Source organism: Corticium candelabrum, chromosome 20, assembly GCF_963422355.1.
Source record: "Corticium candelabrum chromosome 20, ooCorCand1.1, whole genome shotgun sequence".
Classification (NCBI taxonomy): Eukaryota; Metazoa; Porifera; class Homoscleromorpha; order Homosclerophorida; family Plakinidae; genus Corticium; species Corticium candelabrum.
In genome coordinates this window covers 1,981,482-2,051,198 of record NC_085104.1, presented here as the reverse complement: position 1 = coordinate 2,051,198, position 69,717 = coordinate 1,981,482, and the positions used below count along the sequence as shown (strand labels likewise).

The following is a 69,717-nucleotide window of genomic DNA, read 5'->3' as shown; positions in this document are numbered from 1 at the left end:
AACAGACTGGAAAGGTAAGGACTGTGATCAATGGAAATGGTTCCATACCCATTCATCTGTTTGCTTTAGGTTAATTAACTAACTTGGAACTATATGATTGTATATAAATGTAGGGATTTTATAAAAAGTAACAGAAACAAGATCTATAGATAATGCGAACCAAAGCCAGACATCGTTATTGAATCATTCCAACCCACAAAATGTAAATGTAGGAATGTGGGGTTGGAATGATTCACTAATAATGTCTGGCTTTGGTTCATATTATCTATAGATCCTGTTTCTGTTACTTTCTATATAATCCTTACATCTATTTTCCGCTATACCTTATAAGATGAAATATTGGCGGGGATTATTTTGGCGGATTGACGGATTTTTCAGCAACCGCCAATATAAAACCCGCCAATAATTTTGGCCACCGAGATATACGGGCATGACGTCGTTATCTTGACGTCATCACCCAACGTTCATCAGGCATTGATAATGGCGATAACAATGACAACAGCCTAGGATTCTAGGGAATCATGTGGGTTCTGTTCTCCACGCTTACACAGCAATTCTTCATCAATAGTTGGAGACTGCAAACTCCCTATGACGGCGACGTGTCAAGTGGGTGGAGACTAGGTCGACGCCTACATCAATCAATTATCCAACAGCGACGTCCAACCGGCAAAATAAAATCCTCCAATAAGCTTTTCTGTCAATTTCTAAGCATACAGCCAAAATAAACTCCCGCCAAAATAAACTTCATCTTATACAACAGTATCTTAATTATGTGCAAAAAGCTATTATTTACGGGCTGAAAGGTTGAACTCTGTGATGTATTCACGTGTACGTCATCGCCGACTTTGCTTGGAAGTTGGAAAATATTTGCCCAAGATGCTTAGAATAATTAATACATTGTATAAATATAGTAGCTCTGCAGTATTTTCCATCTCTTCTTTGATTTAGTTGTCGGAAATTACTTCCCCACATGGTCTGGATCAACGTACAGCAGAGATGCATGCTAACAGATTGCATGGCTGCTGTTTGCAATTTTGTATATGCAAAATGTATTGATTGTATAGAAAATTTAGAGTACTCGGTATCACACCATGAGGTACGTATCACTTCCATACAAAGTTGGAAACGTGTTAAAATAACTAAAATAATTAATTTACGTTTTATTAGGGACGAAACAAAGTTGGCTTATTATCACGATTTCTCAATTTAACTTTATTGTACGACTAAACTGTTAGTGATCAATTATAATAACATATTCTCAAACCAAAGTGAATAGATTATACCACTCAGTATATCAAATTTCAAGTGTTTTATTGTCGTCTAGACATAATGGCGTTGACTACAGTGACCACAGTAGTGACAATCATCAGCAGAAAGCTGGCAAAGCCAAAAACCGAGGAGGAGATGCGAAAATTCATTGCAGCTGTCAGACCTCCACCAATGGCAGCACCTAATGTTCCAGACAAAAATATAGCTGCTAACACAAGTCCGGATACAGCTCCATTCAATGCCATGTTCTTTTCGTATCCTCTTGAAATAGCGGTGAGAATGACATCAGGACCAGAAGATATTACAACCATAGCCACTCCGAATCCCCATAATGTTGCTCCAACATACACACACCATGGCTTAGGAGAGAGAAACGAGAACACAAATGATGGACCAAATATCATCATTGCACACGTATCCACTAGTAACCCGATGATCATTACAATTCGTGGATTAGTGGCATCCACCACCAGACCAAATACAACAGTAAAGACAAGATACACTGCCCCTGCATTAAGAAATATCAATCCAATGTGAGTCGTGCCCCAACCAAACTCTTTGTAAAGAAACATTGCCGCCGATGTCTGACAAAGTGCTAAAGCTGCATAGCAAGTAGACACGTTCAAGAGAACTAGAACTATAGATGGTATCTTCAGCAGCTGCAACAATGACACAGATTGATCACAATCAGTTTGATCATCATCAGTACTTTCAATTAGTGAATGACAGTCTGATAGCAGAAGCCACAAAAGTGGTGTACACAACAACAAAACACCACCAATGATCACAAAAGGAAAATAAAAGCCTTCAGCATGATACAGAAATCCACCAAGCGGTGCTCCGCTAACCAAACCAAGAGTGACAGCAAATTCGTAAAGACCCCAAATAGTAGCTGTATGAGAAGGAAACATGCCTAACAACAAAGCTATTGATGTCGCATCAAATGCAGCTTCTCCAAATCCCATCACAAATCTGATGACAATACTAAGTCCAATGAATGGTGACCACTCTTTTACATACTCCAGAAAACCAAAAATCACTGTACATCCGCCCACTAAGAAAACGCCGGATGTAACCAGGAACCTGACACCCAATCGGTTTAGGTATCTTCCGATATACAACGACACGAAGGCAGCGGACAGCTGCATACTACCGACCATTACACCAACTTCTGTGTCTGCTTTCGAACCTTTCCTTTTGGCAGCAATCTGTGGGTAGAAGGGAGAAGGAATGTAGATGCAGACGTAGTTCATGAAGCAGCTAACCAAAATCACTGCCACAGTCACGTATCGACGCAACAATGTCTTTGAAGGTTTCGTGATCGTTTGGCTTTCATCGGTAGCCGACGGAGAGCGTGAGAGGAGAGGAAGATCTTCATCCATTTGCAATTTTAGCTTGTTAGCCTCGTACCCAGGCTCTCTTGCGCGGCGGGAGAAGTTGCCGATGGCGAAACTGCTTCCGTGTTGAAGCCATAGATCTAGAGTCCCGGATATAATTTCGGGCATTTCCTATCCACGCTGACTTCTCCCTCAGTAAATCCTGAATAACTTTTGACAGCAAGGTCCTAGAGACACGCTAGACACTTCATTTTAGATCTAGAGCTCACAGTCATGCTGTTCCTTGGGTGTGCATTACAGACGGACTTCCGCCAACCTTGTTATGCAAATTGTTCACCTAGCTACTCTAACTTAAACCAATGGACAGCCTTCAATTGAAAGACAACCCACCCCTTACGCTTATTACTAATTGCTCATTGGATAAACTCTGGGAACATCTACCCACGCATGCAAGAACCACACAAGCTTCCGGGGGAGAAGTCAGAGTGGACGAACTTTAGTAGTCTAGTAATCACCGACACGGTCTTCGTTCTAGATCTGCTTCTCTGCGAAATAGCTGCATGCAGCTAAACTCAGCTGCTAGCTGTCGTGTATCGACAAACCTTGATAATATTCGCGTAGACGTACACTGGGAAGGTAATATCTAGATCTGGTTTACGCAACAACGTACTCTACGGTAGACTGACTCTAACGCATATCACTAGCCACTATATAGACAAGTCTTCGCCTACTATACCATATACGGATACACGACACTAAAGTTTAGCTACGCTAGCGTCGTACATATAGTGTAATCCGGGGTAATTCCGCACACTATTTTAGTTAGATGACCCGTATCTTCTGCAAGAGATTGCGTCCCGCGTTTACCTGCATATAGTTTCTTCGTTTGGTACTGTAGTATACGTGGACGACTGTTCTTGGCACCATGCAACTGTACAAGCAAGTGGTTGGACGTTTTCTGCACTAGGGTCAAATATCAGGGGTGGGGATATTCCGCACAGTTGCCGTTTCTCCCTCTGATAGCTGCAAACATGACACCAGGTTCGTGTATAGTTTAGTAACGGTTAGAATTACGACTTGAGCATACAGAAAGCAAAGTTAAAGTTTTTGTAGGTTTTCTGCGAATGCTAGCTATGGTCCGTCCTAGATGTTACTGAGTTTGTCTTCTGCTTCTCTTCTCAGGCTCTGCACCGTTCACAAACCCATGCCTGGTTCTTTGATGGTCTTTTGCTTAGTTTAAATAGCAATTTACAATAAAATGATATGATATCCACTTTGCACCCTACTAGGGCCCCCATAATGACGAGAAGTTTCCCGTGATCGGCTAATTTCAGCTGGTGATTTATCTTCCGCGATATGCACAAGCAGTAATAGTTGTGTGTCTATCTTTGGAAAGTATGAAGTCACCAAACAACTTGCTGGCTACAAAGTTAGACGGTTTGTTCTACAACGTGATGCTCATCTTTGCATGAAAACACTACCTAGAAAATTCTTCCGGCTCACAAACATAGATATTGGCAATAACCTAAAGGGCAGAACGATAAGCTATCCAGCGAGTGTTCACACGTTCCGTTTCGTCTCCGTTGAAAGAAATGAGAAGTAATTGAATTCAAAGTGTGCGGAATTGCCCCGTGTGTGGAAATACTCCGGATTACCCTAGTTAAACGACTGTTCTATAATTAGCATACGTAACGTATTAGACAGATGTTCACGTGTTCTGTTGTTCTGGTGTACACGGGTAACTGTTAGCAAGCTCTGACCAAGTTGTGTTGTATTCAAGCTGAGTGTTCGATACGCAGGTCTTGCAGAGAACCCACTACACAATACAGATCGTTACATGGTGTCAGGTACAGTGGTGACCTTATCTAGCCACGAAGCTATAACGAGCGCGGAAACCAGAGATCCACACAACCAAGCATGGCGACAGCGTTGGGACGAGCCAAACCACCGGAACCACTGAATCTTCAAGATAGAGATCACTGGGGTGAACACTGGAATCGATTCGAGCGCGACTGGAAATAGAGCGACGCCCCTGTTATCGGACACCATCAATCATCGGACAGCCGTAAACGAAGTAAGACTGAGCTTTGTTAAAGCCCACAGTAAGAAGGATTAGTAAAGGCTGTGATTCCAGACGTGGGACTTCCAAAGGCTTGAAACGGTTATGCTAGGACGGTAAACGTGATCCTTCTCTGCGACCCCGTTCATCGGACACCACCATCATTCACCGGACACGACCTCCCCCATAAAAACGCAAAGGCCATTCTGCAACATGAGATAGGTTTATAGGCGACTAGCTAACACAACAACACTATCACTGTCTCCGCTACTCTCCAGGAGAGACAGCGCACGCTCATTGAGTCGAGGTAACGCCCCTTTCGTCGGGCAGTCGTTTTTTTCTTTTACAGCAGCAGTCTGCAGGTAATAATGTCATGAGAGAGAGTTGGAAGGAAATATCGTACGGCCCCCAATTCGTTTGACCTTTATTTGACTTATCAACGGTTATTAGCGGAAACTGCTGAATTTTCTCTGCTGACATCAGGCCCGTAGCAAGCGGTCCGGCAGGTTCGGCATTCGCCGGACCATTTCTCAGAAACTGTAGTTTCAGCAGCGGCAGAATGGCGTAGACTTCCGGTTATATAGCTATAGATGATAAAATATATTATTTACTTTCTATTCTGTCTACGTTATCAGGCACAGAGAAATGTAATAATCACAGTGAACATTGATTATATTGTAAAAATTGAGATACGTACCAGAAATAGCTGGAAGAATGCAGTGTAAGAGTAGAAGGGTTCGAAGCCACATCCGGGATTTGTCCTAAATCTTCTAAGTATGGCGACCAGCACATCGAAAGTCTTTCCTGATGATCAAGCCGTTCTTAACCAGCCTCACCAACCCCTGAACTTCGATTTTCCAAAACGCCCCTTTGGGAAGAAGGCGGAGTTGCGTTGCTTCAGGCCATCTTGATTTCATCAGTGGCCATTTCTTCACTACCACGAGGCTGACGACGTCGTGTTTTGTCACCTGTGCGTGAAAGCATTGACTCTCAAACCGATCAAGTCTAAATCGGATCCTGCTTTTGTTAATACTCTAGCACATACAGAAGTAGGCTGTTGGTCTATAATTGTATTCATTGGTAAGGTTACTCGTGGATTTTCAAACTGGAAAGATGCAACCACAGGATTCAAAAACCACGTAAAGAGTGCGTGTCATCGTGAAGCAGTTGAAGTTCTTGTCACTCTTCCTGCCACCACCAGGGACGTTGGAGAACATCTTTCTCATGAGCATGCTGTCCAGAAAGTCAACAATCAACAAACGCTTCTTCAAGTACTGTCGTCTGTGAGATTCTTGAGTAGGCAGGGTCTTGCTTTTAGAGCAGATGGAGATGAATCAGATGGTAATCTACAACAGCTGCTTGTCTACAGAGTGAGAAAGACCCTAACCTAGCACACTGGCTGAAACAAAAGGAGAATGTCTACACAAGTCCACAAATTCAAAATGAAATGATCAAAACATTGGGCCTCCAAGTGCTACGAAATATTGCCACAGACATACATAATTCCCCTTTGCAACGGTGATGGCTGATGAAACTACTGATGCCTCCAACAGAGAGCAATTTACAGTCATCATTCGTAGGGCTTCAGAAGACTTGCAGGTGGATGAAGAGTTTATTGGACTTTACCAAACCTCAACTACTGATGCTGCAACCCTTGCAGCTCTGATCAAGGATGTCTTCATGAGACTGAATGTGAGTATGAAAAAGCTTTGTGGACAGTGTTTTGATGGTGCCAGTGCTATGAGTGGCTATAGAACTGGTGTTGCTAAACGCATTAATGATATTGAGCCAAGAGCAGTCTTCACCCACTGTTACGGTCATGCTCTAAATCTCGCTGCAAATGACACCCTAAAGCAATCAAAGTTGATGAAAGATGTACTAGACACAAGTCGGGAGATCACAAAACTGATCAAATATTTCCCACGTAGGAAGGGGATATTTATGAAGTTGAAGGAGAGCTTGCCAGCTAGTAGTACAGGTATCAGAGTACTCTGCCCTACTAGATGGACAGTGAGAGCTGATACGCTCTCAAGCATTATCAGTAACTATGAGGCATTGCAGAATACATGGGAGAAGGCCCTTGCAATAACAAAGGACACAGAGGCCAAGGCCAGAATCCAAAGGGGTGTCAGCCCAAATGGATATGTTTCAGTATTTGTGTGGTATCATGCTAAGTTAAATGATATTAAGACACGCGGACAATCTGAGTAGAACTTTACAACATAAATCTTTGTCTGCAGAAGAAGGTCAACAAGTTGCTCAGATGACTGTTGATACAATCACATCACTTCGAAATGATGATGCCTTTGACCTGATGTGGGAGAAAGTGAGTAGGAAAGCCAGATCTTTGAATGTCAGTGACCCACAGCTACCCCAAAGGAGGAAAATCCATCCATCCATTCATCCATCCATCCATCCAACAAAAAGGCATCAAAGTCAGAGAAAGAAGCAGCCCATAAATCAACCTTGAACAAGTTGAAAAGTGACGCATCTCCCTCGCTAAGAAGAACCATAGAACTGGCAGGAGAAAAGGAAGCATCGAGCTGGTTAACTGTCTTGCCGATCCAACATCATGGATTTCATCTACCAAAGTGTGAATTTAGAGATGCCATTTGTTTAAGGTATGGGTTGTCACTGAAGGGCGTTCCCTCAAAGTGCTCATGCGGGTCAACATTCAATGTTGACCATGCTATGATATGCCCCAAAGGAGGATTTCCAACAATCAGGCATAGCGAAGTGAGGGACATCACTGCAGATTTGATTAGTGAAGTATGCTCGGATGTGGCCATCGAACCGAGGCTAAACCCCCTCTCAGGTGAATGCCTACAGAATCGTACTGCCAACAGGGACGAAGAGGCACGGCTGGATGTTTCGGCAAGAGGTGTATGGCGTCGTGGTGAACGCGCATTTTTCGATATTAGGGTGTTTTACCCCAACGAGCAAAGTTACCAGGAGATGACCTTACCCCAAATTTTCCGGAACCATGAACTTGAGAAGCAGAGAGCCTATGGCGAGAGAGTCAGAGAGGTTGAAGGAAGTAGCTTCACTCCATTGGTGTTGTCGTCAACTGGAGGCATGGGAAGAGAAGCAAACACTTTCTACAAACGGCTAGCCAGCCTGATCTCAGACACACTGGACACTCCCTACAGTCAAACAATGGCACTAATACGATGCAGACTGAGTTTTTCTCTACTACGATCTGCAATGTTTTGTGTTAGAGGGATGAGGTCATCGAAGCGCCATCCAGTACATCTGGACTGTGTTGACAGCATCGTCAGTGAGGCTCGCCTCACTGTCTAAGAACTCTTTAGAACTAGTATATTGCATTATTGGTACAAACTATTGGATTGTATTCGATGTTGACTGTTAGACAACTAGCCTGTAATAGAGCAGCCATATGTATAGAAAATCCATCCATCCATCCATCCATCCATTCACTCTCAACACTTATAAAAACATCTGTTTGTTAACATTTGCTCCTTTCTGTAAGAGAAATTGTGCAATGGAAAGGTAGCCTGTACCACAAGCTGTCACAAGTACAGGCCATCCCTACAATAGAGTGAGTTGTTATCAATAAACAATAAAACGAGTCACTCAGTCAATAACATACATAAACATCACACGCATCAGGTGAAGCTCCTGAATTCAAATGAGCTTCCACCTCATCGACTTTGTTGTCCCTCACTGCTAACGTTAGTCTCCTATCCATGTGTGGTGTGTCTCACGCATCCTAACATCACATCAACACATCAATCACAACAAATCTTTACAATTTCACTCACAAACGAGAAATCACTCAACACGACACTCTAACACAACAAACTTACACTTCATCACCATAACTATTACATTACTACTCAATTTAACTTACAAACAAATGCTCTATACAACAGTCTAAAGCTCAAACCCGTAGATCGGGACCCCAAATTCCAACTTGTAATTGTACGCATGCGTTTACGTCATTGCTACATTTAGTTGCACGAGTCACGTGAGTCACGTGCAGAACTGCTATCTAATTATTGATATCCCGGCTTTGTAAACACAGCTTTAAAAATAAAAAACTTTGTTGTCGGCTACTAAATCACCTTTTCCTTGTCAATGACTAATGGACTAAAAATAGAGTCTAATTAGAACAGATACTTTCAGTATTGTAAATTAATTGACTTTCTATTGTACTGCTAACCATACAATTTAAAACGACAGAGAGCCATTTCACATGGTATGGAAGCTCGAGACTACAGACGTATTCCGAAGGCAAGTAGAAGACATCTACGTCTACATTCAATGATTGATATTCAAGTTGTTGTAAATGTCTCATGTAGGCAGTCAAAGTGCTTTGCAAGGAATTGATCAAATCGAGCAAACGAGAAAAAACAAAAATTGTCCGACAGGACTGGAGTGACTGTAGGTACTGACGTTTCTAATCTTTCATCACGAAGTACATCTAGTGCAACTCTTGGCTCCAATTTGGGCAAAGTTTTGCCTCCTATTGATCTATCTGGTGCTGGTAATGATTTGAGCTGTATTTCTTCATCAGAAAACAGTCCTACTAGTGAAAGGCATTCTCAATGTTTGCCTCAGTCGAAGGGCTATTACAAAACACTCAGCTATTGTATATGCAAAATGTGTTGATTGTATAGCAAATTTAGAGTACTCGGTATCACACCATGAGGTACGTATCACTTCCATACAATGTTGGAAACGTGTTAATTTTAAAAAATTTATTTATGTTTATTACGAAAGAAACAAAGTCGGCTTATTATCACAATTTCTCAATTTAACTTTAGTATACTACGACTAAACTGTTAGTGATCAATTATAATAACATATTCTCAAACCAAAGTGAGTAGATTATACCCCTCAGTGTATATCAAATTCAAGTGTTTATTGTCGTCTAGACATAATGGCGTTGACTACAGTGACCACAGTAGTGACAATCATCATCAGAAAGCTGGCAAAGCCAAAAACCAAGGAGGAGATGCGAAAATTCACTGAAGCTGTCAGGCCTCCACCAATGGCAGCATCTAGGGTTCCAGACAAAAATATAGCTGCTAACACAAGTCCGGATACAGCTCTATTCAATGCCATGCTCTTTTCGTATCCTCTTGAAATAGCGGTGAGAATGACATCAGGACCAGAAGATATTACAACCATAGCCATTCCGAATCCCCATAATGTTAATTGCTCCAACATACACACACCATGCCATAGGAGAACGAAACGAGAACACAATGATGGACCAAATAGCATCAATGCACACGTATGCACTAGTAACCCAATGATCATTACAATTCGTGGATTAGTGGCATCCACCACCAGACCAAATACAACAGTAAAGACAAGATACACTGCCCCTGCATATATATATATATATATATATATATATATATATATATATATATATATAATCAATCCAATGTGAGACCAAACTCTTTGCAAAGATTACCACCGCTGATGTCTGACAAAGTGCTAAAGCTGCATAGCAAGTATACACGTTCAAGAGAACTAGCAGTATAGATGGTATCTTCAGCAGCTGCAACAATGACACAGATTGATCGCAATCAGTTTGATCATTATCAGTACTTTCAGTTAGTGAATGACAGTCTGATAGTAGAAGCCGCAATAGTGGTGTACACAACAACAAAACACCACCAATGATCACAAAAGGAAAAAAGTCTTCAACATGATACAGAAATCCACAAAGGGGTGCTCTGCTAAGCAAACCAAGAGTGACAGCAAATTCGTAAAGATGCCAAATAGTAGCTGTATGAGCAGGAAACATGCGTAACAACAAGCTATTGATGTCGCACCAAATGCAGCTTCTCCAAATACCATCACAAAAAAGATGACGATACTATATATATATATATATATATATATATATATATATATATATATATATATATATATATATATATATGATTCTATATTCGAAAAAAAAAAAATATATATATATATGAATGGTGACCACTCTTTCACATACTTCAGAAAACCAAAAATCACTGTACATCCGCCCGCTAAGAAAGACGCTGGATGTAACCAGGAATTAACCTGCATACTACCGACCATTACACCAACTTCCGTGTCTGCTTTCGAACCTTACCTTTTGGCAGCAATCCGTGGGTACAGTAGAAGGGAGAAGGAATGTATACGTAGATGCAGATCTAGACATAGTTCATGAAGCAGCTAACCAAAATCACTGCCACGCATACTATAGCGGTAGTAATGATATATACACCGCACATTATGCGCCAAAGAGTCTTGGAGTAGACTCTCCTCGCAACCGTCATTCTCTGGAATGTCTCCCCCCTCCAGAGTGACAATAGATAGATAGATATAGATAGATATATTTATACAGGCAGCCCTATCAGCCTAAGGCTGATCTTCCTAGGGAGTCTGTCATAACAGAATATAGATAAAGATGATGCATGACGGAGGGCAGAAGACAAATTATTCCATAATTGGGCGCCTCTGTAAGAAAAACTCTTTTTCAAGCAGTCACTCTGCGGTCTTGGTATGTAACAATTGTCCTGGTGTCTGTGACTCTAACTTCCACTTCTTTATTTAATTTTAGGATGGTTAGTAGTGAAGGAGGTGCAAGTCTTTTTAGGATCTTGAAAGCCACTTTACTAGCTCGAAAGTCTCGTCTTTCTTGTAGACGTCTCCAATGCAAGTCCTCAAGTAGGGGTGTGATTGGGGAGCCAAACTTGGCGTCAAAAATCAATCTCACAGAGTAATTGAAAACTTTGTCTATCTTTGCTTTCAGGTTTGCTGAGGCAGTATCCCATACCACACTGAAATATTCCAGAAGAGGAAGGAATTTCCCTCCAACAAAACGCTGTCTGAGATCTTGTGGAAGTGAGCTTTTCACCCGACGAAAACCTCTCAGAAGAGTGTACGCTTTTGAGCACACCCAGTCAATATGGTTGCCCCATTGCAGCTGGTCATCAACCATAACTCCAAGGCATTTGCAACACTTTGATCTTCTAGGTTTCTGCCAAGAGAGAGTCACTTCCACATGGGATACTTCCTTTTCTCTGGACTGTCTGGAGATAATGAGTAGTTCAGACTTTGCCGGATTGATACTGAGTTCATTTGTGGACATCCAATTCTGTAAATCTTTCATGCACGTATCCAACGCTAGTTGAAGCTCACAAGATGACTCAGCACTGCACTCAACCTGAGTGTCATCTGCATACATTGTGACTTTTCCACGAGGCACACAAGGTGGAAGGTCATTTAAATATAGAGCGAACAGTAGAGGAGCTAGTTTGGATCTCTGCGGAACACCTCTTTGAATGGACCCAAAGTTGGAAGTAATGTTTCCTACTTTGGCACGCTGCTTCCTACTAGAAAAATACTCACTGAACCACGTACTGTAAGCTTCTGCATCCACACCCAACAGCAGATAATTTCTTTAGCAGTATACGATGGTCAACGGTGTCAAAAGCTTTCTTGACATCCAGAAAAACACATGCCGTGAGAAGCAGTCTACCAAACAACCACAGAATTTATGTTCGAACAGGTCCCGTATACTCGTATGGTGCGACCCGTATAACACGGCTAGATCTCTCGAGTTCAACCACGCACACATATTCCTATCATGGCAGAGCTTTGCCCTACATTGTAGCTCCAGTCGAACAGAAGCCCTCAGTATCTGACCGGCACATGGGCCCCAGTTGTTGTGACTGCCTCGTATGCTGCAAACTCAAGAAGGGGACACATACAAGACTTCCTCACAGAAGTATTGCAACGTGTAAGTGCAAATACTCCGTACCAAGTGCTTCCAGAGATACCAAGGGTTCTGCGCTAGAGGTATTTAGCCAGTCACACAAACATGGATGTCGACGGTACGTACGTACGGCCTAGACTAGCTACGTACATCAGTTACTGTGCTTGAATATTTCTAAGACATGTACAGTATGCGCAAACCGCTATTGCAACAAACTAGTACGATACGCAATTGTAATTACAGCAATCAGATGCCCATAGCATAGGAGAGATATTGATCTGTGTGAGACTGCCAGTTAGCACCCAGTGACAACAAGAGGCACTTCTTGACCATTGTGGCTTCACCTACATACATACAGAAAGAGAGATCTGAGAACACTGCTAGTAGGGATGAGCCAAATTATTTTTTCGGACATTTTGAACCATCTTCCTACACAACTTTAGTTACTTAAATAAGAGTTACTATTTTCAAGTGACGTAGCAATACACTTAATTACGTAATTACTTTTGCGTTACACACTGTATACCACAATACTGTACACATGCATGTACTGCTTTGAAGTCGCCATTAGTGTATTGTACGTGTATTACTGCAGTGTACACATTACACGGCTAAACATCTTCAAGTTAGAGCCTCTACACGTAAGTCACACATATTGTCCGAACAATTGTCCACTAATTCGTGAAACACATGCAATATCTAGATGGCGCGTAGCAGCACCGCCCTGACACCACAAGTCACGCCCAAATCTGACTGCCATCTGTCATGAGTCCTTCTCGATAGCCTTGATACGGCGGTAGTTTGCATGGTGCTGGCGGGATCTGACGGCTTAGGGAAGTGCACGCGCGACCGAAGCAACTCTTTTACTCTGTGTTCATGCAGATAAAGAGACGAAAATCAGTTGGGCAAAATGTAGGGAGCAAAAGAATGTCGCTTACTTTGACCGCTCCTAACAAAGTACGTATTATTAGCCCACGAAAACTCATACCCAGCAAGCCCCAACGCAACCGATTCCTCATCAAAATGTATGTGCTAACGACAGTCTTGCACATGCTTAACAACAAATGCCAATAACACTCACCTTGTACGACTACATCGCGAGTCAAAATGACCGGAAACCGCCATAATCATCGTCACTTTGACCTCGTCCAGCACCTCCAAACAAGAGAAGATTCCACCTTGACAAGAAGTTCTGAAGAAAGCAATAGTGCAGGCACATCCAAGAACCAAGTAGGCTGGATTCGCTCCGCTCTATATGTTGGGCGAAATACAAATAGTCGAAGCTACCGGCGGACGAACGTCATAGTTGACCGTTTTGCTCGGCTTCCTGCAAGCGTATCTAGATCTCTCTAAGGTTGGAAAGCACGCCAAAAAACAGAGAATAGATCAGTTGTCAACGCTGCCTTGTTAGACGAGCTGACGTCAAAAACTTACTAGACTGTGCGCGGATGATTCGAAGTTGTCATGCAAGCTGTCGATACGCCCTACAGATGTTCAGATTATCCGGGACATCTCGCGAACTTAACTTCCCCGGTTGTTTGGTAGACTGAAGATTCTGATCTATCGACTGAAGCCAATCATTTGACAATCCGGGGAACGGTGGGGCGGGGAAAGACTGGCTCGGAGCCAAAGGTGGAGCTGGCTGCATGAGACTACACCGAGGGAACGTAGCCCCCGCAGTAGAGATTACAGCGCCAAACGAAAATTCTATTGCTGACTTCGAAGATTCAAACATTAATTTCAATTAATTGACAGTGATAGAACAAAATCTAAGTACAGCTAGGTAGATACTCCGTCATAGGTTATGTAAGTTACTGTAATTGTTGTCTAATACAACGAGACAGATAAAGCTCTAGTAACGAACCATAGAGTGTCTAAAAATTACAATTTATCACATACATTCGCGTACCCTACCCCTAGGTAGTACTACGCACCTGCGCATGCTTTCAATGTCAGAAAAAAACGTCGTACAGCTATTGAGTCAGAGAAATCAAGGAAATTGTTTGTCGTTTGGTCCAATTACCAGTCTCTCACGTGTTTCTAGCGCGCGTTAAATGATCAGCTACGTGTCAACTTCTGATAGCATGCCTGGATAGCTAGCCAATTTAGCTATCGATGGAAGAAACGGACGTTTCTCACGGCAGCTATTCGTCTGAGAAGAAAAAGGATTCCCTAACTGTCACTGAAGGCTCTCAGTGTATTGTCTATGCGGAAGACGTTCCCAGGCATTTACTCTGCGCCATCTGCAACAGTCCCTTACAGAATGCAGTTCAAGTATCTTGCGGAGAGCGTTGGGACCGCCATTGCTACAAACTTCAGCTGCAGTAAGTATATTTGCGTGCATTTTTCTAGCTATGGTAGGTATGCAGCTAGGGATCGATTGATGCAGTCTGCAGGATCATGACTGACGACAGTTGGGTTCGAACTTGGGGATTTGGTGTATTGGCTGGAAAGAGTTTTCTCAATTTCAGCCCAACTCCAGGATACACTCTCCTGTAGCTAGATCCCTTTTAATAATGCTTTCAGCTTTGATGTGGGGCAATCCCTAGAGAAGAGCTATCTAGTTCTCTTGGTGCTCTAGGTCGCTCTAATGTGTAATTGTAATTTAACAAAAGCTTTACTTGTATATTTGTTTTAAGTGTGTGTTTTGATGTCAGAATGCTGGTTAGACTCTGGTGTTGATAAATTGCAAAATGTGGTCTTTGGACATTACGTTTGATTATAGTTTATTGTTAATTGACAATGGATCAGCAAAAGGTATAGGGTAAATTAGAAGTTGCTAGCCATTTATTATGACACACTGGTAGGTTGATTAATTAAGATAGTTAGAAGAGATAGTTGCACTTAGTTAATTGTATTTATCTGTGTGTTTGATTCTGTGGTTTGACAGTTAGTTAGTTCACATTCATTTTGTCAATTAAGGTAAGGTGGCAGGTACTAACTGGTTTCATTATGACTAAATGAAACTAAAATCAGTTGTGTGTGATATCATAGTAATTTAATTGACACACTTTAATTGTTATATGTGGGAACTGCCATCTTACTTTGTGGGTAGATTTTTGCGCATGCGCACCTACGTACACAACACATCTAGGCTTTGTGCACTTGGAATTTACCAAAGTTCAAGGGGTAGTGACAATGTTGGAGAATGGATATGCATAGCATTATTAAAAATGATGCTGTAAACTTGATATATTTAATTAATAAAGTATTTATGATGTTTAGTATGTTTTTGTATTTGACAGAAATTTATCTTCTGAACAACCCTTGATATGCCCTAATTGTGGTGAAACGATTGATCAAAAGCAGGTAATGAACAATAATGTAGTAGGTTGCAGGTACTGCAGAATAAACAGAACGTCCTCGCTGTGTATTAGACGTTTCCTGATGTATTTGCAGAAAAAGAATGCAGTAAACTCCTTGTTCACTGTTGGGAAAATAGCAGTGGTTGTGATTTTGTGGGGCCGAAGCATAGTCTCCAGGTTAGGAAAGCAGTTTTGTTATTGATTCTATTTTTGTTGCATGTGTTGCATGGTGTGATTTCAGAAATAACCTGAAAGCTTGCTTATGTATTGTGTGTGTGTGTGTGTGTGTGTGTGTGTGTGTGTGTGTGTGTGTGTGTGTGTGTGTGTGTGTGTGTTGTGATAGCTCAGTTGGTTGGAAAGTCATCTTACGGAGTGTCTACATCCGGGACCTTGAAGGATCACAAGTTCAAGTCAAAGTGATGGGGAGCTATGGCATAATTTCCTTAAGCAAGAAACTAACACACATTTGCTTCTCTCGACTCAGGAGTATAAATGAGTACCTGGTCATTGACTGGGGTCCTAAGCGGTCATCAGCTATGACGTGACATCAGCCACTGGGGTCCTGGTGAGACTTCAGGTGCTCACACCACAGTTGGCTTCACATGTTGGTGCTCCTGCGAGTGCCTGGCCTGACTCCAGGAGTTGCTAGCGCAGGCCCAGAGTTCCCTGAGTAGCGCACAGGGCCCAGCTTAACAGCTGGGGGCGTGACCTCTGAGAGGCAGCTCCTGACGTTTAGGATTAGGATTTAGGTGTGCGTGCGTGCGTGTGTGCGTGCGTGCGTGTGTGCGTGTGTGTGTGATGTATGTAAACCAGGTCTGCTTCTCACCAAAGACACAATAGGCATTGGAGGAGTTATCACCGAGTTTGGTAGACGTACCATCATGTATGCATGTATGTATTTATGTATGTATGTATGAATGTATTATGTACAGACTCTTGCAAAATTATAAATCCACCCTACTCACGTGACGGACAAAATGTGTGAATGGTGTAAAATGATACCAGGAGTTCCTTTCATGATTACTTTGAACTACCAACATATAGCAATACTTGTGTTCTTAGAGTTAGAGCTACAACTAAATAATTTTGTTCCTCTTTCACTAAAGAAATTCAAGTGCGTTTGTCTGGCAGTAAACCACAAATGTCCAATCTAAACAGTTTCCTTCGTATGCTTTCTACTACTGAGAGAACTTAACATTAAATTCATCGTTAAGTTGCCAGAAATTGCCGTTTTGTCTTTGTTTGGCAGCAAATGAGCAAATTGTTTATGACGTAACAAACTCGTTCTTATGATCTGTAATTGTTTAAAAACAAACAAAAGCACTAAATCTATGCACTAATGATTACAAGACGCAAAACTGTTGGCTTCAATGTTATTTCTTACTGTATAACGTAGAAATTCCTAAATTCGTTACTTCCGGTTATATTCTGTGATGGCTGAGAATAGTGCAAGTTGAGACAAATGCGCCAAATTGTCCTGTTTTTATACGCTGTTGGAGCTCACAGAGCGGCGAACGTCGGCAACCCTACAGTTCAGTTATCAATTTTTTCCAATTTCCGTCCTTGACTCGATTCTTTGCGTTGTTCGTGTGTAATCATGCCTCAAGGAAAGTAGTGCAGCCCCATGACTCTACAAGAAATCGAGGTCCATCTTGAGAACGAGTTGTCAGAACGTGAAGTGGCAGGAGTTGTAGGAGTCTCTCGTTGAGTGATTCAGAATGTCATCAGACGCCCTTCAAAACGGCAGCATCGACTACAAAGAAGACCAGGCCGAGGTAGAAAAACAGCAACTCCAACTGACCGACATATCGAATTTGCTGTTCTTCGAGATCGCCAAGTCACTCTGCGAGAGCTTCAAGCAGACTTGACTGTCATGACTGGCCAACCTGTGTCACATTCCCTCATTAGTAGACGCCTGTCAGAGAAAGGTCTCAACGCTCGACAACCTCGTAAAAATCCACACTGCGTTTTCGACGAGAGAGTCGCTTCGTGCTAATGACGTCAATGTTCTTGAGTGGCCGTCTCGCTCTCCAGACGCCACTTCAATAGAACATCTGTGGCTCTGGCTGAAAGTGAGGGTAAATCGTCTGCACCCTCGAACAACAGCCGATCTCGGGGCGGCGGTGCAGACAGCATGGGCGTCAATTCCTGTTGATCTTGTACAGACTTTAGTTGACAGTCTTCCGCGTCGCGTAGAAGCGATACGTAGAGCTAAAGGCGGTTGGACGAAATGCTAGATAGTAGTGAGTAAATATTAACGAGTTCTTGCTTAGAAACCAATTACACTAAACGCCACAAATTTGTTTACTATGATAAAATATTCACTTTACAGCACATGCGCAGACAAGATTTAGGAAGATAATGATGTTTTTCCCCAACTTGGCAACTTTAAATTCTCTAGTCAATGTGTGAAGGAGATTGAATCTAGACTCAGATAAACAGCAAATAATTTTGTAATGAAAATATAACTTAGAAGCTTCTCTGCGACTGACTAGGCGGTCAAAAACACAATAAAATGTACAACAGGTAGGGTGGATTTATAATTATGCAAGAGACAGTATATGTATGAATGTATGTATACACAAATGTATGTATGCATATGTGTCTCATTTAGGCTCACTGGGACAACTGTGATTATGTGAAGTTGCCTTGTGCGAGGGCAGAATGCAATGAACAGGTGATGAGACTTAACATGGATCAGCATTTGAATCACCAGTGTCAATGGCGGACAATCATTTGCCGCTGTGGAGAAGAGATGAAAGCTTTCCAGCAGACGGTAAATTGTTTGTATATCAACGCGGTGTTTGAGCAGTTTATTCATCACTTCTTGTGTTTGTGAACGTCCGGTAGGATCATGAATCGTCCTGTTCGGAAGTACTTGTAGAGTGTCCTAACAGATGTCAGGAAGGTCGATTCATAAAGAGGAAGGATGTAAGTTGCAGATTGCACCGTCTTGGTTTGTTCTTGTGACTGTATGTGCGTGCGTTATTACTCATCATTGTGTGAAAATTTGAATATGATAATTTGCTTTTCAAACTGTTCAATGTTTTTGTAATGGAACACATAAAACTGCAGAGGTTGCATGTGACTATACTACAGTACCCAAGTGTTTTCTGACGGCACTGAAAGAGGAGTTTAGAGTTGAATTAGCTTTTGATGACCATGAATTCGATCAATTGTTGGTGTGAATGCACATGACTAACTTGCCATGTCTAAACATTTTGTTGATTGAGTCCACACACACACACACACACACACACACACACACACACACACACACACACACACACACACACACACACACACACACACACACCACACACACACACACACACACACACACGCACACACACACACACACACACACACACACACACCACACACACACACACACACACACACACACACACACACACACACACACACACACACACACACACACCACCACCACCACCACCACCACCACCACACCACACCACACCACACCATTTCGTATGGAAACAAGTGACACAACCGTATTGTGGGCGGTATGTGACATTTGAGTAGCACTTTCCAACGATTCTTTTTTCGTTTTTCATTACTTGTGAGTAACTTGCACCTGTACTACGACTTTGACGACAGAGATGTAACAATTGTTGTTTGCTAATCGACGTTGACAGGAACATCTGCATATCATTATAGTGTATTACGTTCTCCACTATTTCCTTTCTTCATGCCTTGTGTGTTTACGTATAGATGGAACAACACTGCAAAGATTGCCCTCGTCAGATGTTCAAGTGCAAGTTCGTCGGCTGCAAGCATGAACTAGTGCGTCTATATATACAAACGATTGCAGTGGCGTCGCTCTATCTATGGAAGGCATGCATCTTTCCCGATTATCGTAGGTGTGGCCTTTTAGACAATAGGCAAAGTCTCACAGACGCGTATACCTGGTGGGGTCCCCTTTCACAGCTCTGCCTTCTCATATGGCCATTGCGTGGGCGTGCGTGCATGACATACTATACACGCAGTCGGTATTACTTTGGACGTTCTCTGTGTGAATTGGGTTTTTGGTAAGCCTGGATTACAATATGACGCTGACGCTGACGTTGATCCTGAGATGAATCGTACTTCAGCGTCAGTGATCAAAATCAAGGAATGACCCTTTCGTCGAGGCGATCTCTTTGAAGTTTGACGCAATGCGGAGCGTCAGTGTGATGGTTTAAACCAGGCGCTAGGCTCGTAAACTTTGCATTTGTAGACGGTTAACGTACAAAACAAGGCGTCGGAGTCCGGAAACGAGCCAAGCCTTGTGCATAGTGCGAGAAACTATTTTCAACGTCCGGAAATTCCATTTAGCTAGTAGCAATCGTTCTTTTGCTGTTGTGTATGGCAAATCATATAGTACTAGTGGCATGATAGCTCATAAGCCTTGTATAGTTCCCCAAAACGTTATATGTCTCAGCCAGAGTGACCTCCCTTTCGTCTGACCAGCTACGCCACTGTCTCATAATTAATTATTAAACCTTAGCAGCTGGTCTCCCAATTTTGGAGGTTCAGCGACGCTACTGCACATTTCGTCGTATTTCTTCTCTTCTTCTCACATTTGCCTTCCTTTCTGCATGATTATAGGACACACAGCAAGCTCTAGCAGAACACGTCGAAATGCATCTTCTGGAACACGTTAGCGGGGTAAGCCAGGAATGTCTCGCTCTTCGCGAAACGGTTGACGTGGCAATGGCCGACATGGGCAAGTCGACGTTGTTTCTTCAAAACATTGAAGAGACGGGGCGCGCCATCGATGCCGAATGGAATCACGTGAAGGAAATCGAGCAGCGTCGATCGGAAATGGAAACTCAAGTGAAACTGATCAACGAGAAAACAACCGAGGCTACCCGTCAGTCGGTGGCGAACTTGCGGCATGACTTCGACGTTCGTCTTAGTGATATTAACAAGTATTTTGAACATTTGTCTGAACGACTCGAGAAGATGGAACACATTACGACGTCGAACACGAGGAAGTTGCAATCGCAAGAAGAGCGGCTCTCGGCTTCTCGTACTCGGAGCGGTGACAGGAGTGGGATGAGTCCCGCCGAAACTCAGCAGTTTTCCGCACAGGATCGCGTACTTGCCGTCCACGACATCAAACTGGCCGAGCACAGTCTCCGATTGGATATGATGGATTGCAAGGGCGTGAACGGCGTGTTGCTGTGGAAGATCATGGACGTGCGGCGGCGACGACGCGACGCCGTGAGCGGGAAGACACCGAGTATCTACTCCCAGCCGTTCTACACATCGCCGTGCGGCTACAAGATGTGCGGACGGCTCTACCTGAACGGCGACGGCATCGGAAAGAACACTCACTTGTCTTTGTTCTTTGTTATTATGCGTGGGGAGTACGATTCTTTGTTGATGTGGCCATTCAGCCAGAAGGTCACACTTAGTCTCGTCGATCAGGATGGAAGGCGCCACATCTCAGACACTTTCCGTCCCGATCCGACGTCGTCGTCGTTTCACCGGCCGACTAGGGAGATGAATGTCGCCAGCGGATGCCCATTGTTCGCACCGGTGGAGAAGTTGGACGCTGGAAACTACGTGAAAGATGACACGGTGTTTATCAGGATGGTTGTAGACACGTCAGGAGCTGTAGCACCGGATGAGAGGAGATAGGGCAATACGGACGGTGTGTTGTATATAGAATTGAATTTTATTGCACGCATGGTCTCTACTGTTTATATCAATTATTGTGTGTGTCCGTATTCCATGTTTAGTTGGTTTTGGTCTTGTGATTGTATGTAGTTCAACTTCTTTAAAGTACTTTAGGGATACTATTGTACGAGTAGTTCTAGTATTTCAGTACACAGGCAGCAGAATCTTTCCGGCCGTTTCGGCATACTACTTTCCAGACACACTTTCCTTTCGTCAGTAGCCCGTTGGCGTATAGCTAAGGTAGGTGATTAATTAAGTAGGTAATATATGATTTACTTAGAAATTACAGTCTGCTGCGTATAAGGTATTTGAGGTCAAGTTGCCAATGCGCATGCTTAGTCTTAATGTCGGTTATAGTTTTTAGCTAATAAACAAAACTAATTAACGTGCGCTAGATACCATGCCTTTTTTAACGCGCGCTAAAGCTCACTACTCTGCATTTTGCACTTACATGTACTGTACCTGAAGAAGTCATACCCCAGTGATCCTATTTTTATCGAATAAAGTTCTTTTCGAGACTTGTTCTCGTAAAAACTACTTTTTGTACAGAAATAGCTTACTCAAAGCCTTCCATATACGGGAGTTTCTTTGTAACTATGGCGTGGCCATGGTAAGCGGAAGGCGACGGGAGATTCATATCCGCAGAAGAGAAATACGTATCTTTAGAGTTTGGGTTTGTTCTTCAACGCGAAATGCCTACATCAAAGCCAATCAGGTACAGTGAATCGTTGGTAACTTGGTAAGCTAATAAAATCTACGCAGTTATACGTGAGCTACGAAAGAATTTGATTCGATAAAAAAACGCTACAGATTTCAGTGACCTCAAAAAAAGCCTGATTTCCTAGAAATAGGATTTTCTTAGAGTTTAGTATATTTAAGTGTAGGAGCCATTCGCTTTGATCGTGTGATGTTAGGCATATGGGGTCACGTTCTAGAGTGGGCCTGTATTTGTAATTGTCCTACTTAAGGTATTTCTGTGTTGTTTGTACTAGATCTAGAGTTTGGACCATGTTTAGAGCGTTCAACGTGTCGTTTCCAAAGTATCTTTGTCTCTAAGGTAAGTACGAAAAGAACCTGAAAACAATGAAGATAACTGTGAGATTGCTGCTGACTTATTTGCCTGAACTAATTGCAAACACATTCTTGAACTGTTTTCCTAATGCAAACACTCTTCTAAAATCAACTAGAATGCTGAACACTGGCAGCATCAATCTTTTCAGTAAATTCCTGTAGGTTATTTGAATCCGCCAGCTACAGCTGCCACCCACTGCTGGACAGGAATCGGATCAGATCCAGTGATACTTTTGAATTGAATCACACCTTCTGGATCATTAGTGACTGGTGAGCCAGCGTTGATTAGCTTGTTCATTTCAATGAGTGCGTTAGCTTGCCACTCTGGAAATCCCATGTCCAAAGCTCCTTTAGCGACAACCTCATACGGGACTTGCACATATTTGATTTCTCTCCCAAGTGACTCACTGAAGGCTTTCACCACATCATTGTAAGTGCAAGCTTTGGTAGCAAGCTTGATGGTCTTGTTCACATAGAGGCCAGGATTAGCCAAAACAGCAGCAGACGCCTTTCCTATGTCACTGACAGCAATGGGTGTAAAAGCAGCATCAGGATTTACTGCTCCATACTCTACACAACAAATTTCACAATCAACACAAATGCATGTGTTCCCGACTTTATCCAAACTACAAAGCAAATACGATATACTGAAATCAGCGGATTCCACTATTCAATAAACCATGCTATGACCTAGACATATCCACTGCGATTACTATAATTTAAAATTTGTAAAACAATAGAAAAGAAAAGTTTTGAAAATACAACTTATGGCCACAAGAATAAAGTTACTTGTTTGACAGGAGTTGTATACTCAAACATCCCTGCACGTTTTATAATTTTATATTTTATATCAACTTTTAATGCACAGGAATGTACCTATCTAAACAGCGAGAATTCCTCAAAGTCACATGCGAACAAACTAATGTGTTCAAGTATATAACTAGCAAGAAGTATTTCAACAAATTTCAAATGTATAAATTTTAATTTGAAAACCACGTCCACCAGCTAAAATGTGTGCTCACGCGCCTGTCAAACAACTAAAGTTTAATTATATTCAATTTTTCAAACTTAGAATTCTCGGCCTTAGAACAGAGTACTGTACTTGTGGATTGCTTTTTGATGGTTTCAGCATCCGCCCAGAAATTGTCGATAAAGACTGGCAGTCGAAGAAGCGTGTACGGCAATCCCAGCTTCTTCACGTGACTCTCTATTTCCGTAAACTGACTTCCCAACACGGTATCCTTCGTATCGGCCATGAAGGTCGACACTAGGACGAGATGCCTGACATTCGCCTCTTTGCTTGCATTGGCTGCATTGGATGTGATGGCTGCACGATTTTCCACTCCCGGCGTGACGATGTAGACCGTAGAGGCGCCGGTCGCTTTGATGTGGGAAGCGGCGTCGGGCGCCGACATATCGAGTGCGACCAGCTCGACTCCCTTCAGATCGCGCAGTTCGCCGAGCTTGGCGGGGTCACGTGACGCGGCCTTGACGACGACCTTGTCGGCGTAGGTTTCACTCAGACTCTTCACTGTCGCTTTTCCGACGTAGCCGTTAGTGCCGAGAACGAGAACAACTGGTTTTGACATGATTCCACAGCAATGAGGAGGCAAGGAATGGTGTGGATGGATCGATAGCAGGACTACGAGTGAAAGGTGGCAGACAGGGTCGTTGTATTTAGATGTACGTACGATGTACGTACACTGTGTAATTCGATTTCCGGTTCCGGTTGGCAAAGTCACTCTCATCACGCGTAATCATCTGAGTCATACGTACACACCGTATATGTACGTACGGTGAGCGGTTTGCGCCACCTGCGCTGCCAAATCAAATGTCATCATTGCTATCCCGCGCCGCGCATGCGCCACAGTTAGAGTACTAGACTACTCTATTTAGCAGACTCGTCTCCGCCCTCGTCATTTCCTGTATTGTCAATCCTCGACTGACAATCCGGGCAATGACGAGGTCGGCTGTCGAGTGTGTACACAGAGACGCACTCAAGTTGATTCAAGTCTTCAGCATCTAGACCGTAAGTGCCCCAGCTAGCGATTACCGGAAGCACGTGCTATTTATCAACAAATCAGATATCAAATTCGGCAGTAAAATATCCGGAAGTAATTTATGGAAGAGAAACTTATCGAAAGTGTACGTCTAGGCTACTTGTGGCAGATCGAGCACAGATGCAGATGCAAAGAATCTTTTCAGAGGAAAGAAAACCAAATCACAGAATTAGTAGTCATGGTATGCGTGGTGGCTCATCGCTGACGCTCATCAATCAGTCAATGTGTCTATCCTTTCCCCCCCCCCCCCCCTCTCACGCTCTTCATTGGTTATAGCTAACTATTTCAATGAGGTGGATAAACACGTTGTAATGTAGTAATAGCAACCGACGGTTTAGCTTCTTTAGTACGTCAGGTAACGGTGATCACATACTACACACGCGTCTGTCGGAGCGCCTATCGAGCTGCTGAGGCCATGGTCACACCACTTTCGACAAAAGTGTAGTTTGACAGAGTCACGGCATTGATTCTCGTTAACTTCCGTTTTGGGTATAACCAATTAAATAAGTAATATATTAGCAATTACTCAAATTTACTGATTGATATTAATTCAAAGTAGGCGTGGTGTTTTAGTAACGCTATTAGAGTGCGTTATTCCCACCACTTTAATTAGAGTTCATTCCGATGGGCATGCTTGAAGGGCGTACGCAGGGGGGTTGAGCGGTTTGGACAAACCTCCTCAGCTAAACTGAAAATATCTGGTTCCTGTGAGCGTTCTGCTTCTGCTCTTAGCACTCAGAGTGAGGACCGTCTTGCTGCCGCAACTCTCTAGCCTTGTGTTAATTAACTTTAGTAGTCGTCCGACGTGCGACCGTACGTGCGACCGTATTTATACTTGACTAGCGCAGATACAAATGAAGCTATTCCGACCAATAGATGAACGTGATGTCATCTTAGGGCTCCACCTCTCTTGTTTGGTAGCTGTTAGCGAGAATTCGGCCATCGGGCGTCCATCCTGTACATGGTGTTTAGTCCTTTGCTATAAATAAGGGTTTAGTACCACATAGAAACAACGCCTAGTCTCAACATTTTCACGTGCATGTTTTCCCACCAACAACCAGGCGTGTAGGAAGCGAAGGTGCTGGATCTAGACACCATGCGGTACGTGCATCTAGTAGCTCTACCTGACTTGTAACATTTTGCTTGTTCCAGTGTTTCTGCATAATGGTTCTGCAGTCTGACAGCTTGAATTTTCGGTGTGCGTGGCTGACCGGCCGCGGCATTGTTGCAAAAATCACTAGTGACGAAATTTGGCGCTCCACGGAAATTTGCGAAGGGAAATGTGCATTGTCCATGACAGCGCGTCTGTTTGTCGAACGAAGCGACTGACCTGTAAGTACGCAAGTCTGGAGACGGTACACGCTTTGCGCTCTTTTGTCTAGCTAAACGAATGCATTGGAAACCCTAGCTGAGACGAATGGGTTGGGCTAAAACCTCAGTATGCAAAACATTATCACGTGACGAGATATGTGATTACATACACCTGCCGAGGGTTTAGCACTGTAATGTGCTTCTCTATTCATTCTTTCCATACTTATCTAGTAATTGAAGTGAATATGCACACTTTATTATCTAGAGTTGGTAAGGAAAGAATCTGAGAGAAATAATGAAGGTAACAGTCACTGAGTGAGTTTAGACATTTTGACTTATTTGCCTGAATAAATTGCAAACACATTCTTGAACTTTTTTCCTAATGTAAACACTCTTCTAAAATCAACTAGAATGCTGAACACTGGCAGCATCAATCTTTTCAGTAAATTCCTGTAGGTTACTTGAATCCGCCAGCTACAGCTGCCACCCACTGCTCGACAGGAATCGGATCAGATCCAGTGATACTTTTGAATTGAATCACACCTTCTGGATCATTAGTGACCGGTGAGCCAGCGTTGATTAGCTTGTTCATTTCAATGAGTGCGTTAGCCTGCCACTCTGGAAATCCCATGTCCAAAGCTCCTTTAGCGACAACCTCATACGGGACTTGCACATATTTGATTTCTCTCCCAAGTGACTCACTGAAGGCTTTCACCACATCATTGTAAGTGCAAGCTTTGGTAGCAAGCTTGATGGTCTTGTTCACATACAGGCCAGGATTAGCCAAAACAGCAGCAGACGCCTTTCCTATGTCACTGACAGCAATGGGTGTAAAAGCAGCATCAGGATTTATTGCTCCATACTCTACACAACAAATTTCACAATCAACACAAATGCATGTGTTCCCGACTTTATCCAAACTACAAAGCAAATACGATATACTGAAATCAGCGGATTCCACTATTCAATAAACCATGCTATGACCTAGACATATCCACTGCGATTACTATAATTTAAAATTTGTAAGACAATAGAAAAGAAAAGTTTTGAAAATACAACTTATGGCCACAAGAATAAAGTTACTTGTTTGACAGGAGTTGTATACTCAAACATCCCTGCACGTTTTATAATTTTATATTTTATATCAACTTTTAATGCACAGGAATGTACCTATCTAAACAGCGAGAATTCCTCAAAGTCACATGCGAACAAACTAATGTGTTCAAGTATGTAACTAGCAAGAAGTATTTCAACAAATTTCAAATTAAAAATTTAAATTTGAAAACCACGTTCACCAGCTAAAATGTGTGCTCACGCGCCTGTCAAACAACTAAAGTTTAATTATATTCAATTTTTCAAACTTAGAATTCTCGGCCTTAGAACAGAGTACTGTACTTGTGGATTGCTTTTTGATGGTTTCAGCATCCGCCCAGAAATTGTCGATAAAGACTGGCAGTCGAAGAAGCGTGTACGGCAATCCCAGCTTCTTCACGTGACTCTCTATTTCCGTAAACTGACTTCCCAACACGGTATCCTTCGTATCGGCCATGAAGGTCGACACTAGGACGAGATGCCTGACATTCGCCTCTTTGCTTGCATTGGCTGCATTGGATGTGATGGCTGCACGATTTTCCACTCCCGGAGTGACGATGTAGACCGTAGAGGCGCCGGTCGCTTTGATGTGGGAAGCGGCGTCGGGCGCCGACATATCGAGTGCGACCAGCTCGACTCCCTTCAGATCGCGCAGTTCGCCGAGCTTGGCGGGGTCACGTGACGCGGCCTTGATGACGACCTTGTCGGCGTAGGTTTCACTCAGACTCTTCACTGTCGCTTTTCCGACGTAGCCGTTAGTGCCGAGAACGAGAACAACTGGTTTTGACATGATTCCACAGCAATGAGGAGGCAAGGAATGGTGTGGATGGATCGATAGCAGGACTACGAGTGAAAGGTGGCAGACAGGGTCGTTGTATTTAAATGTACGTACGATGTACGTACACTGTGTAATTCGATTTCCGGTTCCGGTTGGCAAAGTCACTCTCATCACGCGTAATCATCTGAGTCATACGTACACACCGTATATGTACGTACGGTGAGCGGTTTGCGCCACCTGCGCTGCCAAATCAAATCTCGTCATTGCTATCCCGAAGCGCGCATGCGCTACAGTTAGAGTGCTACAGTAGAGTCTGCTTAAGTCAAATCTTAAGGGGCCACAAAAATAATTCTACTTATCCAAAAGCTTTGTTTCAACCTATTTAAATTATGTTAAATTAAACCTATTTAAATTAAATTAAGACTCTAAAGTCACCTGATACCTATGCTTGACTGCAAAACTATCAATCTTTTTCTCTAATTTACCTATTTGGTCTAGCAAATCTGAATTACCATCTCTCTGTACAATAAAATATCGAAGCTTCTGCAAACAGTTGCTGGCTTCATAATGGCTAACTAGTGGTACTTCATCACCACAGTCATCTTCTGAACCATCTTCTGTGGAAGGGTTGTCTGCTTCTGCTGAATGCTGCAGACTGCTAACTACTTCAGCTACAGTCATTGCAGGAGATACCACCACTTCTGAATCAACATTAAAGAAGTCGTCTGCAGCAAAAGAACTGTCTATTAGACCTCTGTCTAAAAGACCCTCAACAAGAGGCATTACACTTGGCTCATCTGTTTCGACATCTGTGGTGGCACTGTCTGTGTGGAATCCTGCTTTTTAAAGCAGTTCTCCACTGTGGCCATAGTGACTGAGTCCCACGCCATCCTTAGCAGTGTCAGTGCGTCAAAAAGATTTATGGAAAATTCAGCTGCTTTGAAACCTGAGTCAAAATGCTGCAGTAACTTACGAAGCATGAGAGATCTGTAGTGAGTCTTTAAATTCTTTATTATTCCACAGTCTCAAGGTTGAAGCTTGGCAGTAGCGTTAGGAGGAAGAAACAGAAGCTCTGTAGCTTTGAGACCAGCCACATGGCTATGAGCAGTACAATTATCAACCACCAGCAACACCTTACGCTTGGCTTTGGCCATTGCTGCATCAAATGACCTCATCCACTTGATAAACAGATCACCAGTCATCCATGCTCGTTTGTTGGCTTCATATTCCTAGGGATTTGCCTAATCCGTTTGAAACACCTTGGGTTTTTGAACTTGCCAATCACCAGTAATGGCCATTTTTCTGACCCATCCATATTGGTGCACACCATTGCTGTTATTCTCTCCTTTGATTTCTTGCCACCGTGACATTTCTCATGTTTAAATGCAAGCGTCTTGTCTGGCAAAAGTCTCCAAAACAAACCAGTTTCGTCAACATTGAAAACGTCTCTAGAATTGTACCTTGCAAGAATTGAATGCAACACGTCCGTCACCCATGAATCAGTAACTTCTTCGGTCAGTGGATGGTCCGGCCATTTAATTTTCTACATTTCAATTTTCATGTTTTTATTTTTCAATTTTCAATTTTTAGTTAATTTTTTTAATTTTTAATTTTTAATTTTTAATTTTTAATATTTTACTTGCATTCTTATTTAAATTTTTGTATTTATTAAATTTTTAATTTTTAAATTTTTAATTTTTAATTTTTAATTTTCCATATTTTTTATAAAATGGTTTCATCTTTTGATGTTTGATTCTTGTGATCTTTAGATTTATCTTTTAAGGTTTGATTTTTAAGCACTTATGTGCTCAAAACTAGAAACTTGAACGCGCTGTTCGCTTTTCTATTTCTAACATGAATAGAAAATAGAAAATAGAAAATTGAAATGACCGAAGAAGCTAGACACAGCAGGGGTCTCAGCGGCGGTCTCAGCAGGGCTTCCATTCGTACGCGTGTCTCAGGAGATCACGTTTCCAACACGCAAGCAGGTGTTTGTTTTACTTTGCTTTCCGTCACGTGCCAAACCACGTTGGCAACTCTTGACAACTTCGCTCTGACACACAACGTTGTGCCAGCGAATACCTCGGTCCCTAGCTGTGTAGGTACACGTATTGTACGTGTATTGTACACAACACGCTACCTGTATTGTAGATGAACCGGTTGGAGGAAAATGCTATGTTATGTTATAACTAGATAGGCTCCCTCCGCACTAGCTAGCGGATCGCCGAGTTGGCAACTGTGGTGACGAAGTATACGGAACGACGTTTGTTGCTAGGAAAAATCGAGACACAATTAAAACATCGAAACCGTCAACCTACTACAGTTAATGAAGTAGTAGACCGCGCGCTTTCACGGGCACACTCTAGATGTAGTACACGGTACCTGTACCGTATACAAGGGTGGGCGTGGTACTCTAGAGCAGGTCACATTTCTCATTTGCATGACGTCGCACAACTCACCAAGTAAACAGACATGCACGTCCATCGTCAACGCCTTCTGAACTCTAGTTGAAGTCAACTCAACTGAACTCTATTTGCTCACCTCAATTAAGTAACTCAACTAGCTAACGTAGAACAGCGCGGCTTACAGCCAGAGCTAGTTATTAAGTAGACTATGTTAATGTGTCACTCAATGATATCTGGGCTCTCATTGTCGGCGCGTACGTTCACATCTGCAGTCAAGCTGCGTGACGAGGAGGCACCGGCACCTTGGGTTGTGGCAGATGGTAACACGATTGGTAGTTCCGTGTCCGACGAGATGTCGTCGTGAGCTACGTCGCTCCCAAGTTCATTTCGCATTTCTTTTTTAGCTCTTCATGTGGTCGAAACCGCGAAGAGACAGCGGACGTTTGTCGTCTGACCACGCAGCGTTGCAGAGTGGGCAACGCCTGCATTGAGAAGTGCAACGCAGTGGCGACGGAACTGGGGGGGCCGTGGGGGCACGTGCCCCCACAAAATGCTCTCCGTTATCTTAGGGTTAGGGTAACCCTAACCCTAACCCTAACCCTAAGGCATAGAGTTAGCAGTGTTCTTGGATTTCTATGGCCTGACAAACCGTTGTGCCCCCCCACTCAGCAGAGGCTTCCTTCGCCTATGCAACGTTCGCAGCCGAGCCATTGTCGGCAGCAAATAGACACTGCTATCGGACTTCTGCTGAACAGGTGGCAAATCTTGCAACGCATCATTCTTGCTGCTATTGTCGTTACTTTCGATTTAGTGCGTCGTTTCGATGGCAACCGATGGCGAGTCACTTGCTCCATCTTGTCTTCGATGTTCTCGAGTCGCTCGTGTACTCGTTCGAAGCTGGACTCCAGGCGGCCGAGATGAGTTAGCGCGTCTTCTACTTCGCCGTCGATCTTGAAAAGGATATCCATATCCGGAGATGAGGCACGAGTGCTCGAGCTCAACGACTGCAGCCGGCCGTAACCGATCGCTGTTGACGAGGCGGTGGCCGATGAAGCTCGTTTTCTTTTGATCGGTGCCGTCTCTCGTATAGAATCGAGGTAGCACTTCAGTGAGTCATAGTCCGACTGGAGTACCGCACAGATTCTTCGAGACGGTGCCTTCCAAAAGTCTACGTCTGCATGCATCCAAAGCAACTAGGTTAATTAGTTAAAGCGTAAACGTAGATATACATACCAGCTAGAGTGCATGCATGCTTGCTAGTGCATTTGAGCATGCAAGGCTTTAGGGTGATCGACATGTTCATGCACAGACAAATTAAAGAAGACCGCGCTGCTGCTGCAGAGACTCCTATATAAACACCTCGTCATGCATACTGTGCATGCATAGATGTAACGTATATCCTACCTCTTGTTTCGTCGTCATCTGCGAACGGTTCGCCGCAGTTGTCCACTAGGATAATTCGGTCATCGCATGGAACAACACCTTGAGCTTCGAAGTGACTCTGAACTAAGTCAGTAATATGTAGTAGGCTGACGTCACTTTCGGCAAAGCGAACGTACTTCGGCTAGCTGCAGCTTGTTTCGAACGACTTCCATAGACCACAGGTCTACACTCTTCTTGATTTCTCTGACTTCCGATTGCGACCGCGCTTTCTTGCTGCTCGGTGCTACCGATCTAAACGCAGACCAAGAGGAAGACGGCGCCGGCGTCCATGAAGTTCCGGGTGCTGGAGCTGTTGCGGTCCTTGCAGTATGGCGACTTGCTTCACTGGTTACACCTACAACTGGCTGCAGCTGTAGGCGACGACTGCGAAAACGACGAGGCATCGGACACATTCGACTCTTCCACCAAGAGCGGGTCGCCGTAGAGTTGATAGCGATGACCAGCCGAGAGTCCGTCGAATCGACCTCCGGTCTGGGGAAATATTGGCGCCTCGTTGCCATCCTCTCTTTTCAGGTAAATGACTTCTACCTGCACAGTTATACGCAACACTGAATTTTGTCGATCACCTTAATTAATTAGTTAACATTGTATGATTGTTTTAACATCTAAAGTTGTTCGCGCCGTGTACAACTTGACTTGCCTTGAAAACTCGAGACAGTCGCAAACTGCTCACGTCCAACAATTTCATTGGCAGCTCTTGCGTTCCTCGAAAAATGGTCACCATGTCAAATGGTCCACTCAAGCGTCGTTGCCTGTCTATCGTCTCCACACGCACACTGAAATGATTTTACTAACGATTGACGACTACTGACCGATGCGACCTTCTTTAATTTAATAGAGCCGAGGCGGTGTGACCACGCCTAGCGAACGCTTCACAACATTAGTCAAAAACAATATGGGGAGATGCAAGTTGAGGTGACCTAACGTAGACGACGCTTACAAAACAACTGTAGTGGAGGCTGCGAAAATCTACCCAAGAATGTCTTGCGGTGTGAGAGAGCAGTCGACCCGTCCAATTACTACCGAGCAGTGGTTCGGACTCTCCTAGAGCTGCAGTGCGATTAGTTTTGACGTTTATTGTTAGCCACGCATGGGGTTAGCTAACTCTTCTCACAAACAACCAGACTAGAGGCTTCGAAGCAAATCGTTTAGCACTAGGTGGGGTGTGAGAACATACGGCCACGCCTTTCCCTCTTCTCGCAAACAGCTACCTCCGCACACTAGCTACTATAGTGTATCGATAAATAAACTCTCTGAACATCAAAAGCTATAGGCTTTCCAAATGTACAAAAGCAATTTGCTAACCGTAGACATCATCACCCTTGCTAGATCTCACACATGATCAAAAATTCGTAAATTTTTTACTTGACTTTTTCATTATTGTTTAGTATTCTTTCGTAGTGTTTTTTTATAGTTTAGGTTTCGTAACATATTTAATGCAGGGTACCTGGAAGATCGGGGCTATACCGAAGGTTTTCCCTGGATAAAGAAAACATCTATGGAAGGTCCTTTATTGTAATATACCGAACGATACAGTACAATAAGCGTCTACAGGACTGGTAGCACTATAACAGAAGTAGAGTTCTGGAGTACTATGTAGAGGTCCAGTCGAAGACTATACATCACAAATGATTAAAAGCAGAAATTACAACAACAAAAAAAAAAAACACTTTTAAGTTAAGAGATGTTGTCTCTTCTTGCCAACCAGCATCGAAAAGAGTCTTTCAGGGTGGAATGAATGACAGCTTGAAACAGATCGTCCAAGTCGCGTTGAAGAGGCTTGCACAACATGCAGACTGCTCGTCGAGTTTCAGGAAAAATCAATCCTCTCGACCCAACCAAGAGATGCAAAAGCTCCGTCTTATACTGATGGTTAGCATCTTTGACAAGTTGGGCATAGCGGCGTTCTTTCCGGGCCTTCGTTTCTTCCACGACTGTTTCGAATGGGACCGACAGCTCAAGCATCCAGGCCTTTTTGAGGACGGCATTCCAAACAACAATGTCTGGACGAAGGCAGGTACAGGTTATATCGACAGGAAAATTGTATACTGATTCTGGTAGGTCGGCTACTATGGAAAACTGTTGACTAAGATGACGTTTTAGAAAGTCCACAAATAGTCTCAGCGTATTGTCGTGTCTCTGTTTGTACAAACCTCGATCAAGTAGACTGGGACATGCATTTAGCACGTGGCACAGCGATTGGGGTTGGTGACAGAGAGGACATTGATTGCACGAAATTTTCTTCCACAACTGTAAGTTGGTTGCTGATGGGAGGGTGTCCTGGAGCCCATTTATTGCCCATTTGAACAAGTCATCGGGTAGAGATTTTAGGGACAAGGCAAAGTGCTCAGCTTCCACGTCCTTGAATCGAGCCGCTTGACCTTGTACAGACAGGGAGGTAAGATGTGACAAATGACGATTATTTGATGATTCCGTAATCGTCTTTTTGATGTTCTTTATTTTTGATTGCAGGCACCCAGGCGAAGTATCAAGAGTTGCCAAGAAACTGCCGGCACTAAATCTGGTTGATGACAACTCAGTCTCTCTTGAAATCTTTATAGTTGCCAGGGCTCTCAAGCATTCGTCATTTGATTTAGTAAATCGAAGCAGGTTGCAAGACTGTAGTCTCTTGAAAGAATCTGACGGTTGGCCAAGTTGGAGGCCGCCGTTCTTGGTGTTAAGGAAAAGGCGAGAGACAGCTGCTGAATGAGCAAGACCGACCCATTTTTTTAAGAATTTCGTGACTACACTGTCCAATGATTGCTCGATCCATGACAAAGGAATAGATGCAATGCTCAGTAACCATGAAAGCCGCGGTAGCACCGCTCTCTTATAGAGAAGACATTTATTCATTCGGGAAACGGCTGTTTGATCGACTTTATTCAATAAATTCTTAGTAGTCTCCAGAAGCTCTCTTGAAATGTCGGCATGAGACAGATCAGACGCAATTGGAAGACCCAAGTACTTGTAGCTTTTCTTGTGTGACAAGAATGGAATCTTTTGCCCTTGTATAGAGATTTCCGGGTCAAAGACAGTTGGATGAATCAGCCTCCGACGTGAAAAAGTTGAACATTTTGCTGCATTGACTTCTAGGCCAGACCATTCGAGGAATTGGTCTGTTCGCTTGCACACAGCATTAATTTCATGTGGACCTCTTGTGACTACGACAGCGTCATCAGCAAAACTACACAAGAAAGAGTTTTGAGCCACTGACGAAAACTGATAGGCACAAGTTGGAGCGAGAGATTCTAAAGCATCAGTGTAAAGGTTGAAAACCATGTCAAAAATAGCCACTGACAGAGGATCCCCTTGAAATACACCGACCTCATAAGGAAAATTGGAAGTACACCAGTCATCTGTGCAAATGACTGCGCGAAGACCACAATATATATTGGAAATGAGATTTGTCACCATATCACCACAATTGTAATGGGACATTGCAAAGCGGATTAAGTTATGATCAACACTTCCAAAAGCATTACGCAAGTCAATCCATAGAATGGTTTGAAGCCGCTGATTGGCTTTCGCATCTCTGATAGCCTCCACCAATTTGAACTGATGTTCTTGACACCCGCTGACGTGATTGATGAACCCCTTTTGGATCGATGTATCCAGATATCCATTAGATATGAGATGCTTAAACAGAGTGTCTTTGATGAATGACGTGAACACCTTCCCAACTACAGAAGTCAAAGCAATTGGTCGGAAGGTAGACGGGTCAGAAGGGATACTTTTTCCTGGTTTAGGAATTAACTTTATGACAGCACACTGCCATAGTCTTGGAACTCTGCATTGCTGAATGCACAGATTGTAGATGTGCAGGAGACCGACAGTCAAAGATGGACATCGTTTCAATAACTTGTAGCTAATTTGGTCAAGAGGACAAGGAGCCGAATCAGAACGAGCACACTTGATTTTATCATAGATGTCTTTTTCCGTGATGACAAGATCACCCATTGGAAAGGATGGAGCATCTCTGTGCTTCAGCCACTCTGGGTAGTCAAAGCAATTTCTTGGTGACGAAGCAGAGTAAGCGGAACGAAAATAATCATAGGCAGTTGTCTGAGTAAATGAAGGACTGACTTCATTTTGGTCGGAACGAAGGATTTGTTTAGCAAATTTCCAAAAATTTGACGAAATGTCCCTCTGCTGGAATTTTGATTGTCTTTGGAAATTTGCCTTCATCTGCAGCCGTTTCATTTTTTGAAGAGATCTCACAGATTTCCGCAGGGCGGCAACAAGAGATAACAAATCATCCTTGGACATGTTGAGGGATTTCTTTGCACGACGCAGGGCCTTCTGAGCTAATCTGTTTTCTCGTTTTGCGACCCTTAAACGTTGAGCAAGGTTGGAAGCATGACGTTTTGTTCTTTTTCTTTGGCTTGCAGAAACGCCAAAGGTGTTGCTGAAATAGTTGAAAATCCCTTTCACTAAGATGTCATTTGCTTCATCTGGGTCGATGTACGAACATACCAAAGGCACAACTGATGAAGCAAAATAAATGTCAGCAGTGTTCCATTCATCATCACAAGTAGGAAGTTTAAGGCGTCGAAGAAGAGGGAATTCGGTAGTATTGTTACCAAGATTTTGAACTTCCGGAGGTTCTGAAAAAGAGGTTTTTTCCATTGGGGCACAAGCAGCACCTCTAGGAGACCTGGTAACATCAGTCAAAATATTGGACGAAGTAGACCCAGTAATTGCTTGCTCAGACATTGCATTATTACCAGTACTCAATTTGACGTAAGAGCATTTAACTATCTATCTATCTATCTATCTATCTATCTATCTATCTATCTATCTTTTTTTTTTTTTTTGAGACACGGGTTGAGTGCACCAGCACGTCAAAATCACCCGGGGACCGAACCCGGCCATCTATCTATCTATCTATCTATCTATGTTCAGTCTTACGTTCATTAGAATAGACAGCAGTTTTCATTAGTCTTTTGTGCTAGAGAAAGAAATTATTCAATAAAATCTATCTATCTATCTATCTATCTATCATTAGTCTTTTGTGCTAGAGAAAGAAATTATTCAATAAAATCTATCTATCTATCTATCTATCTATATATATATCTATCTATCTATCTTGCTTTCACAGACGTTCAGTCTTACGTTCATTAGAATAGACAGCAGTTTTCATTAGTCTTTTGTGCTAGAGAAAGAAATTATTCAATAAAATCTATCTATCTATCTATCTATCTATCATAAGACCGTCATTCAATGGTGGTCATTTTGGCCTACCTAGACGATGTCTTCCTTTGTGGCCCTTCTGATCTGTGTCAGCGAGCTTTTAAAGACCTACAATGTTCATTCACTCAACTTGGCTTGTCTGTCTGTCCAAGCAAATGCCAGGCTTATTCCAGAGTCATTCCAGCTAGCTGGCCAGATGACATTCCTTTCACTTCCTCAGGCATTACTGTACTTGGCAGTCCTATTGGAGACTGTGATTACGTGCAGAATTATTGTTTATCTACTGCACTTTCTGGAGCTGAACTGTGCAACAAACTGCAAAGTTTGAATGATCCTCAGAGTGCTATGTTGATCTTGAGGCAATGTCATTCCACCCGTTTAAACCACTTGGGCAGGACAGTTCAACATACTTGGTTGACGGAAGGAGCAAGGGCACATGATGATTTGACACAACGCACTTTTTGTTCTATCCTAGGCATAATGGCTGATCCATCTCTTTATTGGAAACAGTGCTGTCTATCAATAAAAAGTGGAGGATTCGGTTTAACGATGTTGGAAGACATCTCACCTGCAGCATTCCTTGCAGCATGGTCTAACACCTTTCAACAGCTTCCCAAACGGTTTCTCACTTTTTCGAGTTATTCTCCATCTTTTCTAGGGAAGGTTCTTACGAACCTCCCTCTAGGTCATCAACTCACTGACTCTCATAAGAAACTGCTATCCATCTTGGAAAGCGGCTGTGATTACGCTCACTTATCTCTAGAGGACTTGCTGACAGAACCTGACAAGCTACAGCACAGACTTACTTCAGCTATTAATCAAGGCAGAGAGGCAACTTTGCTAGCCTTGTCTATCGATGACCAGTGTTCTGCTCGTTTGAGATCTGTTGCAGGAAAGGAAGCTGGAGCTTGGCTTCACGCAATCCCATCCGACGATGAGCTCGCTATTGAAACTCGCGAATATCGCTTAGCGGCTTATTTACGCTTGGGCTTGCCTATATTTGGTCAATGGGCAGTCACCTGTGATTGTGGAGCTACAGTAGACGAAGGTGCATACCACCTCTTGACATGCAAGCGCCACGGTGGCCCAATTTGGCAGCACGACTTCATTGTCTCGGCCTGGTGCAGGTGTCTAAATTCAGCTGATGTTCTCCACAAGAAGGAAGTGCGCAACCTCTATGTCGACAGCCTTGGTCGCCCGGATATTGTGACCTTTGACTCAGGTAGCTTGACCAATGCTGAGATAGATGTCTCGCTAGCTCATCCCTACAACAAGGAGGTGGTTAGCTCTAGTGCTAAAGTGACTGGCCATGCCTCCCTTGTTCGAGAACAACACAAGAAAGAGAAGTACAAGCAATTTCACCATCCAGGAGGACAACGTCCAGATGTCATCCCCTTGGTACATGAACATTTTGGGAGATGGGGCAAGGAAGCCATTAACTTCCTCAAGTCCCTAGGGGATCGCTCCAAGGATGAATATGGTCAATACAACAAAAAGGATTTTATGTCAGTGTCTAGACGCCGGATTAGCGTTGCACTTCAGAAAGGCAATGCTAAAGTTATTCTAAGGAAGCTGGAAAGACTAATTTATGCTTTTTCTTCGCTTGACCTTGCTTTCACAGACGTTCAGTCTTACGTTCATTAGAATAGACAGCAGTTTTCATTAGTCTTTTGTGCTAGAGAAAGAAATTATTCAATAAAATCTATCTATCTATATAGAATAGACAGCAGTTTTCATTAGTCTTTTGTGCTAGAGAAAGAAATTATTCAATAAAATCTATCTATCTATCTATCTATCTATATCTATCTATCTATCTATCTATCTTTTTTTTTTTTTTTTTTTGAGACACGGGTTGAGTGCACCAGCACGTCAAAATCACCCGGGGACCGAACCCGGCCATTCCGCCAGCCACAAGAATTTCCTCTTGTGACTCCTGTCTGAGTCGTATTTGGACAGGTCTCATGTATGATAATCATTAGTGTTGCACGAGAAGTAAAAACTGTCTAAGTGAATGCGATCTATGGTGCCCCGGCCCGACTCACGCCGAGGTGCGAGGTGTACATGTTAAGTCCATCACGACCGTTTCTATGAAATGTGGACATGGAAGGTCCTTTATTGTAATATACCGAACGATACAGTACAATAAGCGTCTACAGGACTGGTAGCACTATAACAGAAGTAGAGTTCTGGAGTACTATGTAGAGGTCCAGTCGAAGACTATACATCACAAATGATTAAAAGCAGAAATTACAACAACAAAAAAAAAAAAAAAACACTTTTAAGTTAAGAGATGTTGTCTCTTCTTGCCAACCAGCATCGAAAAGAGTCTTTCAGGGTGGAATGAATGACAGCTTGAAACAGATCGTCCAAGTCGCGTTGAAGAGGCTTGCACAACATGCAGACTGCTCGTCGAGTTTCAGGAAAAATCAATCCTCTCGACCCAACCAAGAGATGCAAAAGCTCCGTCTTATACTGATGGTTAGCATCTTTGACAAGTTGGGCATAGCGGCGTTCTTTCCGGGCCTTCGTTTCTTCCACGACTGTTTCGAATGGGACCGACAGCTCAAGCATCCAGGCCTTTTTGAGGACGGCATTCCAAACAACAATGTCTGGACGAAGGCAGGTACAGGTTATATCGACAGGAAAATTGTATACTGATTCTGGTAGGTCGGCTACTATGGAAAACTGTTGACTAAGATGACGTTTTAGAAAGTCCACAAATAGTCTCAGCGTATTGTCGTGTCTCTGTTTGTATAAACCTCGATCAAGTAGACTGGGACATGCATTTAGCACGTGGCACAGCGATTGGGGTTGGTGACAGAGAGGACATTGATTGCACGAAATTTTCTTCCACAACTGTAAGTTGGTTGCTGATGGGAGGGTGTCCTGGAGCCCATTTATTGCCCATTTGAACAAGTCATCGGGTAGAGATTTTAGGGACAAGGCAAAGTGCTCAGCTTCCACGTCCTTGAATCGAGCCGCTTGACCTTGTACAGACAGGGAGGTCAGATGTGACAAATGACGATTATTTGATGATTCCGTAATCGTCTTTTTGATGTTCTTTATTTTTGATTGCAGGCACCCAGGCGAAGTATCAAGAGTTGCCAAGAAACTGCCGGCCCTAAATCTGGTTGATGACAACTCAGTCTCTCTTGAAATCTTTATAGTTGCCAGGGCTCTCAAGCATTCGTCATTTGATTTAGTAAATCGAAGCAGGTTGCAAGACTGTAGTCTCTTGAAAGAATCTGACGGTTGGCCAAGTTGGAGGCCGCCGTTCTTGGTGTTAAGGAAAAGGCGAGAGACAGCTGCTGAATGAGCAAGACCGACCCATTTTTTTAAGAATTTCGTGACTACACTGTCCAATGATTGCTCGATCCATGACAAAGGAATAGATGCAATGCTCAGTAACCATGAAAGCCGCGGTAGCACCGCTCTCTTATAGAGAAGACATTTATTCATTCGGGAAACGGCTGTTTGATCGACTTTATTCAATAAATTCTTAGTAGTCTCCAGAAGCTCTCTTGAAATGTCGGCATGAGACAGATCAGACGCAATTGGAAGACCCAAGTACTTGTAGCTTTTCTTGTGTGACAAGAATGGAATCTTTTGCCCTTGTATAGAGATTTCCGGGTCAAAGACAGTTGGATGAATCAGCTTCCGACGTGAAAAAGTTGAACATTTTGCTGCATTGACTTCTAGGCCAGACCATTCGAGGAATTGGTCTGTTCGCTTGCACACAGCATTAATTTCATGTGGACCTCTTGTGACTACGACAGCGTCATCAGCAAAACTACACAAGAAAGAGTTTTGAGCCACTGACGAAAACTGATAGGCACAAGTTGGAGCGAGAGATTCTAAAGCATCAGTGTAAAGGTTGAAAACCATGTCAAAAATAGCCACTATTATATCTTCTATCTATCTATCTATCTATCTATCTATGGAAGGTCCTTTATTGTAATATACCGAACGATACAGTACAATAAGCGTCTACAGGACTGGTAGCACTATAACAGAAGTAGAGTTCTGGAGTACTATGTAGAGGTCCAGTCGAAGACTATACATCACAAATGATTAAAAGCAGAAATTACAACAACAACAAAAAAAACACTTTTAAGTTAAGAGATGTTGTCTCTTCTTGCCAACCAGCATCGAAAAGAGTCTTTCAGGGTGGAATGAATGACAGCTTGAAACAGATCGTCCAAGTCGCGTTGAAGAGGCTTGCACAACATGCAGACTGCTCGTCGAGTTTCAGGAAAAATCAATCCTCTCGACCCAACCAAGAGATGCAAAAGCTCCGTCTTATACTGATGGTTAGCATCTTTGACAAGTTGGGCATAGCGGCGTTCTTTCCGGGCCTTCGTTTCTTCCACGACTGTTTCGAATGGGACCGACAGCTCAAGCATCCAGGCCTTTTTGAGGACGGCATTCCAAACAACAATGTCTGGACGAAGGCAGGTACAGGTTATATCGACAGGAAAATTGTATACTGATTCTGGTAGGTCGGCTACTATGGAAAACTGTTGACTAAGATGACGTTTTAGAAAGTCCACAAATAGTCTCAGCGTATTGTCGTGTCTCTGTTTGTACAAACCTGTACAAACAACCATCCGTGGGATTATGACTGAACGCCTCTAAGTCAGAATCCGTGCTAGAGGCGACGATTCTTTTCTCCGCGAACGTTTAGGCGAACGCCGATAGGCCGTCCTCTCGGGCGGTCGTCGCGTCACGACGCGTGGCACGGCTTCGGAGAGACGAACTCCGTCCGCCGGCCGCCGCATCGAACTGGAAACATCGCGGAGGTAAATCCTTTGCAGACGCTATCTATCTATCTATCTATCTATCTATCTATCTATCTATCTATCTATCATTGAGGGAATTCCCCGGGAAGACACGCCCTCAACTTGCACAACCAGTTGGTGCAGTCGCTGTAATGGACGAGGCAGACATCAGACGAATGGTAGAAGAAGGCATTTCGCATTCAGAAATAAGCTATAGATTGAGGCGAAGACATCCTGGAGTTAGAGGACTTTCTGAGAGATCGGTGAGAAGATTTTGCTTTGAATACGACATCCAATAGAGCTCGGGTGTGTCAAATCGTGAGTTGAGGCAAAACGTTGAAGCCGGTGCTAGAGAGGTAAATCGTAAATATGTATATACTCTAAGTATCTATATACATCTGATTACAACGTTGCTGAAATAAGGTTGGGCCAGCATACGGGAGGAAGATGATGAAGGACTACTTGCAAACTAAAGGCTTTCATGTATGGGGAAAAAGAGTTGGATGGGCTCTTGGACAAGTTGCTCCTGGATATCACAGAAGGAGGCAAGCTCTTGCGCATTGACGAGTAAATCCCATACCCTATTACGCTCAATACTGTGGTCACAAAATGCACATAGACCAGAATGAAAAGCTTGTGATGTATGAAGTTACACATGTCCTCGCCATTGACGGCTATAGTGGATTCATTCTTGGCATCATTACAATACCTAGCTTGACTGCAGATGTGAACGTACGCGCCAACAATGAGAGCTCAGAGATCATTGAGTGACACATTGACATAGTCTACTTAATAACTAGCTCTAGCTGTGAGCCGCGCTGTTCTACGTTAGCTAGTTGAGTTACTTAATTGAGTTGAGCAAATAGAGTTCAGTTGAGTTGACTTCAACTAGAGTTCAGAAGGCGTTGACGATGGACGTGCATGTCTGTTTACTTGGTGAGTTGTGCGACGTCATGCAAATGAGAAATGTGACCTGCTCTAGAGTACCACGCCCACCCTTGTATACGGTACCGGTACCGTGTACTACATCTAGAGTGTGCCCGTGAAAGCGCGCGGTCTACTACTTCATTAACTGTAGTAGGTTGACGGTTTCGATGTTTTAATTGTGTCTCGATTTTTCCTAGCAACAAACGTCGTTCCGTATACTTCGTCACCACAGTTGCCAACTCGGCGATCCGCTAGCTAGTGCGGAGGGAGCCTATCTAGTTATAACATAACATAGCATTTTCCTCCAACCGGTTCATCTACAATACAGGTAGCGTGTTGTGTACAATGCACGTACAGTACGTGTACCCACACAGCTAGGGACCGAGGTATTCGCTGGCACAACGTTGTGTGTCAGAGCGAAGTTGTCAAGAGTTGCCAACGTGGTTTGGCACGTGACGGAAAGCAAAGTAAAAACAAACACCTGCTTGTGTGTTGGAAACGTGATCTCCTGAGACACGCGTACGAATGGAAGCCCTGCTGAGACCGCCGCTGAGACCCCTGCTGTGTCTAGCGTCTGCGGTCATTTCTATTTTCTATTTTCTAATTTCTATTCATGCTAGAAAGAAATAGAAAAGCGAACAGCGCGTTCAAGTTTCTAGTTTTGAGCACATAGGTGCTTAAAAATTAAACTTTAAAAGATAAATCTAAAGATCACAAGAATCAAACATCAAAAGATGAAACCATTTTACAAAAAAATATGAAAAATTGAATATTAAAAATTAAACTTTAAAAATTACAATTTAAAAATTTAAATTTAAATTTAATAAACACAAAATTTTTAAATAAGAATGCAAGTAAAAAATTAAAAATTAAAAATTAAAAAATTAACTGAAAATTGAAAATTGAAAAATAAAAACATGAAAATTGAAATGTAGAAAATTAAATGGCCGGACCATCCACTGACCCACCTCAACAGCGCTTCTTCGACATCCTCGTGCTTAGCAGGTCTAGCGCGTTTCTTACTCACATCAGTGTGCCCTTCGTAGAAAAGTTTTCTGTACCTGTCCTTGTCCGAACTATTGTTGAAACACTACTTGGTGCGATGCCGAACTCACTGGCGATGTCCTTCTTCTCTTTCCCGCCCCTTTCAACACAGTCAATCATTTCGATTTTTCGCTGTAGAGATAGCGTAACAAGTTTACGTGAAGAAAAAAGAAGCCATGTCCGTGAAAGCACGTGCTTTACGAGTCTCGCGTAGCCAGACCAATTTCCGTGCAAGCCGCGACTGACATACTAAAGACACGTGATCAATTTCTGACTGTTCGGACCTGGCCTTCGCGTGGAGGTAACCGAAAATTTGACTTAAGCAAATTCGACTTAGCCGATTCCTTTTGTATTGGTTGAATCGGTAACCAGGCAGGGACCAAAGGTCTTTTTCGAGGTATCCAGAACTTTGAGATAACCGAGTTTGAGTTAAGTGGACTCTATTGTAGCACGATCCCTCGCCTACTCCATACACTACTCTATTTAGTAGACTCGTCTCTGCCCTCGTAATTTCCTGTATTGTCAATCCTCGACTGACAATCCGGGGAATGACGAGGGCGGCGGTCGAGTGTGTACACATACACCACTACAATTGTAACGTCCGGAAATCACGCATGTGCTCATTGTTAGCGCTGGTATTGTGTCTAAAAAATGACGAGGGCAGAGACGAGTTTACTAGAGTAGTGTACGGAGTAGTCGATCGGTCGTGTACTCTAACTGTAGCGCATGCGCGCCTCGGGTTAACACAATGATGACATTCGATTTGGCAGCGCAGGTGGCACAAACCGGTCACCGTACGTAGATGTTAGTCTCGCGTAGATGTACAGTGTATGACTCAGATGAGTAAGCGTGATGAGAGTGACTTCGGCAACCGGAACCGGAAATCGAATTACACAATGTAGATCGTACGTACATCTAAATACAACGACCCTGTCTGCCACCTTTCACTCGATCGTAGTTCTGCTATCGATCCATCCACACCGTTCCTTGCCTCCTCATTGCTGTGGAATCATGTCAAAACCAGTTGTTCTCGTTCTCGGCACTAACGGCTACGTCGGAAAAGCGACAGTGAAGAGTCTGAGTGATACCTACGCCGACAAGGTCGTCATCAAGGCCGCGTCACGTGACCCTGCCAAACTCGGCGAACTGCGCGATCTGAAGGGAGTCGAGCTGGTCGCGCTCGATATGTCGGCGCCCGACGCCGCTTCCCACATCAAGGCGACCGGCGCCGCGACAGTCTACGTCGTCACGCCGGGAGTGGAAAATCGTGCAGCCATTACAATCAATGCAGCCAATGCAAGCAAAGAGGCGAGTGTCGGGCATCTCGTGGTGGTGTCAGCCATCACGACCGACGTGAAGGATACCGTGTTCGGACGTCAGCTTACAGAAATAGAGAGTCACGTGAAGAAGCTGGGGTTGCCGTACACGCTTCTTCGGCTGCCACTCTTTGTCGACAATTTCTGGGCGGATGCTGAAACCATCAAAAAGCAATCCACAAGTACAGTACAGTACTCTGTTCTAGAGCCGAGAATTCTAATTTTGCAAAACATTGAATATATTAAATTAGTATTTTATTTGTTTGACAGGAGCGCGCGCACCAATTTTGCTGATGGGCGTGTTTTTCAAATTATATTAAATTTTAATTTTAAAACTTATGCGTTTGAACCAAATTTGTTCCCATGTGACTTTGAGGAATTCTCGTTGTACTAAAGGGGAGCGCATTAAGAGTTGATATAAAATATAGAGAAAAATGTGCGCACGGGGGACTTTTTGAGCATACAACTCCTGTCAAACAAGTAACTTTATTAGCTAATGTTTGTTTACATGTGAAAGCTAGTATTTTCAACAATTTCTTTTCTATCGTTTTACAAATTATAAATTTTGAATTATAGTAAAAGCAGTGGATATGTCTGGTTCATAGCATGGTATTTATTGAATAATGGAATCTGCTGATTTTAGCATATCGTATTTGTTTTGTAGTTTGGATAAAGTTGGGAACACATGCATTTGTGTTGATTGTTTTACTTTAATCATTTTATAAAATTTTGTGTGTGTAGTGTATGGAGCAGTAAATCCTGATGCTGCTTTTACACCTATTGCTGTCAGTGACATAGGAAAGGCGTCAGCTGCTGTTTTGGCTAATCCTGGCCTCTACGCCAACAAGACCTTCAAGCTTGCTACCAAAGCCTGCACTTACAATGATGTGGTGAAAGCCTTCAGTGAGTCACTTGGGAGAGAAATCAAATATGTGCAAGTCCCGTATGAGGCTGCTAAGAAGGGAGTTATGGACATGGGAATACAAGAGTGGCAGGCTGACGGAATGGTTGAATTGATGAAGATAGTCAGCTCGGGCTCTCCAATCACTAATGATCCAGAAGGTGTAATTCACTTCAAAAGTATCACTGGATCTGATCCGATTACTGTCCAGCAGTGGGTAGCAGCTGTAGCTGGCGGATTCAAGTAACCTACAGGAATTTACTGAAAAGATTGATGCTGCTAGTGTTCAGCATTCTAGTTGATTTTAGAAGAGTGTTTGTATTATGAAAACAGTCCAAGAATGTGTTTGCAATTAATTCAAGCAACTAAGTCAAAATGTCTAAACTCACTCAGTGACTGCATGTTACCTTCATTATGTTGCTCTCGGATTCTCTCCTTGCCTACCTTAGATAATAAAGTGTGCATATGCACTTCAATTACTAGATAAGTACGGTAAGAATGAATAGAGAAGCACATTACAGTGCTAAACCCTCGGCAGGTGTATGAAATCACATATCTCGTCACGTGATAACGTTTTGCATACTGAGGTTTAAGCCCAACCCATTCGTCTCAGCTAAGGTTTCCAATGCATTCGTTTAGCTAAACAAAGGAGCGCAAAGCGTGTACCGTCTCCAGACGTGCTGTCATGGACAATACACGTTCCGCTTCGCAAATTCCCGTGGAGCGCCAAATTTCGTCACTAGTGATTTTGCAACAATACAGCGGCCGCTCAGCCACGCACACCGAAAATTCAAGCTGTCAGACTGCAGGACCATTATGCAGAAACATTGTGGAACAAGCAAAATGGTACAAGTCAAGTAGAGCTATATATATACACGTACTGTACCGCATGCATGGCGTATAAATCCAGCACCTTCGCTCCCTACACGCCTGGTTGTTGGTGGGAAAACATGCACGTGCAAATGTTGAGACTAGGCGTTGTTTCTATGTGGTACTAAACCCTTAGGTAAAGCAAAGGACTAAACACCATGTACAGAATGGACGCCCAATTGCCGAATTCTCGTTAGCAGCTACCAAACAAGAGAGGTGGAGCCCTGAGATGACATCACGTTCATCTATTGGTCGGAATTGCTTCATTTGCATCTGCGCTAATCGAATATAAATACGGTCGTACGTACGGTCGCACGTCGAACGACTATTATACCCTTAGCCCGGATATCCGGGTCTCGGGTAGTAACAACTGCACATTTGGCTAAGTTAATTAATTAACACAATGTTAGAGAGTTGCGGCAGCAAGACGGTCCTGACTCTGAGTGCTAAGAGCAGAAGCTGAACGCTCACAGGAACCAGATATGTTCGGTCTAGCTGAGAAGGTTCGTCCAAACCCCTCGACCCCTTGCGTACGACCTTCAAGCAGGCCCATCGGAAGGAAATTTAATTAAAGTGGTGGAAATAGCGCACGCTAATAGCGTTACTATAACACCACGCCTACCTTAAATTAATATTAATTCAATATCAATTTAGTAAAAAATTTGAGTAATTGCTAATATATTACTTATTTAATTGGTTATACCCGAAATGGAAGTTAACGAGAATCAACGCCGTGACGTTATCAAACTACACTTTTGTCGAAAGTGGTGTGACCATGGCCTGATTGATATTAATACAAATTCACTAATTGATATTAATTTAAAGTAGGCGTGGTGTTTTAGTAACGCTATTAGCGTGCGCTATACCCACCACTTTAATTAAAGTTGCTTCCGATGGGCATGCTTGAAGGGCATACGGAAGGGGGCCGAGGGGTTTGAACGAACGTTCTCAGCCAGACCGAAAATATCTGGTTCTTGTGAGCGTTCTGCTTCTGCTCTTAGCACTCAGAGTCAGGACCGTCTTGCTGCCGCATCTCTCTAGCATTGTGTAACTTAGCCAAGTGTGCAAGTAGTTATTACCCGAGACCCGGATATCCGGGCTAAGGGTATAGTAGTCGCCCGACGTGCGACCGTACGTACGACCGTATTTATACTCGATTAGCGCAGATGCAAATGAAGCTATTCCGACCAATAGATGAACGTGATGTCATCTTAGGGCTCCATCTCTCTTGTTTGGTAGCTGCTAACGAGAATCCGGCCATCGGGCGTCCATCTTGTACATGGTGTCTAGTCCTTTGCTTTACATAAGGGTTTAGTACCACATAGAAACAACGCCTAGTCTCAACATTTGCACGTGCATGTTTTCCTACCAACAACCAGGCGTGTAGGGAGTAAACACTGCTAAAAATGAAGTGCTCTAGCTACACCTTCGAGTGCTAATCAAGCCCTTGTTTGTGCTTTACACCTTGGTATAAAGCTATACACCTACTCACGGTTAGAACTAAAGTGCTCTAGTGACACCTTTCAGTGCTATTACTGAGGATGTAAAATTTTGCACCGATATCCGTGCAAATTTTTATGCCAGCAGGTGTAGCAATAACACATTACCTGGCTCAATTGCAGGGAATCCTGTATACATACGTGTGAGTGACTGAGCGTTATGAAAAAGACAGTGAGGCAGAGGTACAGTATTTACAGTAATAATTGTCATGTGTATAGCGCTCAACTTCCCAACTTGCAGACTAGGGGTTTGTTGCAAAAACGGATTGCGCCTCGTCGCGGGCTACGCTAGCCGTCCGTTTTCGTCTACGGTGTTACCTTCCTTCTTTGCGAGATGTACACATTGCATTCGTGCGTGATGCCTGCACTACACGTACTGAAAGGAGATTCCTCGTGCATTCACTACCGCCATTTTGAGTCAGGTGATTCTGTCACGTCCTCATAAAAATAGACACCTCATCAAATAAAGCATGCGGTCCCCAAAAAGGATGAGGGCGGGAAATGGGAAACAATGAATCATATTGAAGTGGACTAATATGATTGAGTTAATAGACTAAATAAATGTATAAATGGTAGATTAATCAATAGATTAATCAATTTTAAATTAGAATTAAATTTATTTTAATTAATTAATCTAATGAATTTATATACATTAATTAATGGTATTTAAAGCAATTCTTTCACTACTAGAACAGCAACAAATATGTCACTCCAGTTTCTGATGAGTGAATCACTTGTCGAGACTAGATTGGGTGCATCACCTGATTGAAACAGTGTTCTAATGTATTGTTATGATAAGTTAATTAATTATCTTATTTGGATGCTGCTGTTAGTGGCGAGTAGTTCACTTACCCTGACTAAGTTGAGTGCTTCACCTAACTGAAAACAGGGTCATAGTGTATGGTTAGCAATATAATTTGGTAACAGTAATTATGACATATTAATTAATTAATTAATTGGATGCTGCTGTTAGTGGCGAGTGGTTCACTTACCCTGACTAAGTTCGGTGCTTCACCTAACTGAAACAGTGTCATAGTGTATGGTTAGCAATATATTTTAGTAACAGTAATTATGACATATTAATTAATTAAGTAATTAATTGGCTATTACTGTTAGTGGCGAGTGGTTCACTTACCCTGACTAATTTAGGAAAATGAATGCTTGAACTTGAACAGAGATATGGGGCTGAGTTGAAAGACATTGATAAATCAGGTATAACTGATATAATGCATTTAGGTTTACTTGTTGGTAACACTTGTAAGTGTGTAGGTTGCAGATGCTTTTCTGCAATGGAGCTGATGATGGTGCAGGTTTCCAGCAAGACGCAGAAACCAGTTCGACAAGAAGTCAAAGTTGATATATCTGATTATCGGTACGATTGTTTCGTATGTGATAGTGTGACAATGTCCCATTGTATATTACAAGATTAAAAACATTTTAAAAAATGAGAAAGATGTAGGGTGTGCCAGGGGCGGATCCAGGATCTGAGGAGAGGGGGTGCACGGACATGAAACGCTAGACCACACCCATTTCAGGGAAGTAGTATAAGGTGAAAGTAGACTTTGCAACCAAAAATGACGGTAGATCTGTTGTCTCGATGTTGACTGCAACCATCAAAGACAAGCAGTCCACTATGGGGGCGAGTCAAACAGCTCAAGCGCGGATACAGGAGTTAAACGGGGGCCCGGGGTACACAGAGTCAAAAGAGAATTTCCGTGATTAGCGTATGGCGTTTTCTCTAACCACTTCCAATCATCGCGATGGCCTCTCAAAGCAAGCCCTTGCCTGCCACAAAGTATAACAGTTTCTGCTACAGATCTTAGGATTTCTCTGTTTTTGGCAATACGCTGAGCTCGAAGGCTGGAAAGTTGCTGGTCAACTGGCAACTGTTTCTTTTCCATCACAGCCTTAAAATTCTCTGCCTTTTCAACAGCTTGTAAGTGGTACTTCCTTGCTGAACTCCCTCCGACACCAATGAAATGGTTACGCAGCTTCTCACTGGCCTTCTGGAGATTAGTGAGTGGTTTACTAATCAGAGTACCGGTAAAACTGTACACAGAGTACGCAGCTTGACCAAACAGGACACAGTATTTGCAGTAGCTTCCCTGCATTGTCTCAGAATACACAAGACCGTTATATTGGTGAAGCCAGTCATGTTGAAATGCACGCTTCTTCTTCCCATAAAGAACAGATGGAAAGCGGTAGGTAGCGCTGGGCCGGAAATGGTTAGTAAGTAGATGGTACTTTTCCTGATCTGTCAGAGTTCGTTCTTCCTTCAACTGTACAATTCTAGCAAAATCTCCGGAAGACACAGCTGGATGGATAAAAGTGGCATCGTCTGGTCTTTCCAGTGATGGTAAGCTACTGTTGTCTCCATGCAGATCGTCACCTCCATCATCCGGTACCCTGGATGAAAACATTTGCATGAGCATCCTTATCACAAACGTTATTTGCTGCCGTACCAACACCATATCCTAACCTAAATACGTACTTAGATACCTACCTACCTACCTACCTACCTACCTACCTACCTACCTACCTACCCACCCACCCACCCACCCACCCACCCACCTACCTACCTACCTACCTACATACATACATACATATTGGTCGAGTGGTTAGCACTCTGGTTTGCTAGTCCACACCGACTTACTTTGTAGAGTCCGGTCGTCTGTCCTCCTCATCCAAGCGAGGCCGCTTTGACACAGAGCCAAAATACTTCGTGAGAGTCTGAGACTGAGGGTTGGAAGGACGACTACGGGAAGCCATGTCAGACTTTACAGTACAATGAGCCTGTCACAAGAACCGTTCAACGATCATCTCTAGTAAGCCCGTAATAGGACAGCATGCAGCAACCACGTGCTGTCACTTACGGTTTGCGATCGACCCCACGCTAGGACACGAACACTGCACGTGGCAACGTATATACGGGAAATACAAACTCGCGGTTCCACGCAGCGACACAGTGCGCAGTTCACAGTTGTCAGTCAGGTTGTCAGTCAAACACGAGATGGACACGTGATCGATAATCTTCGCATTAGCTCGTACTCTGTACCCAGACGCAATTCTTCGTGCACCCACATATTTCTGCTACGTGAGTGCGCCGCAAGAAAATGGGTATGGAACTTCGTGGCTATCTAGACCTTCCTCAAGACTGGCGGAGGGGGGGTGCACGGGCACCCGGTGCACCCTCCCTATATCCGCCCCTGTGTGCTATGACATCTTTCATGAATTCACTCATACAGACTGATCAATACATCATCCGTACATTGCACCATTTTCTAAACACTATGTGATACCTTGGAAAATGTTGCAATGTAGAGATGATGTATTGCTCAGTCTGTATGAATGAATTCATGAAAGATGTCACAGCACACCCTACATGGTCTTGTTTCTATTCTTTTTCGTACGGCAACCCTACATCTCTCTCATTTTTTCAAAATGTTTAATCTTGTTTGCATTCATCACAGTTTGTCAGATTTACTCAGCAATGTTTGTGTGTGTGTGTGTGTGTGTGTGTGTGTGTGTGTGTGTGTGTGTGTGTGTGTGTGTGTGTGTGTGTGTGTGTGTGTGTGTGTGTGTGTGTGTGTGTTTGCATGTCTGTCTGTTTCTGTTTCTGCTTGTGACATCTTGTACAAGTTAATTAATATGTTGATGTTTTTCCTCGCTTGGTTGTCAACTTGGACGTATTATTGCCTTTAGACATCATGAACAATCGACTTTCTTGTCGACTCCCTCTGAGAAGTGGTCTGAAACATGTAAGATAACTCAACCAAGGACAAAGAGAGTTGAAGGCAGATGGCAAAAGAACGAATGACGTTTCAGAAAATATGAATATGATCTCTTGAATCTGAATGTGGAAGATAATTGATCTTAATACTAATGCAATGCATTATGCAGTTTCTAAGTGCCTTCCTTCGATGAAGGTCATACTCATGTACTATTGTCATGCAAACGCCAAATACCAGCTATAGATGCTGTGATCAAGTATTTATCGGTATGAAATTTTTCTACAGTTGTCGTACATCTATCTTTTGCAACATATAGACACTTTGCCTCAAACTTACTAGCTGTGACATCTTTGCACTCTTGTTTAATACACACGCGCGCACACACACACACACACACACAGACACAGACACAGACAGACAGACAGACAGACAGACAGACAGACAGACAGACAGACAGACAGACAGACAGACAGACAGACAGACAGACAGACAGACAGACAGACACACACACACACACACACACACACACACACACACACACACACACACACACACAAACAAACACACACAAATGGATACGCAGTTCAGTAGAGTACTGAAGATAGCACCCCAAGCCTATTTCTAGGTGGGCTTCCAGCGCTACTCGAGTTTTAGGCTGCGCTGACGTACCCTTAGGTACTTGGCCATAGCATCCAAGGGCACTGACTTTGGCGCAGTCTCAGGACTGGACCTCAAGCCCACATGTACTCATATTGCATGATGTTCTGCCAAGCCAGCGGTCTTGCCACCTCGGTCAATGACCAGGTAATCATTTATACTTGTCATGCCCATCCCATACTTGAACTCATGACCCAAAGGTTCCGGATGTTTTTATTCTTAAAACGCGTTCTCTAACCAATTGAGCTAAAGACGTCACACACACACACACACACACACACACACACACACACACACACACACACACACACACACACACACACACACACACACACACACACACATACACAAGCACACACTTAGTAGACTCGTCTCTGCCCTCGTAATTTCCTGTATTGTCAATCCTCGACTGACAATCCGGGGAATGACGAGGGCGGCGGTCGAGTGTGTACACATACATCACTACAATTGTAACGTCCGGAAATCACGCATGTGCTCATTGTTAGCGCTGGTATTGTGTCTAGGAAATGACGAGGGCAGAGACGAGTTTACTAGAGTAGTGTACGGAGTAGTCGATGGGTTGTGTACTCTAACTGTAGCGCATGCGCGCCTCGGGTTAACACAATGATGACATTCGATTTGGCAGCGCAGGTGGCACAAACCGGTCACCGTACGTAGACGTTAGTCTCGCGTAGATATACTGTGTATGACTCAGATGAGTAAGCGTGATGAGAGTGACTTCGGCAACCGGAACCGGAAATCGAATTACACAATGTACGTACATCTTACGTACAGATAAATACAACGACCCTCTCTGCCATCTTTCACTCAATCGTAGTCCTGCTATCGATCCATCCACGCCGTTCCTTGCCTCCTCATTGCTGTGGAATCATGTCAAAACCAGTTGTTCTCGTTCTCGGCACTAACGGCTACGTCGGAAAAGCGACAGTGAAGAGTCTGAGTGAAACCTACGCCGACAAGGCCGTCATCAAGGCCGCGTCACGTGACCCTGCCAAACTCGGCGAACTGCGCGATCTGAAGGGAGTCGAGCTGGTCGCGCTCGATATGTCGGCGCCCGACGCCGCTTCCCACATCAAGGCGACCGGCGCCGCGACGGTCTACGTCGTCACGCCGGGAGTGGAAAATCGTGCAGCCATTACAATCAATGCAGCCAATGCGAGCAAAGAGGCGAATGTCGGGCATCTCGTGGTGGTGTCAGCCATGACGACCGACGTGAAGGATACCGTGTTCGGACGTCAGTTTACAGAAATAGAGAGTCACGTGAAGAAGCTGGGGTTGCCGTACACGATTCTTCGGCTGCCACTCTTTATCGACAATTTCTGGGCGGATGCTGAAACCATCAAAAAGCAATCCACAAGTACAGTACTCTGTTCTAAAGCCGAGAATTCTAATTTTGCAAAACATTGAATATATTAAATTAGTATTTTATTTGTTTGACAGGAGCGCGCGCACCAATTTTGCTGATGGGCGTGTTTTTCAAATTATATTAAATTTTAATTTTAAAACTTATGCGTTTGAACCAAATTTGTTCCCATGTGACTTTGAGGAATTCTCGTTGTACTAAAGGGGAGCGCATTAAAAGTTGATATAAAATATAGAGAAAAATGTGCTCACGGACTTTTGAGCATACAATTCCTGTCAAACAAGTAACTTTATTAGCTAATGTTTGTTTACATGTGAAAGCTAGTATTTTCAACAATTTCTTTTCTATCGTTTTACAAATTATAAATTTTGAATTATAGTAAAAGCAGTGGATATGTCTGGTTCATAGCATGGTATTTATTGAATAATGGAATCTGCTGATTTTAGCATATTGTAGCAAAAGGCTAACTACTTGACACAACGAAAATACACAACTGGTCAGAGCCGGTAAAAAATGACACAAAAGTCACGAGGTTCGCAACACACTAGCTAATTAGTGAGGTGTACAAATTATACGGCTTCCGTCCGCTACACCACTCCCCCCCAGAACCGAGATGTAACGCAGTGGGGCCTTGACTTGACGACCTGAACGGGTGCTCTGCGGTTGAACGCCGTTAGAGGTTTTGTTCCGAAGTACATAATCAGGCAAAGATGGTGGATGCTTAGGCGGTCGTCCACGACGTCTGGGCTCAGCTACTTTGACGGGATGTTCCAGGTCCATGTGAGCTGGCTTGAGTCGATCTATTGTGATTATTTCGCTCTTGCCTCCAATGTCTACCTGGAAGGTTTTGGGGCCAGGATGTATGACTTTGAAAGGGCCTTCATAGGGCAGTTGGAGAGGAGTGCGATGAGCGTCACGACGGATGAAAACGAACTTGGCCTGCAGCAGATTGTGAGGAACAGACGTAGGTGTGGTGCCGTGCTGAGATGTCGGAACTGGGATGAGTGAGCGTACTTGGTCGCGCAATTGACGGAGATGTAAACTGGTGTCAGAGAGTGTGTCAGCAAAGCCAGGGATAAATTCTCCAGGCACTGTAAGGGTGGAGCCATACACCCTTTCCGCTGAGGAACATCCCAAGTCTTCTTTAGGCGCTGTTCTAATTCCCAGAAGTACCCAAGGTAGCTCCCGCACCCAGTTGGGGCCAGTGAGGCGTGCTCGCAAGGCAGACTTCAAATGGCGATGAAACCTTTCTACCAGGCCGTTCGACTGAGGGTGGTAGGCTGTTGTATGGTGAAGTTGTGTACCTAGCAACCGAGAAATAGATGTCCAAAGTTGTGAAGTGAACTGTGGCCCTCTGTCAGATGATATGTCAAGTGGTACGCCAAAACGAGCAATCCAGTGGAAGACTAGAGCTTGAGCGCAATTGGCGGAGTTGGTATTATTCAGAGGAATAGCTTCAGGCCAACGAGAGAAACGATCGATACAAGTAAGTAGATGAGTAAAACCATTGGAAGGTGGAAGTGGTCCTACGAGGTCCACATGGATGTGGTCGAACCGACGATGTGGGACATTAAACTTCTCCAGAGGGGCCCTGATGTGTGCTTGGACCTTGGAAGACTGGCAAGCAATGCACTGCTTGGCCCAGGTTCCTATCTGCTTTTGCAAGCCATTCCATACAAATTTGTTGGCTACAAGTTTTCTTGTAGTGCGCACAGAAGGGTGTGATAGACCATGTATCAGGTCAAAAACTTGGCGTCTCCAACTGGCGGGTACGATCGGTCTAGGCCGGCCGGTTGACATATCACACAGCAGTGTAACACCATGGGTTCCAAAAGGAATATCCTCTACTTGTAGACTCGACGACGTTGCTGTGCGATAGGCCTGTACTTCAGTATCTTGTTGTTGGGCTGTTGCCATGGCACCGTACTCAATTCCCAGTTGTACGTTTGCGATGGTGGCTCTCGACAACGTGTCAGCTACAGGATTGTCTTTCCCTTGTACATGTCGGATGTCAGTCGTGAATTCAGAAATGTATAAAAGTTGACGTTGTTGGCGGTTTGACCAAGGGTCTGACACTTTTGACATACAGAAAGTGAGGGGTTTGTGATCGGTGAAGGCAATAAATTGTCGACCCTCTAGGAAGTAGCGAAAATGCCGTATTCCTAAGTATAGAGCGAGCAGTTCACGATCAAAAGCGCTGTACTTCTTTTCAGGTGGTCTTAGTTTCTTGCTGAAGAAAGCTAGGGGTATCCAGACATCGTCCACAAACTGTTGAAGAACAGCCCCTACTGCCAGATCTGAAGCGTCAGTGGTGAGTGAAATCTGTGCATCGTGATGCGGGTGTGAAAGTAGAGTTGCATCTGCCAAAGCTTTCTTAGTGTCGTGGAAAGCTTTTAACATGGTCTCATCCCAGGTCAGCGTCTTCGGTTTTCCTGATAATGCCTCAAACAATGGTAACATTGTATGAGCTGCGGATGGAATGAACCTGCGGTAGAAATTGACCATACCCACAAATTCTTGCAGGCCCTTGACTGTGGTTGGTTGGTCGAGTTGGGTGATGGCGTCTACTTTTTCAGGAAGTGGCATGATACCAGCACGAGTAATGCGATGGCCTAAGAAGTCCAGACTGTTACATCCAAATTGACATTTGGAAACGTTGATCACCAGGCCGTGTTCTTGGAGTCTCTGGAACAGCAAGCAAAGGTGTTGCTTGTGAGTCTCAATGTCCTTACTGGCCACCAAGATGTCATCGATGTAGACAAAAGCAAACTCTAAGCCGTGACAGACAGTGTCCATCAGGCGTTGGAAAGCTTGAGCAGCGTTCTTCAGACCAAACGGCATTCTGAGAAATTCGAAAAGTCCAAACGGAGTGATGATAGCAGTTTTGGGAATGTCTTCAGTAGCCACCGGAATCTGGTGATAGCCTCGAACAAGGTCGACTTTAGAAAATACATTCATACCCTCGAGGTGAGAAGAGAAATCCTGCAAGTGAGGCACTGGGTATCTGTCTGAAACAGTAGCTTCATTGAGGCGCCTGTAGTCTCCACAGGGGCGCCAACCTCCCGAAGATTTTGGCACCATATGCAATGGTGATGCCCAAGGACTGGACGATCTGCGTATGATGCCCATGGATTCCATACTGCAGAATTCCGCCTTAGCAGCTGTTAGTTTATCTGGAGGCAGGCGACGGGCACGAACATGAACTGGTGGACCTTTGGTAGTGATGAAATGCTCCACACCGTGCTTGGTAGGTTGTTGGACAAAGTTAGGTGTCGTGATAGCTGGAAAGTCCGCCAGCAATATGTCATACTTGTCGGTAGAGGTCGAAATTGCATCAAGGTGAGGCGCAGGAGTTTTGGTGGTCTGCATAAGTGGAGCAGAGTGGAAGGTTGCTGCATCCACAAGACGTTTTCCATTCATATCAACTAGTAGAGAGTTGGAGCGCAAGAAATCGGCTCCTAGCAGAGGACGAGTCACATCGGCGACTATAAAAGACCACTGATATCTGTTTGAAGCAAAATGAAAAGAGAGTTTGCGAGTTCCATACGTCCTGATTGAGCTACCGTTGGCTGCCAGTAGCGGTGGTCCTGGTTGCCTCGTACGCGTGTCCAATCCAGTAGCAGGAAGAACACTGACTTCTGCTCCAGTGTCGATGAGAAACTGCCTCTTGGAAACTGAGTCGCGTAGGAAGAGGAGACCGCGATTATGGCCGGTCGCCTCGGCCACTAGCGACCGGCCTTGCCGTTTTCCGACCAGTTGCATGGTTGCTTGCATTGTCGAGCTGCCTCGCCGAAGATGCGATGGTAATAACACAAACGGTTAGAATCCGGGGTGTCGAAACCGGAAGTCCTGGACGTTGTCTGCTTCTGTCTTGTCCCGGACGTTGTCTGCTTTTGTCTCGTGGCAAGTGGTCTACGCTGTACGGCGCTCGCTGTAAATGGCTCCATATCACGGCTTGACCAGAGAGCGTCGGCCCGTCTTGCTAGTGCGCGGTGGTCTTCAATCTTTCCATCCACCAGTTGGATGCGAATGTCCTCGGGCAGACGCTCTAGAAAAAGTTGCTCAAAGAGTAGACACGGAGTGTGGTCGCCGAGGAGCGCTAGCATCTCATCCATCAGCGCAGAGGGTTTTGAGTCGCCTAGTAGGCGAAAGTGGAGCAAACGAGAAGCCCTCTCGTGTTTGCTTAAGCCGAATGTGTCAATTAGTCGGTCCTTCAGTGCTTTGTATTTGTCCTCATTTGGAGGGCGGCGAATGAGATCTAGAACCCTCGTTGCTGTCTCCTGGTCTAGGGCCGCAAGGACGTAGAAATACTTCGTCTCGTCGGCTGTCACCCTGCGGAGTTCAAACTGAGCTTCGGCTTGTACAAACCAAACCTCCGATTGGGAAGTCCAGAAAGTTGGCAGCTTGAGCGACACTGCATGTTCTTCGTGTGCCATGAAACAACGTTCCTGGCTTCAGGGTCACCAATGTAGCAAAAGGCTAACTACTTGACACAACAAAAATACACAACTGGTCAGAGCCGGTAAAAAAAATGACACAAAAGTCACGAGGTTCGCAACACACTAGCTAATTAGTGAGGTGTACAAATTATACGGCTTCCGTCCGCTACAATATCGTATTTGTTTTGTAGTTTGGATAAAGTTGGGAACACATGCATTTGTGTTGATTGTTTTACTTTAATCATTTTATTAAAATTTTGTGTGTGTAGTGTATGGAGCAGTAAATCCTGATGCTGCTTTTACACCTATTGCTGTCAGTGACATAGGAAAGGCGTCAGCTGCTGTTTTGGCTAATCCTGGTCTCTACGCCAACAAGACCTTCAAGCTTGCTACCAAAGCCTTCACGTACAATGATGTGGTGAAAGCCTTCAGTGAGTCACTTGGGAGAGAAATCAAATATGTGCAAGTCCCGTATGAGGCTGCTAAGAAGGGAGCTATGGACATGGGAATACAAGAGTGGCAGGCTGACGGAATGGTTGAATTGATGAAGAGCATCAACTCGGGTTCACCAATCACTAATGATCCAGAAGGTGTAATTCACTTCAAAAGTATCACTGGATCTGATCCGATTACTGTCCAGCAGTGGGTAGCAGCTGTAGCTGGCGGATTCAAGTAACCTACAGGAATTTACTGAAAAGATTGATGCTGCTAGTGTTCAGCATTCTAGTTGATTTTAGAAGGGTGTTTGTATTATGAAAACAGTTCAAGAATGTGTTTGCAATTAATTCAAGCAAATAAGTCAAAATGTCTAAACTCACTCAGTGACTGCATGTTACCTTCATTATATTGCTCTCAGATTCTCTCCTTGCCTACCTTAGATAATAAAGTGTGCATATGCACTTCAATTACTAGATAAGTACGGTAAGAATGAATAGAGAAGCACATTACAGTGCTAAACCCTCGGCTGGTGTATGAAATCACATCTCGTCACGTGATAACGTTTTGCATATTGAGGTTTTAGCCCAACTCATTCGTCTCAGCTAAGGTTTCCAATGCATTCGTTTAGCTAAACAAAGGAGCGCAAAGCGTGTACCGTCTCCAGACGTGCTGTCATGGACAATACACGTTCCGCTTCGCAAATTCCCGTGGAGCGCCAAATTTCGTCACTAGTGATTTTGCAACAATACAGCGGCCGCTCAGCCACGCACACCGAAAATTCAAGCTGTCAGACTGCAGGACCATTATTCAGAAACATTGTGGAACAAGCAAAATGGTACAAGTCAAGTAGAGCTATATATATACACGTACTGTACCGCATGCATGGCGTATAAATCCAGCACCTTCGCTCCCTACACGCCTGGTTGTTGGTGGGAAAACATGCACGTGCAAATGTTGAGACTAGGCGTTGTTTCTATGTGGTACTAAACCCTTAGGTAAAGCAAAGGACTAAACACCATGTACAGAATGGACGCCCAATTGCCGAATTCTCGTTAGCAGCTACCAAACAAGAGAGGTGGAGCCCTGAGATGACATCACGTTCATCTATTGGTCGAAATTGCTTCATTTGCATCTGCGCTAATCGAGTATAAATACGGTCGTACGTACGGTCGCACGTCGAACGACTATTATACCCTTAGCCCGGATATCCGGGTCTCGGGTAGTAACAACTTGCACATTTGGCTAAGTTAATTAATTAACACAATGTTAGAGAGTTGCGGCAGCAAGACGGTCCTGACTCTGAGTGCTAATAGCAGAAGCTGAACGCTCACAGGAACCAGATATGTTCGGTCTAGCTGAGAAGGTTCGTCCAAACCCCTCGACCCCTTGCGTACGACCTTCAAGCAGGCCCATCGGAAGGAAATTTAATTAAAGTGGTGGAAATAGCGCACGCTAATAGCGTTACTATAACACCACGCCTACCTTAAATTAATATTAATTCAATATCAATTTAGTAAAAAAATTTGAGTAATTGCTAATATATTACTTATTTAATTGGTTATACCCGAAACGGAAGTTAACGAGAATCAACGCCGTGACGTTATCAAACTACACTTTTGTCGAAAGTGGTGTGACCATAGCCTGATTGATATTAATACAAATTCACTAATTGATATTAATTTAAAGCAGGCGTGGTGTTTTAGTAACGCTATTAGCGTGCGCTATATCCATCACTTTAATTAAAGTTGCTTCCGATGGGCATGCTTGAAGGGCATACGGAAGGGGCCGAGGGGTTTGAACGAACCTTTTCAGCCAGACCGAAAATATCTGGTTCTTGTGAGCGTTCTGCTTCTGCTCTTAACACTCAGAGTCAGGACCGTCTTGCTGCCGCATCTCTCTAGCATTGTGTAACTTAGCCAAGTGTGCAAGTAGTTATTACCCGAGACCCGGATATCCGAGCTAAGGGTATAGTAGTCGCCCGACGTGCGACCGTACGTACGACCGTATTTATACTCGATTAGCGCAGATGCAAATGAAGCTATTCCGACCAATAGATGAACGTGATGTCATCTTAGGGCTCCATCTCTCTTGTTTGGTAGCTGCTAACGAGAATCCGGCCATCGGGCGTCCATCTTGTACATGGTGTCTAGTCCTTTGCTTTACATAAGGGTTTAGTACCACATAGAAACAACGCCTAGTCTCAACATTTGCACGTGCATGTTTTCCTACTATCAACCAGGCGTGTAGGGAGTGAACACTGCTAAAAATGAAGTGCTCTAGCTACACCTTCGAATGCTAATCAAGCCCTTGTTTGTGCTTTACACCTTGGTATAAAGCTATACACCTACTCACGGTTAGAACTAAAGTGCTCTAGTGACACCTTTCAGTGCTATTACTGAGGATGTAAAATTTTGCACCGATATCCGTGCAAATTTTTATGCCAGCAGGTGTAGCAATAACACATTACCTGGCTCAATTGCAGGGAATCCTGTATACATACGTGTGAGTGACTGAGCGTGGATTGCTGGCGACATTATGAAACAGACAGGGATGCAGAGGTACAGCATTTACAGTAATAATTGTCATGTGTATAGCGCTCAACTTCCCAACTTGCAGACTAGGGGTTTGTTGCAAAAACGGATTGCGCCTCGTCGCGGGCTACGCTAGCCGTCCGTTTTCGTCTACGGTGTTACCTTCCTTCTTTGCGAGATGTACACATTGCATTCGTGCGTGATGCCTGCACTACACGTACTGAAAGGAGATTCCTCGTGCATTCACTACCGCCATTTTGAGTCAGGTGATTCTGTCACATCCTCATAAAAATAGAGACCTCATCAAATAAAGCATGCGGTCCCCAAAAAGGATGAGGGCGGGAAATGGAAAACAATGAATCATATTGAAGTGGACTAATATGATTGAGTTAATAGACTAAATAAATGTATAAATGGTAGATTAATCAATAGATTAATCAATTTTAAATTAGAATTAAATTTATTTTAATTAATTAATCTAATGAATTTATATACATTAATTAATGGTATTTAAAGCAATTCTTGTACTACTAGAACAGCAACAAATATGTCACTCCAGTTTCTGATGAGTGAATCACTTGTCAAGACTAGATTGGGTGCATCACCTGATTGAAACAGTGTTCTAATGTATTGTTATGATTAGTTAATTAATTATCTTATTTGGATGCTGCTGTTAGTGGCGAGTAGTTCACTTACCCTGACTAAGTTGAGTGCTTCACCTAACTGAAAACAGGGTCATAGTGTATTGTTAGCAATATAATTTGGTAACAGTAATTATGACATATTAATTAATTAATTAATTAATTGGATGCTGCTGTTAGTGGCGAGTGGTTCACTTACCCTGACTAAGTTGGGTGCTTCACCTAACTGAAACAGTGTCATAGATTATGGTTAGCAATATAGTTCACTAACAGTAATTATGACATATTAATTAATTAATTAATTGGATGCTGCTGTTAGTGGCGAGTGGTTCACTTACCCTGACTAAGTTGGGTGCTTCACCTAACTGAAACAGTGTCATAGATTATGGTTAGCAATATAGTTCACTAACAGTAATTATGACATATTAATTAATTAATTAATTGGATGCTGCTGTTAGTGGCGAGTGGTTCACTTACCCTGACTAAGTTGGGTGCTTCACCTAACTGAAACAGTGTCATAGATTATGGTTAGCAATATAGTTCACTAACAGTAATTATGACATATTAATTAATTAATTAATTGGATGCTGCTGTTAGTGGCGAGTGGTTCACTTACCCTGACTAAGTTGGGTGCTTCACCTAACTGAAACAGTGTCATAGTGTATGGTTAGCAATATATTTTAGTAACAGGAATTATGACATATTAATTAATTAAGTAATTAATTGGCTATTACTGTTAGTGGCGAGTGGTTCACTTACCCTGACTAATTTAGGAAAATGAATGCTTGAACTTGAACAGAGATATGGGGCTGAGTTGAAAGACATTGATAATTCAGGTATAACTGATATAATGGATTTAGGTTTACTTGTTGGTAACACTTGTAAGTGTGTAGGTTGCAGATGTTTTTCTGCAATGGAGCTGATGATGGTGCAGGTTTCCAGCAAGACGCAGAAACCAGTTCGACAAGAAGTCAAAGTTGATATATCTGATTATCGGTACGATTGTTTCATATGTGATAGTGTGACAATGTCCCATTGTATATTACAAGATTAAAAAACATTTTTAAAAATGAGAAAGATGTAGGGTGTGCTGTGACATCTTTCATGAATTCACTCATACAGACTGATCAATACATCATCCGTACATTGCACCATTTTCTAAACACTATGTGATACCTTGGAAAATGTTGCAATGTAGAGATGATGTATTGCTCAGTCTGTATGAATAAATTCATGAAAGATGTCACAGCACACCCTACATGGTCTTGTTTCTATTCTTTTTCGTACGGCAACCCTACATCTCTCTCATTTTTTCAAAATGTTTAATCTTGTTTGCATTCATCACAGTTTGTCAGATTTACTCAGCAATGTTTGTGTGTGTGTGTGTGTGTGTGTGTGTGTGTGTGTGTGTGTGTGTGTGTGTGTGTGTGTGTGTGTGTTTGCATGTCTGTCTGTTTCTGTTTCTCTGGTTCTGCGTGTGACATCTTGTACAAATTAATTAATATGTTGATGTTTTTCCTCGCTTGGTTGTCAACTTGGACGTATTATTGCCTTTAGACATCATGAACAATCGACTTTCTTGTCGACTCCCTCTGAGAAGTGGTCTGAAACATGTAAGATAACTCAACCAAGGACAAAGAGAGTTGAAGGCAGATGGCAAAAGAACGAATGACGTTTCAGAAAATATGAATATGATCTCTTGAATCTGAATGTGGAAGGTAATTGATCTTAATACTAATGCAATGCATTATGCAGTTTCTAAGTGCCTTCCTTCGATGAAGGTCATACTCATGTACTATTGTCATGCAAACGCCAAATACCAGCTATAGATGCTGTGATCAAGTATTTATCGGTATGAAATTTTTCTACAGTTGTCGTACATCTATCTTTTGCAACATATAGACACTTTGCCTCAAACTTACTAGCTGTGACATCTTTGCACTCTTGTTTAATACACACACGCGCGCGCGCACACACACACAGACACAGACAGACAGACAGACAGACAGACAGACAGACACACACAAGCACACACTTAGTAGATTTGTTAATTAAGTAGATTAATTCTGTTTATGAAGTATGCAATAATACGTTATGCCATATAGAACATAATGTGTGGTCCACTGGATATGGATACCTTATGCCTTTTGTGTATTCTCCTAGGAGAGTGATGATGCAGATTCCACAGTATACAAGGTTTCTCAAGTTGCCCCATACTTTATTGTATGTGGCAATCCAGCCAAACCAAGCCATGTTATTGGCATCCGAGCTCATCATCATGTTCGAAATTCAGTGCAGCAACAGCATATGCCACCCAGCGCTATTGCTTGCTGTAATATATGTTTTCAGTACAAATTTCTTTCAATCTTTAGCAACATTTTACTGGTGCCTGGACGTCATGTTACTGCATGGGATGTACTTCAGCTCCAGTGATATCTAGTTTTTAACTGGATTGCACTGAGGAACTTTGTTTGATGAATTGTGTTTGATTTTTGTTTAGTGCGTTGACTCGCTGTTTTTGGTTTAAATGTTTAAATACAAGCAATGGTACTAAAATCTATTCTAATGTGCACATGCCAGAACCGCTGGCCGCGGACTCCAGACCGCTTTTACAAAATGGTGCTAATAGCAGCCTACAAAGGAATAAGATAAACACCTTTCTGGTGTTCTGGTAACACTAAACGAAGGTTGTTTTAAGCACCATGAATTGGTGTAACAGTTTACACCAGATTGTGGTGCTGCACGCTTGCGAGTGTCAGTATAGCGACAGCATCCAGGGGCGTAACTAGCATTAAAATTTTACCGAGGCAAGTTAATATTAATTAATTAATTAATTAACCTCGAGGTTTCTCAGTCACGTGTGTGGCAAGTGCTTCACGTGCCGTGAACGTGCGCTAGCTAAGTGCGAGAACAGTGGTGAAAGAGGACTTCTTCTGTTCGGTAACCGCGTGCAGAATGCCCGATCTTTCCTGTTATCTACTAACTGATACATCTAGCAAAGTTTTTGCAACGCCACACCCTTTTTTTTTACCGAGGCAACTGCCTCGGTTGCCTCATGCCTAGTTACGCCTCTGGCATCTTTGCACGTAATTTGGTGTTTGTAAAACGCCTTTGTTTTAACAGTGAAGGTGCTGGATTCAGGCGCCATGCGGTACGAGCATGTCTAAAACTCTACCTGACTTGTAACATTTTGCTTGTTCCACGGTGTTTCTGCATAATGGTTCTGCAGTCTGACAACTAAGACAAACAGACTCAGGGGCGCCAGAGCCGGTCCGGCTGGTCCAGTCATGGCCGGACCAGTTTTCCAAAATGTGTGCTTCCGCAAGAGACTGTTTGCCGCAAACTTCCGGTCTAATAATATAGCTAACTAGTAAATGCTCGGTTAGCATTGTGTTTGGCGAGCGATGGTGTTCTGTCTTTACCAATTCGCGTAACAATGGTTGCGTTACGTAGCAATACGTTCTGTCAAACAAACCGGGAACTCAGGAAACAGACTTTCAGTTGCTCTTCTAAAGTATTTTGCGTTCAATTATTCCATTCAGGAGTTCAATTGTCCGTTGCTTAGTTAGGGCTGTTCTGCAATATCATGTAAAACTGCATAACTTACATAGTCTGCGGTTGGGCAGCTGCTCAAATATCATCATTCATCAGCTGTCTAGACGCAACCCTTGCTTCAATTTTAGCGCATATGTTACGGAGTCAAAATTGCATTCATCTGGCATCGTCGTTTTGTCGATCCGCCTTTCCGTTTTGCCGTAAATCCAAATGACAAGTGCTGACGTACGCATATAAATATATAAATATATAAATATATAAATATATAAATATATAAATATATAAATATATAAATATATAAATATATAAATATATAAATATATAAATATATAAATATATAAATATATAAATATATAAATATATAAATATATAAATATATAAATATATAAATATATAAATATATAAATATATAAATATATAAATATATAAATATATAAATATATAAATATATAAATATATAAATATATAAATATATAAATATATAAATATATAAATATATAAATATATAAATATATAAATATATAAATATATAAATATATAAATATATAAATATATAAATATATAAATATATAAATATATAAATATATAAATATATAAATATATAAATATATAAATATATAAATATATAAATATATAAATATATAAATATATAAATATATAAATATATAAATATATAAATATATAAATATATAAATATATAAATATATAAATATATAAATATATAAATATATAAATATATAAATATATAAATATATAAATATATAAATATATAAATATATAAATATATAAATATATAAATATATAAATATATAAATATATAAATATATAAATATATAAATATATAAATATATAAATATATAAATATATAAATATATAAATATATAAATATATAAATATATAAATATATAAATATATAAATATATAAATATATAAATATATAAATATATAAATATATAAATATATAAATATATAAATATATAAATATATAAATATATAAATATATAAATATATAAATATATAAATATATAAATATATAAATATATAAATATATAAATATATAAATATATAAATATATAAATATATAAATATATAAATATATAAATATATAAATATATAAATATATAAATATATAAATATATAAATATATAAATATATAAATATATAAATATATAAATATATAAATATATAAATATATAAATATATAAATATATAAATATATAAATATATAAATATATAAATATATAAATATATAAATATATAAATATATAAATATATAAATATATAAATATATAAATATATAAATATATAAATATATAAATATATAAATATATAAATATATAAATATATAAATATATAAATATATAAATATATAAATATATAAATATATAAATATATAAATATATAAATATATAAATATATAAATATATAAATATATAAATATATAAATATATAAATATATAAATATATAAATATATAAATATATAAATATATAAATATATAAATATATAAATATATAAATATATAAATATATAAATATATAAATATATAAATATATAAATATATAAATATATAAATATATAAATATATAAATATATAAATATATAAATATATAAATATATAAATATATAAATATATAAATATATAAATATATAAATATATAAATATATAAATATATAAATATATAAATATATAAATATATAAATATATAAATATATAAATATATAAATATATAAATATATAAATATATAAATATATAAATATATAAATATATAAATATATAAATATATAAATATATAAATATATAAATATATAAATATATAAATATATAAATATATAAATATATAAATATATAAATATATAAATATATAAATATATAAATATATAAATATATAAATATATAAATATATAAATATATAAATATATAAATATATAAATATATAAATATATAAATATATAAATATATAAATATATAAATATATAAATATATAAATATATAAATATATAAATATATAAATATATAAATATATAAATATATAAATATATAAATATATAAATATATAAATACATAAATATATAAATATATAAATATATAAATATATAAATATATAAATATATAAATATATAAATAAAATATATCTGGAGCTCAATTGACATGACAAGAGAGAGGCTCGCTTCGCTCGCCAATTAATATATTTCTTCTTATCAGCAGTCCAGTTCATGCTTATGACGTAATTTAAAAAGAGAAATAAGATGCGGACACAAACGGGATGCAGTCCGCGGCCTGATACCCGGATATTGTCGGCGTGACAGTTTCTGTCATGACTTCAAATTCCCTTGCAACGTCTCTTCCGAATGATCAACTCTGCTGTTCGGAGTTTCCCGAAAAACCACACCAGCCTGTCAGTTTGAACTTCCCAAAGAGGACGATTTGGAAGTAGAAGATTTCTCGTACTTTCCAGTCCTCGTGGTACCAGTCGTGGCCTTGGTTGCACTACAATGAAGAAGAGGATGTCGTGTACTGCCACACGTGTGTCAGAGCGCTTGCGATCCACAAAAGATGGCGGGGTCTATGGATGCTACTTTTGTGTCCAGAGGGTTTTCGAATTGAAAGGATGCCACTGTCGGTTTCCGAAAGCATGCCACAAGCAGGTGTCACAAGGAAGCAGTACAAATGATGATAACCTTGCCTGCCACAACAAAGAATGTTTGGAGAAACTCTTTCGAGCTTACATTCTTCAGAAAAAGAAAATCGAAAGTACTTTTTGAAGATATTGTCAAATCTGAGGTTCCTGGCAAGGCAAGCCTTTCCAATTAGAGGATGCAGTTGTACAAACTTCGTTGTGAAGATGATGGTGATCTTGAAACATGGCTGTCCAGGAAAGGAGAAAATACACTAGTCACCAAATTCAAAATGAAGTTCTACAAATAATGGCGCTACAGGTTCTGAGGGAAATCTCAGGCAGCCTACACAGTGTTCAGTTCTATTCTATCATGGTTGATGAATGTTGTGATGTTTGTTTGGCCAAAACACAGGCATGTAGTTTCATTGTCCTGTTGTAGCCATGGTATTGAATATCTATCGTAAATAAGCCTGCAGTGTGTGATTCTTGATGTTCTAGTTAATGCTTGAAAGGTCTTGTCTTGTCACGTCTTGACTGTGTTGACCAGTCATGACAGATGTCACGACAATTCAAACCTACGAGTTTATCGAATCACGTGAGTAGCACGTCATTTAGCGCGCGTTAGGCCGTACCAGTGTTCGTTTGCTTCCGGCGCCCGAGCTGCTGCTTGAATTTTCGGTGTGCGTGGCTGAGCGGCCGCGATATTGGTGCAAAAATCACTAATGACGAAATTTGGCGCTCCACGGGAATTTGCGAAAGAGAACGTGTATTGTCCATGACAGCACGTCTGTCTGTCGGACGACGCGACTGACCTGTAACTACGCAAGTCTGGGGACGGTACACGCTTTGCGCTCCTTTGTTTAGCTAAACGAAATGCATTGGAAACCTTAGCTGAGACGAGTGGGTTGGGCTAAAACCTCAGTATGCAAAACATTATCACGTGACGAGATATGTGATTACATTCACCTACCGAGGGTTTAGCACTGTAATGTGCTTCTCTATTCATTCTTGCCGTACTTATCTAGTAATTGAAGTGCATATGCACACTTTATTATCTAAGGTAGGCAAGGAAAAAATCTGAGAGCAATAGTGAAGGTAACAGTCACTGAGTATAGACATTTTGACTTATTTGCATGAATTAATTGCAAACACATTCTTGAACTGTTTTCATAACACAAACACTCTTCTAAAATCAACTAGAATGCTGAACACTAGCAGCATCAATCTTTTTTTCCAGTAAATTCCTGTAGTTTACTTGAATCCGCCAGCTGCAGCTGCTACCCACTGCTGGACAGGAATCGGATCAGATCCAGTGATACTTTTGAAGTGAGTTACACCTTCTGGATCATTATTGACTGGTGAACCCGAGTTGATGCTCTTCATCACTTCAATCATTCCGTCAGCCTGCCAATCTTCTATTCCCATGTCCTTAACTCCCTTCTTAACAGCCTCATACGGGATTTGCACATATTTGATTTCTCTCCCAAGTGACTCACTAAAAGCTTTCATCGCCTCACTGTAAGTGAAAGCTTTAGCAGCAGGTTTCAAGGTCTTGTTCGCGTAGAGGCCAGGATTAGCTAAAACAGCAGCAGACGCCTTTCCTATATCACTGGCAGCAATGGGTGAAATACCAGCATCAGGATTT

At 42.2% G+C, this 69,717-nt stretch overlaps 12 protein-coding genes and 1 long non-coding RNA gene across 14 annotated transcripts in view; 5 read left to right on the top strand and 8 right to left on the bottom strand.

Moving 5' to 3' along the window:
- Positions 1–1,160: 1,160 nt before the first annotated feature.
- On the bottom strand, positions 1,161–4,095 carry LOC134195713 (MFS-type transporter SLC18B1-like). The gene has a single exon (XM_062664790.1). It carries the CDS (start codon positions 2,772–2,774, stop codon positions 1,311–1,313), a length of 1,464 nt encoding a protein of 487 aa, XP_062520774.1. The 5' UTR covers positions 2,775–4,095; the 3' UTR covers positions 1,161–1,310.
- Positions 4,096–12,499: 8,404 nt separating this feature from the next.
- LOC134195858 (uncharacterized) lies at positions 12,500–13,941 on the bottom strand. The gene is made up of 3 exons (XR_009972439.1): positions 13,832–13,941; positions 13,479–13,746; positions 12,500–12,741 (listed from the first exon to the last, which is right to left on the bottom strand). It is a non-coding gene; the product is annotated as an uncharacterized LOC134195858 (long non-coding RNA).
- A 532-nt stretch (positions 13,942–14,473) lies between these two features.
- Positions 14,474–21,567, top strand: LOC134195410 (TNF receptor-associated factor 3-like). The gene is made up of 7 exons (XM_062664434.1): positions 14,474–14,721; positions 15,643–15,706; positions 15,775–15,879; positions 18,317–18,478; positions 18,553–18,633; positions 19,438–19,509; positions 20,314–21,567. Exons 1-7 carry the CDS (start codon positions 14,513–14,515, stop codon positions 21,349–21,351), a joined length of 1,731 nt encoding a protein of 576 aa, XP_062520418.1. The 5' UTR covers positions 14,474–14,512; the 3' UTR covers positions 21,352–21,567.
- Positions 21,568–22,417: 850 nt separating this feature from the next.
- Positions 22,418–24,122, bottom strand: LOC134195560 (NAD(P)H azoreductase-like). The gene is made up of 2 exons (XM_062664598.1): positions 23,564–24,122; positions 22,418–23,031 (listed from the first exon to the last, which is right to left on the bottom strand). Exons 1-2 carry the CDS (start codon positions 24,048–24,050, stop codon positions 22,625–22,627), a joined length of 894 nt encoding a protein of 297 aa, XP_062520582.1. The 5' UTR covers positions 24,051–24,122; the 3' UTR covers positions 22,418–22,624.
- Positions 24,123–26,066: 1,944 nt separating this feature from the next.
- Positions 26,067–27,789, bottom strand: LOC134195591 (NAD(P)H azoreductase-like). The gene is made up of 2 exons (XM_062664638.1): positions 27,228–27,789; positions 26,067–26,696 (listed from the first exon to the last, which is right to left on the bottom strand). Exons 1-2 carry the CDS (start codon positions 27,712–27,714, stop codon positions 26,290–26,292), a joined length of 894 nt encoding a protein of 297 aa, XP_062520622.1. The 5' UTR covers positions 27,715–27,789; the 3' UTR covers positions 26,067–26,289.
- A 2,851-nt stretch (positions 27,790–30,640) lies between these two features.
- On the bottom strand, positions 30,641–31,791 carry LOC134195876 (uncharacterized). Of its 2 annotated transcripts, none has more exons than XR_009972447.1 (2): positions 31,512–31,791; positions 30,641–31,281 (listed from the first exon to the last, which is right to left on the bottom strand). XR_009972447.1 is itself a non-coding variant. In XM_062664965.1 (2 exons), exons 1-2 carry the CDS (start codon positions 31,378–31,380, stop codon positions 30,773–30,775), a joined length of 549 nt encoding a protein of 182 aa, XP_062520949.1. In that variant the 5' UTR covers positions 31,381–31,387; the 3' UTR covers positions 30,641–30,772. The 2 variants fall into 2 exon arrangements, 1 of the variants encoding a protein (XP_062520949.1); XM_062664965.1 differs by lacking the exon at positions 31,512–31,791 and adding an exon at positions 31,341–31,387.
- A 4,979-nt stretch (positions 31,792–36,770) lies between these two features.
- On the top strand, positions 36,771–38,517 carry LOC134196057 (uncharacterized). Its single transcript, XM_062665137.1, has one exon. The coding sequence runs from the start codon at positions 36,771–36,773 to the stop codon at positions 38,382–38,384; it is 1,614 nt and encodes a 537-aa protein (XP_062521121.1). The 3' UTR covers positions 38,385–38,517.
- A 330-nt stretch (positions 38,518–38,847) lies between these two features.
- On the bottom strand, positions 38,848–40,625 carry LOC134195593 (uncharacterized). Its single transcript, XM_062664640.1, has one exon. The coding sequence runs from the start codon at positions 40,623–40,625 to the stop codon at positions 39,024–39,026; it is 1,602 nt and encodes a 533-aa protein (XP_062520624.1). The 3' UTR covers positions 38,848–39,023.
- Positions 40,626–41,670: 1,045 nt separating this feature from the next.
- On the top strand, positions 41,671–42,289 carry LOC134196056 (uncharacterized). The gene is made up of 2 exons (XM_062665136.1): positions 41,671–41,812; positions 42,087–42,289. Exons 1-2 carry the CDS (start codon positions 41,671–41,673, stop codon positions 42,287–42,289), a joined length of 345 nt encoding a protein of 114 aa, XP_062521120.1.
- A 2,140-nt stretch (positions 42,290–44,429) lies between these two features.
- On the top strand, positions 44,430–46,094 carry LOC134195656 (uncharacterized). The gene is made up of 2 exons (XM_062664718.1): positions 44,430–44,987; positions 45,547–46,094. Exons 1-2 carry the CDS (start codon positions 44,501–44,503, stop codon positions 45,951–45,953), a joined length of 894 nt encoding a protein of 297 aa, XP_062520702.1. The 5' UTR covers positions 44,430–44,500; the 3' UTR covers positions 45,954–46,094.
- Positions 46,095–49,706: 3,612 nt separating this feature from the next.
- On the bottom strand, positions 49,707–51,201 carry LOC134195996 (uncharacterized). The gene is made up of 3 exons (XM_062665076.1): positions 50,949–51,201; positions 50,729–50,868; positions 49,707–50,481 (listed from the first exon to the last, which is right to left on the bottom strand). Exons 2-3 carry the CDS (start codon positions 50,842–50,844, stop codon positions 49,707–49,709), a joined length of 891 nt encoding a protein of 296 aa, XP_062521060.1. The 5' UTR covers positions 50,845–50,868; positions 50,949–51,201.
- A 2,082-nt stretch (positions 51,202–53,283) lies between these two features.
- On the top strand, positions 53,284–59,091 carry LOC134195944 (uncharacterized). Its single transcript, XM_062665033.1, has 2 exons — positions 53,284–53,841; positions 58,556–59,091. The coding sequence occupies exons 1-2, from the start codon at positions 53,355–53,357 to the stop codon at positions 58,960–58,962; spliced, it is 894 nt and encodes a 297-aa protein (XP_062521017.1). The 5' UTR covers positions 53,284–53,354; the 3' UTR covers positions 58,963–59,091.
- A 10,009-nt stretch (positions 59,092–69,100) lies between these two features.
- Positions 69,101–69,717, bottom strand: part of LOC134195531 (nmrA-like family domain-containing protein 1) — a 1,990-nt gene continuing 1,373 nt past the window's right edge. Inside the window, exon 2 of the mRNA XM_062664566.1 lies at positions 69,101–69,717. This exon is cut by the window's right edge and continues 13 nt beyond it. Coding sequence (XP_062520550.1) covers positions 69,324–69,717 — 394 coding nt within the window. The 3' untranslated portion in view covers positions 69,101–69,323.

Coding starts and splice junctions, on each gene's coding strand:
- LOC134196056 (XM_062665136.1), top strand. CDS start 41,671: ATGGACGAGGCAGACATCAGACGAATGGTAGAAGAAGGCATTTCGCAT. Junction 41,813..42,086: donor TTGCTTTGAATACGACATCC/AATAGAGCTCGG, acceptor CGCATTGACGAG/TAAATCCCATACCCTATTAC.
- LOC134195591 (XM_062664638.1), bottom strand. CDS start 27,714: ATGTCAAAACCAGTTGTTCTCGTTCTCGGCACTAACGGCTACGTCGGA. Junction 26,697..27,227: donor CATCAAAAAGCAATCCACAA/GTACAGTACTCT, acceptor TTTGTTGTGTAG/AGTATGGAGCAATAAATCCT.
- LOC134195996 (XM_062665076.1), bottom strand. CDS start 50,844: ATGGCTTCCCGTAGTCGTCCTTCCAACCCTCAGTCTCAGACTCTCACG. Junction 50,482..50,728: donor AGACGACCGGACTCTACAAA/GTAAGTCGGTGT, acceptor GTTTTCATCCAG/GGTACCGGATGATGGAGGTG.
- LOC134195593 (XM_062664640.1), bottom strand. CDS start 40,625: ATGGTTTTCAACCTTTACACTGATGCTTTAGAATCTCTCGCTCCAACT.
- LOC134195410 (XM_062664434.1), top strand. CDS start 14,513: ATGGAAGAAACGGACGTTTCTCACGGCAGCTATTCGTCTGAGAAGAAA. Junction 18,634..19,437: donor GATTCATAAAGAGGAAGGAT/GTAAGTTGCAGA, acceptor GTTTACGTATAG/ATGGAACAACACTGCAAAGA. Junction 19,510..20,313: donor TCGGCTGCAAGCATGAACTA/GTGCGTCTATAT, acceptor GCATGATTATAG/GACACACAGCAAGCTCTAGC.
- LOC134195876 (XM_062664965.1), bottom strand. CDS start 31,380: ATGCTCAAATGCACTAGCAAGCATGCATGCACTCTAGCTG. Junction 31,282..31,340: donor GCATGCATGCACTCTAGCTG/GTATGTATATCT, acceptor GGATGCATGCAG/ACGTAGACTTTTGGAAGGCA.
- LOC134195944 (XM_062665033.1), top strand. CDS start 53,355: ATGTCAAAACCAGTTGTTCTCGTTCTCGGCACTAACGGCTACGTCGGA. Junction 53,842..58,555: donor CATCAAAAAGCAATCCACAA/GTACAGTACTCT, acceptor TTGTGTGTGTAG/TGTATGGAGCAGTAAATCCT.
- LOC134195713 (XM_062664790.1), bottom strand. CDS start 2,774: ATGCCCGAAATTATATCCGGGACTCTAGATCTATGGCTTCAACACGGA.
- LOC134196057 (XM_062665137.1), top strand. CDS start 36,771: ATGGTGGTCATTTTGGCCTACCTAGACGATGTCTTCCTTTGTGGCCCT.
- LOC134195560 (XM_062664598.1), bottom strand. CDS start 24,050: ATGTCAAAACCAGTTGTTCTCGTTCTCGGCACTAACGGCTACGTCGGA. Junction 23,032..23,563: donor CATCAAAAAGCAATCCACAA/GTACAGTACTCT, acceptor TTTGTTGTGTAG/AGTATGGAGCAGTAAATCCT.
- LOC134195656 (XM_062664718.1), top strand. CDS start 44,501: ATGTCAAAACCAGTTGTTCTCGTTCTCGGCACTAACGGCTACGTCGGA. Junction 44,988..45,546: donor CATCAAAAAGCAATCCACAA/GTACAGTACAGT, acceptor TTGTGTGTGTAG/TGTATGGAGCAGTAAATCCT.